The 59,505-nt window shown below is 40.5% G+C and overlaps 1 protein-coding gene across 2 annotated transcripts; it reads right to left on the bottom strand.

The window, feature by feature from the left end:
• Window positions 1–20,010: 20,010 nt before the first annotated feature.
• TXLNB (taxilin beta) lies at window positions 20,011–55,196 on the bottom strand. 2 transcript variants are annotated; one of them, XM_042445836.1, is made up of 11 exons: window positions 55,066–55,169; window positions 47,749–47,814; window positions 43,936–44,409; window positions 43,098–43,189; window positions 39,495–39,665; window positions 34,576–34,770; window positions 33,506–33,625; window positions 28,066–28,140; window positions 27,446–27,538; window positions 26,331–26,426; window positions 20,011–23,243 (listed from the first exon to the last, which is right to left on the bottom strand). In XM_042445836.1, the coding sequence occupies exons 3-11, from the start codon at window positions 44,393–44,395 to the stop codon at window positions 22,644–22,646; spliced, it is 1,902 nt and encodes a 633-aa protein (XP_042301770.1). In that variant the 5' UTR covers window positions 44,396–44,409; window positions 47,749–47,814; window positions 55,066–55,169; the 3' UTR covers window positions 20,011–22,643. The 2 variants fall into 2 exon arrangements, with proteins under 2 accessions (XP_042301770.1, XP_042301769.1); XM_042445835.1 differs by lacking the exon at window positions 47,749–47,814 and having other exon boundaries at window positions 55,066–55,196.
• Window positions 55,197–59,505: the final 4,309 nt, after the last annotated feature.

The following is a 59,505-nucleotide window of genomic DNA, read 5'->3' as shown; positions in this document are numbered from 1 at the left end:
AGCATAAATAGTGCTAGCTAATATACTTAGAGGTTCTGTCTGATGAGGTAAACCTAAACATTGACAAATGAATGTAATGCTATGTCAGAAAATGCACTGTTTTAAAAATTATCTAATCTTTGCATAATGTCTTCCTGGAGTATATATTTGATAATCACAACTACTCTCACTGACAGATCATACTGTTTCCACTAACATTGTAATTCTAGAAGTCAGGGAAGTTGCTTCTACCAAAACGAGTTTCATATCTAAGCTGGTTACATCAGCTTCTTCACAGGCATTTTAATTCTTTCCTGTCATGCTGAAAAGGTCTATAAGTTCTAAGCATACCTGTTATTAAGAGAGTACATTGCGCTCTTGCCTTATGCGGGTGATCCGTTTCGGCGCCCCCTGCATAAGGCAAATAGCATGTATGCTTGAGCCCCATTGGATATAATGGGGCTCATGCATGACGCGTGGCGCGCACACCATTCATTCTCCCATTGTGTGGCTTTCAACATAAGCTGAAAGCCTTGTAAAATGCGTCCGTGTATGACATGGGTGCACTGTTCATGCAGCATAGACCTTTCAGTTCTTTTCATTTTGCTTATTGCCCTTGTCATTCATTGCACTGTTGCAGTAAATCAGGTGTAGACTAAATGGATTATGTTGTTTCAAGTGGTCCACTTGGCAGTACATGTGTGAATAAATTCATATGCAGGTGAAAAGTTTGAGATTTTTCCTTTATAGTGATTTGAAAGTAATAATAATAATAATAAAAACTTTATTTTTATACCGCCCTTCCGAAGATCAGGGCGGTTTACAGCATATTAAAACAATAAAACACATCATATACATCATAAACAACAAGGTTAAAATAATACACAAACAGAATAAAGCCCCGTTAGCCTGTCCTCTTTGCCACAAAAGAGGAAGGGAGGCCCACTGGACTTTAATCGGGGAATGCATCCTGAAATAGAAATAGAAAGTACTAAATTAAATGAAGTACTTGTTTTTTAAAAAGAAGAAAATACCCCTTCACTGGAGTCATCATTAGAGAAACAATCCAGTTGGTTCATATATCCCATGAATAAAACTACTAGTGAAGGCATACCCTAAGGTTGTGTGTATTTGTGTGGATCACATATAAAACAGTTGAGTCCTACTGTTTAATACATGCTTTGAAATGGTACTTAATAATTTGTTAAAACTCCATAACGTCAGTTTGAGAGTTTAAAAGATACAGGATTCATATAATATTTTTGTATTCCCAAAAGATACAAAAACAAATCAATGGGATTAAATAACAAAATAATATTAATTTTTTGGTATTTTGAACATTTCCAGAATTTCATTATGAACATTTTTGTGTAATATTTTTTAAGAATGGAGACTTGTTAATTTGTTTTGAATCTTAGCAGACTAGATGCTTTGTTTTCGGCACAGATCTCTCCATTTACTTAGCAGAAGTGAATATGCTGAAAAACAGAATTGAGTTTCATGGACTACAGAGTGGCACAGTCATAAATTATTCCTAAAAAGCAATAGGTAGAATTGTTTTCTATAAATTAACAGTAAGGAAAAATAGAAAATGTGATTTTCTTCTAGAAGCACCTATCTTGGGGTATAATTGGCTTGAGCTGCAGTGTGGAGGGAAGGATTTCCAGATCCCCCTCTCTGGTGTTAGCTGTATGAGGAAAACAAAAAAGTAGCAACAGGATGTCTTTTTGGGTCTGCTGCATTAGTAACATCTCTGAGGGAGGGATAATTTGTAGAAGGGGCTAGCCCCATTCAGACTGCTCCACTGGGTCTAGCTTGTTCCTGAGTCTTTCACTTCAACCCACTGTATGGTCATACACACTTCTCTCATCAGCCCAAACTTCACTAGATAATAAAAGACTTGGCAAAATAAAGTTCATTAAAAGGAGATTTCTCTGTTGTATTTATGGCGTGTGTGAGTCAAGCATCGTCCAAGGAATGCAAAAGAGAAAAATAATATATAGTGTACTTTCAATTAAACTGGAATTTCTGCTTGATTTTAAAGTATCCCATCCCTGCAAGTACATTAACGGTCACATGGCTGGTATGGTACTATGTGTCTAAATTCAAATAATGCCGGTTACAACCCTAATTTTCAAAAATACAGTCGCGCTTCGCCATACGCTGCCTTTTTATAGGCGGCTTTGAGCATAGGCGCTCAAAGCTGCCGGCGCGCGTGGGGCGGAAGGGGCGGTGTGTCCCATTCAATTGAATGGGCGCGCACGCCTGTTGCGCCCCGCACGCGCCTGCGCCGCCACGCACGAGCCCCATTGTTTCCAATGGGGCTCAAGCATAGGCGGAATTCGCCTTACGCGGAGGGATCTGGAACGGATCCCCCGCGTAAGACGAGGACCCACTGTACTTTTAAACACTCCAAATTATTCAAGACAGGTCAACTGCAATGAAATGCTTAACTTGTTTTCAGCTGATCTGGCTATTTATGTGAAAACACTTCCACGTGTTATTTATCTTCCACTTTGCATCCAGCATACAGTTTTACATTTTGCATGAATTTCTAATCATGTTGCATTGATGTTTTTGTATATGCAGAAAAAAATGCTGGTGGTTCTATAATCATATATTTAACTTGTTAAGGCCTGAAGATCCTTCTGAGTTTGCATCTTTGCTTGAAAACAAATGAATTAATCACAGAAATTCTTACAGTATCTCATTGCCATGGATGCTTGGTAGGCATGCTTAACTCCCCAAATTGCAAATAGTCCTATCATTTTGTATGCATTACATTGCTTCTAGCTAGTTTAGAAAGGAGGATCACTATGCAGAAGGCATGGTGGATAAGCTGGACCATCCCTCCCTTTCTCCTCCTCATTCAGTACAGACACCATTGGCAGTCTCCAGGTTCTTCATAAGACCTAATATGCTTTGGTGTTGGCTGTATTACTGTATTGGATTCTCAAGTTATTGATCCCTAGTTTAGTATAATTCAAACTTAAATCAGAATTGCAGGATTACATTGATATTTTAAACTTCAAATGATGATGATGAAAGTTAATATTTACAAACTTGGAAGTAGTAAATACTTATTTAATGCAAATACTTAAAATTAAATTTGTCTTTGCATAATCTATAATCTATAGATCTAGCTTGAAAGCCAACCATTGAAAAGGTAGCTCTTTAATTCTTCATAGGATTTTATATAAAAGATGGTTTCTAATGCACTTTCCTATTGCACTTGCCTAGCATTCTTTAAGGTGGAACATCAGCTCTGCTTGTGTTGAAGCTCCACATGTTTTTTAGACCTGGGATGTTTTCACACAAATCAATTATAGCACCATGATTCCACTTCAGTTGCCCTGGTTCCATCCTGTGGAAGCCTGGGGTTTGCAGTTTAGGGAAGTGTATTCAGTATTCCCAGCCAGAAAACTCTAGTACCTCACCAAATATAAACCCCACGATTCCATAGGATGCAGTTGTGGCAGTTAAAGTGGAATCAATGTCCTGTTAGTGTGAAAGGGTTGCTGATCATGTGCATATTACCACCTGTTGGAACTTTTGCTTAGATTTTTGAGGGGTGTGTGCACTGACAGAATTCAAACTTTTTTTAAAAGGATAAAATGTTAAATAAATTGAGATTAAATAAAGATAGGTGTGCAAAAAAAAAGGAATATTGTGAGCAGAAAGTAATCTTGAGCTTCATGTGCAGTAAATATAAATAAAATTTTGCACAGAAGAGCATTTCATTCTTCATTAAAGAAAATGCACAAAGAATTACTGATACACATTTCACATTATACTGCTTTTTAACATTGTTTTGAAACCTTGGTGATTATTTTGTTAGAATAAACACCATGCAATGACAACAATTCCATTTGTATAAGAATTTTCACAACTGTCTTTCTTGACACATTGCTTATAGGCAGGGATGGCCCACTGATACTCTTGTCATCTGCAGCCCCTCCCCATACCACAAAATAGAAAGAGCAAAAGTATGGTATTGTTCCTTACTTATCTCTTAATGCAACTCCTGGTCTCATTTCCTTTTGGAAAGAATGTGTGCCAAGCATACAGTGGCATTACCTGTTACAGATTCTGCTCACTTACTTTGCAAGTGCATGTTTGAAGCAAGCATCAGCCAGGTGAAAAGCACTACACAAGGGAGCTGTCACAACCCTGTGTCCAGAAAGTTTTCCTTCCATCAGGAACATGAGAGTTACTCTGAAGCCTGTGTCAGATTGTGGCCTTTGTCATTAATTGACATATAAAGCGAGTTAATTGTGGAGAACAAGAACAAAGTTTGAGGCAACATGTGATTCTGTCAGTGTGTTCTTTGGATAGGAAGACATGTAGTGAGTTTATTTTCCTTTCTTATTTTATTGTACGAGGTATTCAGGGGCAACGTGTTGTGAGGCTACAAGCCGGCCCTACAATGTTTGTCAGAAAAAAGCCTTTTTTTTTTTCAAATGAAAAAAAAAACCCAATTTTTGGATTGCACTTTTGCAGAGAAAGATGTACATAGTAAATGAATGTTGATGAAACTGAAAATAATTGGTTATGATGCCATTTTTGTGTGGTGTTAAGTTTTTGGTTGTGATTTATCTGTATTAAAAGTAATAAATTGCATCCAATTGTGATTGTGTTTCTTTTAATCTGGTGTAAACAAGAGGTCACAATATTGTGTAATATTGTGTTGCCAAATTTCAGTCTCTGCTCACTCATGGTATTTCATTATGATATTCATGGTTGTTTCCACTCTTCTTCCAAGGGGATCAGAGGTTTCCCATCTTATTGATACAAGCCCCCTGTGAGTTACATTAAGGCAAGACATGGTTGCTGACTCAAGATCACTCATTAAGCAGCACCGCAGAGATTATTTGATTACACCAGCAATCACATTGGAATCAAGGAAGCAGTATTGCAGCTGTGGCCTGAAACATTACACACACACACACCGCTCTTTTCCCAGGACTGGGACTCAGAGTGGCTTCACAGCATTAAAAAACAAACAGTACAATTAAAAACATTTTAAAAATAAATGATGTACATTAAAAAGAATGAATAAACTAGTCCAACATTCCAGCCTGTCCTTATAGTAATTCCTTAAATGCCTGTTTGAACAGGTAGGTCTTCACTTGCCGGCGGAAAGCCATCAAGGAGGGAGCCATTCTTATCTCCCTGGGGAGGGAGTTCCAGAGTCTAGGGGCAGCCACTGAGAAGGCTCTCTCTTGTGTCCCCACCAACCTTGTTTGTGAAGGTGTTGGGATGGAGAGAAGGACTTCTCCAGAGGATCTTAGAGTCCGGGCAGGTTCATACCAGGAGAAACGGTCTGCCAAAAAGTGTGGACCTGAGCCATGTAGGGCTTTGTAGGTTATAACCAGGACCTTGAATTGTGCCCGGAAACAAACTGGCAGCCAATGAAGCTGTTTCAACAGGGGAGTTGTATGGTCTGTGTAATCTGCCCCTGTTAACAGCCTGACAGCGGCTCTTTGAACCAGTTGAATTTTCCGAACACTTTTCAAAGGTAGTCCTATGTAGAGCCCTTTACAGTAGTCCAAACAGGATGTAACCAAGGCATATACCACCGTGGCCAGATCTGGCTTCTCAAGGAATGGGCGCAGTTGGCGCACAAGTTTTAAATGTGCAAAAAGCACTCCTGGTCACAGCAGAGACCTGGGCCTCCAATTCAAAGCTGAGTCAAAGATTACCTCCAAACTGCGAACCTGCGTCTTTAGGGGGGAGTGAGACCCCATCTAACACAGGCTGGATCCCTATTCCCTGATCTGCCTTCCGACTGACCAGGAGCACCTCCGTCTTTTCTGGATTAAGTTTCAGCTTGTTTGCCCTCATCCAGTCCATTACTGAAGACAGGCACTGGCTTAGCACCAGGACAGCCTCCTTGGATTGAGGTGGGAAGGAGTAGTAGAGTTGAGTGTCATCTGCATATTGATGACACCGCACCCCAAAACTCCGGACAACCTCTCCCAGCGGTTTCATGTATATGTTAAACAGCATAGGGGACAACACAGAACCTTGAGGGACCCCACAGGTTTAGATCTCTTTGTATCACAAGTGGTTGATGCTTAAAGGTTTTAACATAGTTGAAGAACTGAATGTAATGTCTAGGAATGAACCAGTTGCCTTTAGGAAAGAGCAAAACAAAACACAAGATGTGTAGGTTTTCAGAGGTAGAGTAAGGGCTGTGTGAAATTGCTTACAGATCCATGCAGGAATGAAAAAGCATGTAAATGGTTATTGTGCCTTTTCTGCCATGTCAATACTAAAGAGGCCCTACAATGTTGCATACTGTGAGTGCTTAAATTCCCATAAAGCTATCCCACGTCTTTGGTTGATTTTTCATGCCAAATTTTACACTGATACTACAGAGCTTGATTTAATACATAATTTTCAGAGTTGCTGAGGCTGGCAGAATATTATAAAAACAATGGCTTGAGCGCCTGCATTGCCAAGCATAGCTAACATAAAGGAGCCTCATCACTGTAATTAGGTCTGATGTTGCCACCTGCCCAAATACTATCTTTTCAGCTTGGCAGTGCCCCAACAGAAGGGTTTACAAGGTGATGAAGATACAGGCGCTGGCAAATGCCATCTGCAGAACTCTTCTGATTGCAGGGTGTGTGGAAATTAGGCAGTGGGAGAGGTGTTATTTCCCATTGTCAAAGCCTGAAGGAAGAAACTAACAAAGTACTGAGATATGGTATGTTACCTAAATACTATATATCCCAAATAAATGAAATCACCACTTAAGCATGATACTGAATTATATTTACAGTGACACAATGTAGCTAACAATGAAAACCAAATAACCATACAAAATATTAAATAGAAAAGAGTTTCTCAAAATCCAAATGTCATTCTGGTCTTTGTTGCAGAAAAAAGTGGAGGCTGGTGGACTAAACTTCACAGATGGTAAGTAATGTCCTTCTTTGTGGTCTCTGTGAATCACAGAAATGGGTTATTCTGTGCCTGCGCAGGAACCTTCTGGAATCACTAGGGAAGACTTTTTGGTGATAGCTCCGCCTATCCCTACATATAAGTCCCTAGTGTTCCCACTCTTTCTCAGTTCCATAAGGATGCCGCATAAGGAATAATGTGAGCAGGACACAACTGAGGGGAGGATGGGCAGGATTTGTACGAATTCACAGATGACCACTTGAAGAACTACAGCTACAGGTAAGCTGTCCTCCTTCATGGTCTCTGAATCACACAGATGGGATAGACTGACAAGCTTAGGTCAATGGAGGAGAGTGTAATGAAAGCGAATGTAAATTGTATGTTTCTTTTCCTATAATAAAGATGACGATGAACCTTAATTAGGAGTACTGTTTCTCCTTTTTTTAAAACATAAAACATGCATGCAACAAACCTTAGCGTAGGCCAGAAAGCAACACTGCCCTCCCAAAGGCTGCATCCCGTTTGGTTCCAGTATCCAGCTGATAGTAAGTAGATGGCTGGGACCAGACAGCAGTCTTACAGACCCCTCCAAAGGCACACCACTGAGAAAAGCAGAGGATGCCACTAACAGGTTCCATCCTGTTAAGAGTGTGCTCGAACCCATACTAGAGGAGGCTTCCCTGACAGTTCATAGCACAGATGAATAATAGAAATCACCCATTTTGAAAACCACTGCGCAGTTACAGGGAGTCCCATCTTCAATTCTGAGTAACAAACAAAAAGTCTGGAAATGTCTCGAACCTGAAGTCCTGTTTACACAGAAAGCTTTGGACATCTAGGGTATAAAGCCGATGCTTGGTAACAGTGGTAGGGCTCAGAGCCAGGGTAGGCAGTATTTTTTTTAACCAAAAATGTCTCCCATATCATCCAGATATAGGCAGTTTCACCAGTTTTTTGCTTCAGCAAAAAGCTCTCTTTAATTCTTCATAGTCTTATATAAAAGATGGTTTGTAATGTACTTTCCTATTGCAGTTGCCTAACATTCTTTAAGGTTGAACATCAGCTCTGCTTGTGTTGAAGCTCCACATGTTTTTTAGACCTTTGATGTTTTCACTCAAATCAATGATAGCACCATGATTCTACTTAAATTGCCATGGTTCCATCCTGTGGAAGCCTGGGATTTGCAGTTTAGGGAAGTGTATTCAGTATTCTCAGCCAGAAGGCTCTCGTAACTCACCAAATATAAACCCCAAGATTCCATAGGATGCAGTTGTGGCAATTAAAGTGGGATCATTGTCCTGTTAGTGTGAAAGGGTTGCTAATCATGTGCACATTACCACCTGTTGGATCTTTTGCTTAGATTTTTGAGGGGTGTGTGCACTGACAGAATTTCATCTTTTCTTAAAAGGATAAAATGTTAAGCTTAAAATGTTAAATAAGTTGAGAGGTAGGGATTAAACCAAGAGAGCTGTGCAATCATCATCATCATCATCATCATCATCATCATCACCACCACCACCACCACCTTCGTAACCTTGGGCTTCATTTGCAGCAGAAAGTAACACTGGGCTTCAATTGCAGCAAATATGAATAAAGTCTTGCAGAGAAGAGCATTTCATTCTTCATTAAAGAAAATGCACAAAGAATTACTGATACACATTTCACATTATACTGCTTTTTAGCAGTGCTTATTTTGACACCCAGGTGGTTATTTTGTTAAAAAACACATCATACAATGACAACAATTCCTGTTGTATGAGAATTTTAATATGGACACATTGCTTACAGGCAGGGATGGTCCACTGATACTCTGTAATCTGCAGCCCCTCCCCATACCATGAAGTGGAAAGAGCAAAAGCATAGTATTGTTCCTTACTTATCTCTTAATGCAACTCCTGGAGCTCATTCCGACTGTGATTTACTTCGAATTGCAGATTGGGTTAAATGTCTGTCGTTCCCATTTGAAGTTGGTTTCGATCCGATTCTGATCTTGATAGAGTTCCTTAAAAGCGGGGTAAACTCAGAAAAACCACTCTTATTTGACACTACTTTTCAAGAGTTTCTTTTGAGAAGAACTGAATCACAAGCGTGCTCAACAAGTGGAAACGACCTTCGGATCAGAATAGCATCTCACTGGAGGGAGGGACTATGGTAGAGGGGTTGCAGGGGGTGTCACCCATCCAGCATTCGGCTGCTTGAAATCTGCCATTTTTTAGCACTGACTTTTGTCTACCCGTGTGTGTGGTGGCCTTTTAATTTTCCATTTTTACACTGATTGATTCTTTCCACTCTGCCCCACGCTTCATAAATAAACCTCTTATCATGGCTTTATGTGTGTCCCATACAACTTTTGGCTTTATATATTTCGATATGTTCTCAAAATATGCTTTAATATTAGTCTTCAGTTTTTTTTTCTAAAAACTAGTTTTTTTATTTGTTTGTTTTTAGAGTTGTGATTTCTGAGTGCCCTGATCTGCAGCACTTTGGAAACCTTTTGCCTAGCATGCTGAAAAGGTAGGGCTTAGGTGCCATGTCTGATTTGTAAACATGAATCCTCAGCAGTTAATGAGACTAGAATCTCACAACTGCTCAATAGGATGGCAGCCAATTTGTCAAGTTATTGAGACTAGTGTGTGCTTTATAGTACTGTATATTTAAAGACAGTGCATACACAGTGAGCTGTTGATAGAGTGAGTAAATGGTTTAGAACTTGTCCCACAATTTTAAAAAAAAACCTTTAAGTTTTAGAATAACTTCCATTTGTAGACGATATGTCAAATATTTTGTGTTCCTGCTTTGCATTACTATATCTGTGTCCTAGTGTGCCAAAATGTATTAGGCCTTTACACTGACAGTTTTTTGTGTGTGGAACATTCCTCTGTCTATACTGGTGTAAGTGCCCTGATATTCTCATCCAACTACATTTTGATATCAAATTGCTGGTGGCCAGCATGGGCTGCAGAGGCTGTGATGATTTATGAAGCAGAGGAAAAGATAGTATTGTGAATATAGCACGTAAACCTTGGACATGTGGTGGGCTGAAAACAATAGGTCAAAGGGCTTGATAGGGGATGCACATACACACCCATGCTCTGTATTTCTTATGGACACCAAAAATCAGAAGATGAGTTCTGGCAATTAGGTTAAATGAGACTGGATTCTCTTTCATCCCCTGTTCTGCTCCTAAGTACTCATTCTGTCTGCTCATTTTGGGGTACTCCAGATCTCCTGAGAGAGTAGTGAAATCAATGAAGCTACTAACCGTCAAATTAACCTTTTTCATCTTAATATTTGAGACTGTCTTGATCTCTGACTTTGCGAACGAAGATTCAGGAAGGACGCATCCCGCGCTTTGCACAAGCACGTTGGTGACTAAAAAGGCCAATTCGGGATAAACAGGTCTGGTTGCAGAAACCACAACAGAAAGTCTCCTTGGGTGATGTTTCCAGGTTGCGGTACTTTCTGCGTTGTCGTTTCTCTTCAAGGCTCGTTTGGCGTGAGCTTTCAAAGAAGGCTGCAGCGTCATGGATAGTGCGTCTCCATGCCTCCCAATGCAAGGCCAGGGAGGTCCATTGTTGGTGATCTATCTGGCCAAGCCTGAGATGTTGTTTCAAGGAGTCCTTGTATCTCTTCTTTGGGGCGCCCCTCTTACGCTGACCCGTGGCGAGTTCACTGTAGAATACTATTTTGGGGAGGCGATGGTCCTTCATCCTAGAAACGTGTCCTGCCCAGCGCAGCTGCATCCTCAATAGCATGGCCTCAATGCTGGTGATCCCTACTTGCTCAAGGACAGCAACATTCGTCACATAGTCAGTCCAGTGTATATTTAGAATTGTGCGTAAAAAGGAGTCGTAGGTGTTGGCAATAGGTGACCCATGTTTCAGACCCATAGAGGAGAATAGACAGTACAATGGCTCTATACACACTGATTTTTGTGCTTCACCTCAAGTGTTTGTTACGCCAGACTGTACTTTGTATGTAGATTAAATCAAGGGGCAGTTGGTTTGTTGCATTATGTTGATCTGGGGTGCAAAAGAAGAAAGAGATTTCTGCTACTGTCAGGCCAGTGAGCCTAACAGGTTTACAAAGTGCATTATGGAGAGGAGAAGGAGGAGCAGGCTAATAAAATGTGCAGAGAGACAAATATTCATCTAAACAACATTATTGGCTAAAAATACAAAGGCTTGCATGACTGCATTCAGTTCCCACTTCCGTGACTTTTGGTTCAGTTAGAGTTCAGCTAGCAATGACATGAAGAAAGAGTTGCTCTCATTTAAACCATGGTGTGTGGCTTTTGGTTTAGGCGGAGTGCAATAGGAGGTCAGTCTTTGAAAACAGGAAATAATCTGGGGCATAAACAATGATAGGGTATTTTTTAATTTTTGGAAACTTTAGTTGTACAAGAAAGAACTTGCTGTTTTTGAAATTCTGTAGTCAGCACACACTACTTTACATTTTTGTAGATGGCTTGGCTATTGTACTCCATTTTGTATGGCAGAAAGGGTTGAACATACTGAGGACATTCATAATACTTTCCTGCCCAGCTCCCAACAATAGCATCTGCTAACACCAGTAATGTTACACCCTTCCATTGGAACCAAGAAAACAGCAGCTTTCAGAGATCAAGAGCATTAATCACTTGACTGCTGAGCTCAACATATAAGAGTCATTTCTACTGATGTTTCCTCCTTTAAACAAGGTAAGCTATTTAAGTGTAAAGGGCAGGAGATGTGCATTTGGATCATTGGCACTTGGCCACAAGTGTTTCAATACAGGGAAGTCAGCTGGGTTTGTTACCAGGTCAAGGATTCAAAATGGTATTCAGATTGGTCTTGAACAAAGATAACTTTCCAGCCCCATCTTCATTAATACAGGCATAGGTTATTGCTTTCTTCTTTAGATACAAAATTTCACACCACCTTGCCTGCTCAGAACATGGTAGTAACTGGGTGACTTTGGGCAAATCATACTCTCTCAGCTTCAGAGGATGGCAATGACAAAACCCTCTGAATAAACTGGCCAAGAAAACCTTATGATAGAGTCACCTTAGGATCACCATAAATAAAAAATGACTTGGAGACACACAACAACAGTAACAAAAATGCTGACAGGGAACTAGACTGGTGATGGAGCTATGGTAAAGGAAAAGGTAGTCCCTTGACATAAATGTCAAGTAACCAACTGTAGGGGGCTGTTCCTATCTCTGAAGAACCAGCATTGTCCAAAGACTACTCTGGTGGTCATGTGGCCAGCATGACTGCACCTTCCCACTGAAGTGGTACCTACTGTATTTACTTGCATTTGCATGCTGTTGAACTGCTACGTTGGTAGAAGCTGGGATTAGTGACAGATGCTCACCCTATCATGCAGCACTTGGGCCTCAAACTGCCAACCTTCCTAACTTCTGATAATCAAAATTGGCATCTTAACCACTAAGCCACTGCAAGCCAATAGGAGGTATAGTACCATAGACTTAAAACTGGTATAACAGCCATTCCCTTTTTCTAGTCAAGATGGGGTTTGGAGCTCTGTGAGAGACTTTCCATAAGGTGCAGCAGCACTTTGGCCACACTACAGTTCCCAATTATACTTCCATGTGAAATACTATTTCAAGAGTTTGCTTATATTTCTGTAATGCTGTACTGAGGATGTCTCTACAAGACAAGGAGTTAGCTTCAGTCTATGGAACCCAGATTAGAAACTAGGGAAGGTGTATTTTCAGGTAGAGAGCCAGTGTGCCATAGTGGTTTGAGTGTTGGACTATGAGTCTGGAGATCAGGGTTTGATTCCCACTAGGCCACAAAACCCATTGGGTGACCTTAGGCAAGTCACATGCTCTCAGCCTTAGGGGAAGACAATGGCAAACCTCTGAACAAATCTTACTAAGAAAACACCATGACAGGTTCACTTTAGAGTTGTCATAAGTCAAAACTAACTTGAAGGCACACAACACACATCTGCAGCAGTGTAATGGTTAAAGTACTGGACCAGGACACTGAAAGAGCAGAGTTTGAATTCTTGCTCAGCCATGGAAACCCACAGGGTGACTTTGTGCAAGTCATACTGTCTTACCCTCAGAAAAAGGCAATGGTAAACTTCCTCTGTAGAAATTTTGCTGACAAAACTCCATGACAGGGTCAGAAGACAACATCCCTTTTGGAGCATATTGTGGCCTGCAGGTGTGGCATAAAAAAAGCATTTGTGTCAGTATACTTCCTCAATGCATAGTACAGCAGTTGGAAATCTCTGGCCCTCTGGTTGCCTTGAGCTTCAGCTCCCACCAGCCTCGCTTGACATCAGTTGTAATTGATTAAGAGAGCTAATACGCTAAACAGTTAGACCGCCAATTTTTCCTCACTTGTTTGTCAGTTGGAGAGCAGGTCTACATGAACCTGTGTTCTACAAGCAGCCTCATGAATCTAGGCCACATTTCATAGTGTGCTATCAGTTCTGACTAAAGGCTTGTCTACACTAGCGGCAAATGCCCAAATGAACGGCTGCCCCCTCTCCAGAGCCACCTGCATGCCTTTTTCTCTGCAGGGATCTTGGTAATAATCTCCACACTATCCGACCATCCCTGTGGAATTTCCTAGGTCCTCTGCCATAGCTCCTGCCACCACTGCTCCCACTGCTGATCTCTTTCCAAGCCAGGACCAATCCTGGTAGGTACCAGGATCCGACCACCCTATTGCTTAACAGACTCCCTAGCCGAGCTGACCCAACTGGTCTTGGAGCAGGTGTTGGAAACTCCCAGGCTTCTTGTTCTGGGAGATTTCAACATCCCCCTCGAGTCCAGTTCTTTAGATCTTACAGGGGCAGCTCGGGAGTTCATGTGGGCCATGACCAACATGGGCCTATCCCAGATTGGCTCTGGATCCACGCATTGTGCCGGTCATACCCTCAATGCATTTTTTTTGTTCAGAACTGGAACATCCATGGGCAGAAGTAACTCAAACTTCCCCTTTGTCATGGATGGACCATTTCCTGGTTAAGGTCAGACTGAAAGCCACCTCCCCTGGGGGTGGTGGACCTATTAGAATGGTCCGCCCTCAAAAGCTAATGGAACCCAAAAGGTTCCAGGAAGCCTCAAAGGGTGCAATGGCTGGTAACACTGGTGATTCTGTCAATGCTTTAGTGACTACTTGGAACAACTATCACACAAAGGCCATTGACACAATCGCTCCCAAGTGTCCTTTTCAGCCCACTTCAACTAGAAATCCATGGTATACTGAAGATCTTAGAAAGATGAAGCAGACTGCACAATGACTAGAGCGCTGCTGGCGAAAGACTTGACACCCATCCGACAAGACACAAAATAGGACTTTTCTTAAAGCCTATCGAGTGGCAATATATGCAGCAAATAAATCTTTCTTTTCTGCGTCTGTTGTGTCTGTGAAGTCTTGTCCAGCAGAGCTGTTCAAGGTGGTTAAGAAGCTAACTCAGACTCCTTCCACCTTGAACCCGATATTACAACCTACTGAGACCTGCTGTGACACCTTCAATGATTACTTTGCAGATAAAATATATCGGATAAGGGATGACTTAGACGCCAGCTTTAATACAGAAATGCCAAGAGAGGTGTCCAGCGACTCTGTTAATGAGGTTAATTTGGATCAATTTCAGTCTTTGAGTACTGATGACATAGACAAGCTGCTTGGAAAGATTAAAAAGATCACTTGCCCTCTCAACCCCTGCCCTTCATGACTGGCCATCCAGGGAGGGGAGGCAACTATGAGTTTACTAAGATCAATAATTAATGCCTCCCTCAGGGAAGGCTGTTTTCCAGTGGTCAAACTCATTCTTAAAAAGCCTCCCCTTGATCCCCTGGAGATATCTAACTACCGGCCCGGTCTCTCTTCTACTATTTTTGGGCAAGGTGATCAAGAAGGCAGTTGTTAACCAACTCCAAGCAGTCTTGGATGACACCGATTATCTTGATCCATTTCAAACTGGCTTCAGGTCAGGATATGGAGTGGAGACTGCCATGGTCACCTTGGTCAATGATCTCCATCTGTGCATCGACAGGGGAAGTGTGGCCCTGTTGGTGCTCTTGGACCTCTCAGCGGCCTTCGATACCATAGACCATGGTATCCTTCTGGAGTGCCTGAGGGAATTGGGAACCGGAGGCACTGCTCTGCAGTGGTTCCAGTCCTATCCCTCGGGCAGGTTCCAGATGGTGTCACTTGGCGGCAGTTGTTCGGCCAAGAGGGAGTTCAAATCAGGCATCCCTCAAGGCGCAATTCTGTCGCCAATGCTATTCAACATTTACATGAAGCCGCTGGGTGAGATCATCCGGAGACATGGGGAGGGGTGTTATCAGTACTCTGATGACACCCAAATTTGTTCCTCTATGTCTTGAACTGCTTCAGTGATCAAGGAAGGCATCTCCCCTCTGAATGACTGCCTGAAGTCAGTAATGGATTGGATGAGGGAAAATAGACTTAAAATGAATCCAAATAAAATGGAGGTACTTGCTATAGGCAATCCCAATCCGGGTATGGTGTTAAGCTGTCCAGTTCTGGATGGGGTCACACTTCCCCTAAAGGACTGTGTCCATAGCTTGGAGGTGCTCCTGGACTCGTAGCTTCAGCAGTCATCCCAGGTGGATGCGACAGCCAGGAGCGTCCATTATCAGCTTTGGCTGATTTGCCAGCTACGTTCCTTCCTGGAACGGGAAAACCTAGAAACGGATTTACATTTACTGGTAACCTCTCGTCTCGATTTCTGCAATGCACTCTACAGGGGGCAACACTCATGCCACATTTGGAAGCTGCAATTGGTCCAAAATATGGCAGCCAGATTGGTGACAGGGAGTTCCAAATTTGATTCTATTACACCTATCTTAAAATCCCTACACTGGCTGCCCATTAGCTTCTGGGCACAGTATAAGGTGTTGTTTATTACTTATAAAGCATTACATCACTTGGGCCCACCTTACCTGAGGGAACGCCTCCTCCCATACAATCCTTCCTGCACTCTCAGGTCCTCTGGGAAGAACCTACCGCAGTTAGAGAACTAGACTGAAGACGACTTCCCAGAGGACGTTCTCTGTTGCCACTCCAAAAATCTGGAATGACCTGCCGGATGAGATCCGCCATATAGCATCTTTGGAGGCCTTAAAGAAGGCAATAAAAATGGATCTCTTCCGCCAGGCCTTCCCAAACTGACCTCCTCAGAATTTTTCACTCTCCATTTGTTTAGCTGTACCCACTTTGATCTTTGATCTCAATTTATTTTATTAACCATTTTATTGGGAATTGTTTTTAATGGTATTTTAGGGTGGGAGGGAGATTGGGGAACTAGGATCTAATATGACCTGTTATGCTTTTATCTATTGATAGTCATGTTTGATTTTATTGTTTTTGTTTGTTTCTACCTGCCTTGATCCAATACAGGGAGAGGCGGGATACAAATAATAATAATAATAATAATAATAATTATTATTATTATTATTATTACCACCTTAATGTCAAGGCCATTTTCCAGTTTGAACGGTGAGGTTCCCCCCTGCCCCTTCCTTCCTTGGCAGAACTGCCATGGCTAGTACACCCACTACTCTGAGGCAAATGATGTGCCCAGCTTGAGATCTGGGCATCTTGTCTCACCTTAAAAACAAGTGGCTGCAAGCTGGTGGTGCCAAGTAAGGAGGAAAAATCCTCACTGTTTGAGTCCAGGATCTGTCCTGGACATTTAAATGGTGGCGCCTATTAGGGCAAACACTGAAGAAAACATCAGAGTGTAAACACATTATAATAAGGTAAGATACCTTGAATCTGGGAGAATAGGGCCATGTGTCATGTGGCCTTATCACCCGAGATTCTGGGGTGGGGGGAGGCAAAGCAACTATTTCCCTGCACAGCTTGATCATAGGAACAGTACATACATAGGAACTAGGGTTGTCAGGTGTCCTTAGGGTGGTCATCTAAAGAATGTTCTTTAGGTGAGAGTTGGAAATCTTGTCCCTTACACTCCTTGCAAGTGGCCATTATTATGAGAAATGCCTCTTAAGTGAGGGTTGGAAAGCTTTTTTTATATAGACTGAACAAGATGCTAATAATAATAATAATAATAATAACAACAACAACAACAACAACCACAAGCACAAGCACAACCACCAACACAACCACCACCACCACATTTTGGGGTGTGTGGGCCCATCATAAAGTCATAAATCTGTGCATCATATAATTAATGTACACAATATGCTATTTTTACAGAGAAACACATGGCTAAGTGAACTGAAACCAGTACTGTCACTTGGTATTTAGGGTGAACACAACCTTGTTAATAGCTGCTTCCTGATTGTCAAGGCTGCATGTCATGAGTGTTGACTGTCCCTTATAGCTATTTTGAAAATCTGGCAACACTAATAGGAACACTTGTGTCATCATACTTTATTCCATGCTTTCAGTACAACACACTAGCAGAACAACTCTTGTTTGGGAGCCAGTGTGATATACTGGTTAGTGTGTGTTGAACTCTTGATCCTGATCCAAATGCTTTTTGCTTTGAAATAATATTCACAATTATTCATTTCCAGGTTTAAATAGGTTTACTGATGGAAAATGCCAACAAGAATACTAGAGTAGCAAGATTTTTGTGCAGTTTTTCCCCAGTATTCAAATATGCTGGTAAGTGTTGTGGAAGAATTATGGTGAGGAGAAAAACATATGGCATTTTTGTGTGAAAGAAACGTATTTTCTGCACTAAATGCCATGTATTTTTCTCCCCACGATAAATGCCTCCACAGCACTTTGGAATGTTCAAATCCAGGAAAAATATTATAGAGTAATATTTATTTTCTCACTCAGTGGGAAGAAAATTACAGCAGTTATTTGTTCTTCCACATGTAGCCAAAATAGTTAAGGATATACATGCCTAGTGGTCTGTAGCGCAGTCTTTGCAAGAAAAAAATATATCTGGAAATAGTGTGCAGAATAACAAAAATTATTTGCCTTTAGCACACATGTGCTTCGTAATTTCCTTCCTTCTTTATTTGCATCTCTTTCAACATCACCACCTCCTTCCCTCTCTTTTTCGGTCTTGTAGATACTAGTGGAAATGTTTTATACATTCTGTTTTATAGTCTTTCTCCTTTTTTTTCTTCAGCCGTGGGTAGTGCATTTGGGGGACAATTGAACCTGATGTTCCTCCAATATCTAGTGGTGTAATCACACCTATAGATTTATCGTTGTTAATTCCTGATACTTCGTGTACAATACTGCAGTATAGACACAGAAGGAAAGGAATTTTCATTGGCTAAATACAAGGGAGGAACATTAATTCAAACAGTGAGAGAGGGTGTGAATAGAATTGCATTGTGTATGTACCATCCCACTTCTGTCAGTCATTTCTTTATTCATAAGGCAACCAAAGGTATAGCATAATATGGCATACCTGAAGTAGGAATCCAGTCTGCACATGTACTGGATTGTGAAGGGTGTTACCTTCACAGGTTAGGGTTTACTTTATATAGTAAGGAGTTACCTTTCCAATAATAGTGCTCACATGTGTGCACATGCATCCTACATGATGCTTGGAGAAAGGAAGGAAGGTCAAACTGGTTAAAAAGAGGGAGGGGGTCATGATAGGAACTAGCCAACTAGCCAAGGAAGACAGTCAGTCCTCCGAATCCATGGATTCTACATCCATGGATTCAACCATACACAGCCTGAAAACAATCAAAATATATAAATCCAAAAGGCAAAGCTTGATTTTGCCATTTTACTACGTCATTGTATATAATGAGACTTGAGCACCCACACATTTTGGAATCACCAGGGGGTTCTGGAACCAAACCCCAGTGGATACCAAAGCCCACTGTACTACTGTTTGATAGCTGTGTCCATCCTACTCTCTCCATACAAGATTTTTCAAAAGAAATGCATTATTTCGAATGGACATACAGTGGCCCCTTGTTATCCACTGGGGTTTGGTTCCAAGACCCCCCATGGATAACAAAATCAGTAGGTGCTCAAGTCCCATTAAATACAATGGCATAGCAAAATGGTTTGCTATTTGGTAGTTATCCTTTCTTAGAATATTTTCAAGCCATGGATGCTTGAATCCGTTGATAAAAAAAATCAGTGTATAAGGAGGGCCAACTGTATATATAAATATCTCTGTAGGGTTCAAGGGTAGTGCATCCTTCTTGGATAGTTGCAAAGACAAATAAGTTTGACATCAAAAGAATCCCTCCCCTTTGGAATATTGACATTCTGGTACCTAGCAGAATCCACCATGGATTTTGCTGGTGACTCTGAACAAGAGCATCTATTTTTCTGGAACCGTACTCAGTTGTCAAAACCTCTGTATGTAGATTATTCCCACCATGACTGTATGTTTGCTACTGCTGTTTCCCTTTCATTTCTGCACTGCAGATGTGTTCACTGAATCACAGACCTCTGGTACAGACTTGCGGTCCATCAATCATACACTTGGCTTGTCAGATGGATTCTACCTGGATATTGTGGTGGATGGGAATATGAACAAAACAAGAGAGAAAAGAGTTCATTTACGTCACCGTGTAGCACATTTCCTTACACCATTGCACTCTTGCTTTGTAAATGACTTTGGATAACCACCAGCTCTTTCACACCCAGTAATGTTCTCTGACATAAATCAAGATATATTTGTTTAGAGTTTCAGCTTAATTGCCTGTTGCTTAATATTAAGAGCAAGTCTATTCCTGTTTGCTCCTATCTAGTAGATGTGTCCTCAAACTGGTTCAACTGTCCTTCTTGAAAAAAAACTGGAAGAACTGGAACAAGTCCAGCTGTACAGAGAATTAATCAAGGACAATTGATATTATTTAAGGGGTGAGAGATCATGAGAACTGTGACCTGAGGGGGTTGATGGTTCAGATCTCTTCATTTAAGACCTAAGCAGATGACCTTTGGCAAGCCATTAATCTGAATCTAACATAGAAAAATAATCTCAGCCCATTTTATTGGTTGATTGTCCTCATTACTGAAATCACATATGGTTTGCAATTTCGACTATTCTACAAGGCTTCATTAAAGCTGATTATTTTTAACCCTAAAGGAAATTTCTATCCAGAACTCCCATTAAAACTCAGACCTATTATCTAATAAAAGAAAGAGACCAAGAAATCAACAAAAGTAGCAGCTATAGAATCTGTATTAACTCAATATTCAAAATATTAATAAGGCAATAAACAAAAATGTAATGATCCAATTCAGGTTGTAATTCTGCAGCTGCAATACATTCACTTCTAAAAGTAAGTTCAATAGATACGAGTATACTTAAGCAGCCCATTCAGTGTCCCATTCCAACTTTGATTCAGTAGATCTTAATGACAAAATAATGTGTTGGACTGAAACTAAAAATGTTTAAATAATTATAGTACAAACAAGGTAAAATATTGAAAACAAGGCACATCAGTAAGTATGCTAGAAGAATGTCTTTATAGTATAATACAAGACCTGGAACACAAAGATAGGAAATACAAGCACAGGTGTTCTATTTTTGCATAAAGGATTTTAACAATTAGTGTCCTTCTTGGAAAAAAAAATACCCATTATACTACAAAGCAAAAGATTAAATAGTGCAGCTATTTTGAGAATTGCCTGTTCTCATATTTTGTTTTAAGCCCAAGATCTTGGGAAGTCCAATGATTTTCACTTTCAACAATTTTACGTATTGTGTTCTTTGACATGTGGTTTGATCTTAAGAGCAGAATACAAACTCTTAGAAAAGAACTGCCAGGGCCCATCCTCTTGGGTCAGTACCACCTCTAAAAGCCTGTGAAGGATAATTTATTTGAAAGCCGTTCTCACCTCAAAAACACTTCTCATGTGTAAAGCTGATATAGGCATGAGGATTTGTTTTAGATAAGCAGGAACATTTTCAAACACAACCTGAGGAACCACTGGAAAAAATCACTAGCTGCAGCTCCTGTCAGGTCAATGTGTTCTCTGTTTGAAATGCTAAAGAAGTTGTGAATAGTCTCCTGTTTGAAGTAATTAACTCCACAGTCCTCAAAAGTTAGGTGAGAAGGAGTTCCCTTGATTTCAATTCATCCATATTTCAAATGTGTGTACTTAGCTATTCCATCCTTAGTAACTTGCATAGTAAAATCAGTATATTTCTTTTTTCTCAAAAATGTAGCAAACTTTTCAGTTTGGTGCTAACTCACTGGTTAACATGCACTTTTGCATCAGGAACAGGGCAATAAATAGCATTTGGCTGGACTCCTATAGGGCAGTTACAAATGTGTAACCTGCATTTACACTTTTGTGACAGCTACGTGTTCCTGATCTGTACAGAGTCCCTAGGTTTAGGGGCTATGTAGGGACCATGAAAATCTCCTAAATTTCCAGTTAGTAGGAAGCAGCCGCCACAATCAATGGAGGTCTGTTCCCCTGTCAACCAGGAAGCAGCTGGCTGTTGTTCCCAATCCCATCCCTATGCGAGCAATCCCTGGCATGAGAGGAAATTTTGACAAGTATCTTGCCTGTCACAATGGGGATCTCATGAGAGCGGGTGAAAATGGCAGCTAGTGACAACCTGAGTGCCTGGAATACAGACCTCCATCAACCATGGCAGCTGCTTCCCAGTTAGTGGAAATTTGGGAAGACGGTGGAGGTGAAATTCACTGTTAATTACGCGGCTTACATATATAAGGTTATCGCACGGCACTCGGAGGAACGGGAACAGAATGGAATGGAAGGGAATGGAAAGGAAGGGGAGGAAACGTGTGCTACTGCACGGGAGAATGCCACCGATGCCACCAGGAGTCTCCAAACCATTCCCCAGCTGTTCCACAGCAGCCGATTTTGAAGAACGGTTCAAAATTGTCCTTCAAAATCACCTGCCATGGAATGATTGGGGAACCATTTGGGGACTCCCAGCGGCATCGGCAGTGTTCTCCCGTGCAGTAACACACATTTCCCCCCTCTTCTGTTCCCTTCTGTTCCCGTTCCTCTGAGTGCTATGTGATAAGCCAAATACATAAAGAACATATAGGATTCCAGCCATCATCTTTACTTATTTTGTTTGTTTTGGTATCTCACTCTTTGGGACTAACACACTTTATTAACTTAGGTTAAACATAGATTCTTCTTTGTAAGAAAAAGGGTACTGGATTGGTGTTGGGTGGAATTCAAAAGGATCAGTGCCTCAGAGATATACATGTTACTGATTGAAGTCAGGTGAGCAAGTCTGAAAGATCAGAGACAAAAATGATAACCCTAGCAGAATTATTCTTTATGCACATACAGAGCAATTTCGACTGCCTGTTTTTGTCACACTGTGCCTTATTTCCCTTGCCCCTACTTTTATTAGACTTAAACTGTTCTGTCATGGCTTTTCAGCTTCTGTTGCCACAAAGACATAGGGGTCCCTCTTCTCCCACAGTATTTTGTCCTGTATTTAAAATGATTTTTTGCTGTTAAACATGTACGAGCAGCTTGTGCTTTCGAGTGCAGACTGAATTAAAATCGCTCTTAAAGTAGGAATATTAATTTTTTGAATGTGCTTTTGAGGTCATTGTGGAGGCCTTGCCTCTTTCTTACACAGAAGGAAAATGTTTGGATTTGATGAGATGAGGAACAAAAATATACACTGAAATTCTATCTTAAATGTTATGAGACAATACACAGAGGCAAGATGGACTTCATGAGCCTGCAGAGCAAATCTGTGAAGATTGTTCAAGCCACATAATTGCTTTAAAAAGAAAGAACAAGATAATGCCATATTGAAAGAAACATGCCCTTACTTGACTACATCCTTCACTAATCAACTCCTTCCATGTCAGCATCTAGTAACTTTAACACTGTATGATCTTGAGCTTGTTGTTCTGTTGTGTCCACTTCGTGTTCCTTTGCTTTAGGCATGGATGTTTCTGGCTGTATGGAACAATTCCCAGTATCTTGAGCCACATGAGAAGGGAGAATGGGCTCTGAGGGACAAACTGGACTGCATGTTTGCAGATCTTGTGGTTCTTCAGCTATATCTTTGTCAGAGGTTACTATGGGTATTTCCCCATGATGGGTCACCATGAAGGCTGCAGCCAGATCTTTCAGGATATTCCCATTAGTGGCAGATAGCTCAGCAGCCACTGTGTCTGTTGCACAGCAGCTTGCGGCAGCCTCCTTTTTGAAGCTGGGTTCTGTTCCACTCTGTATTTTTTCTCCTTCTCCTTCTCCTTCTCCTTCTCCTTCCCCTTCCCCTTCTTCTTCCTCCTCCTCTTCCTCCTTTTTTTCTTCAGGGAACTGTGCATCTTTTATTTTTTTGTACAATATATTCCTTTCATCCTGCAGAGCTCTGCAGAGATTCTCTAACCTCTGAATTTTTACTACGAAGCATTCGTATTCCTTGGCCCTCATGGCTTTCTGTGTGGGAAAAAAAAAAGGAAATTGTGTGAAGGCTGAAAAGATGATATGTGACATAGAAAATCTCAGGGGCCACATTATTCCTCTATTTTTGCTTTTTTTTTTAAAGAGCACTTTTTGAAAAGTGGCCTGAGGAGAATGCCATTGGCTTGGCTATTTGTACAAAGCATTGTAGATATCACAGGTATTTGGAGCCTGTTTACACCATGTAGTTATAGCAGTCTGATTCCATTTTTATTGCCACAGTTGCATCCTATGGAATACTGGAATTTGTAATTTGGTCAGAGGCATTAGAAGAGCCTTGTGGCTGAGAATGTTAAAAGGACCCTTCTTTACACTACAAGAGTCTAGGATTTGATAGGCTAGAACCATGGCATTTAAAGTGGAATAACAGTGCTATAATTCTATAGTGTGACTGGACCCCTGAGTGTCCAATGACCTGAAGTCTTTATTTGCAACCATACATCTAGGGAGCTAGTCACATTTTGCTGCAGTCGTGTTCTAAATCTCATTGCTAGCCCCAATTGGAACAGGCCTTTTAGTCTATGAGATTTATGTAAGTGTTGGTTTACCATTCTGTTGTTGAGTCAATGGATCTCCTCTAGCAGGAACTAGCAATTTGATAAAGACTAGTATTTACTGACGTGGTGCAAGATGTGCTCATGGGGAAGGGAATGAAAAAATCATAGCACATAATATATACTGCCAGATATGTGTGAAGCTATCAATGTTCTTTAACCAGGATTACATTTACAATAATTGATTATCCCCTTCAGCCTGGTGCTACCTTTCTCAACGAAAGTATTATGGATTGGGTCAAAGATCTAACCTCTGTGTTGGATTTTCAGAGTTTGGAGGGGCTGCCAGGGAGGAGAGGGTGGAGAATCTACTCCCACCAGCAAAGTCATCTGTTGACCTGTGGATGACCCCATGGATTTCATTGGATTTTCTTTGGCAAGCAATACTCAGAAATGGCTTTGTCACTTCCTTCCTTTGAAATATAGCCTACAGCATATGATATGCATTGGCAGTCTCTCATCTGTATGACCAGACCTACCCTGCTTAGCTTCCAGCAAAACTGCAAGTGTCTATATCTGATTCCAGTTCTAATAAAATAAAATAAAATAAAATAAAATACTTAAACACAAAATCATCTATGCAAATGATCATCTTTTTGTTTTGTATTCCACTACCATGTCTCTGTGGCTTCAAAATACTCTAAACATATGCCATTTTAAACTGGTGACTATGCTGTTTTATCTTAGACTCACTAGAGGCTTGGAAAAGTTACTGTTCTGGACAAGTCTCAGAACTGGTCAACTAACATGGTCCTGGTTTTCCTGGTTGGGAGATTCTGCATGTTGTAGTCCAAAAAAATACTTTCTAAACTCTGGCTTTATCTGTTTCCTTGGGCTCGTTCCCTCTATAATTTACAGCAAATTATGGCTGTCGTTCCCACTTGAAACCAGTCCTGATCCTTATTCGATTGAATTCTGTTGCGATAAAGCAGAGCAAACTCAAAAGACCCGGATTTTCCTGACAGTAGTTTGAAAGAGGTTATTTTGAAAAGAATCGATTCCGAAGAGTGTTCAATAAATGGGAATGACAGATCAGAACCACATCATTCTGGAGGGGTAGGGACTAATGGCAGAGGGGTGATTACCATCCCTCCCCAGCTTTTTGGAGATGTCACACTGCCAAAGTGCTGCCTTTCTGGTGTGACATACGGGTCTTTTTTCAAAAGAAATAAATAAAATTAATCGATGAATGGATAGAATGGTTTAGCAAGACCATTAAATAGTTTTGCTAGACCATTAAATCGACTCATTGATTAATTTTATTTTTTCAAAAAGCAAAACATTCTGTGTCCCCCTATCCTCCTCCTCCTCCTGGGTTCCTTCCTTCCTTCCTTCCTTCCTTCCTTCCTTCCTTCCTTCCTTCTTCCTCCTCCTCCTGAGTCCCAGGGTTGGTTGGTTGGTTCCTTCCTTCCTTGTCCCAGAGTCCATTCCTTCCTCCTCCTCTTCCTCCTCCAGGGTTCCTTCCTTCCTTCCTTCCTTCCTTCCTTCCTTCTTTCATCCCTCCCTTCCTCCTCCCAGGACCCATGATCCCTCCCTCCCTCCTAAAGAGAAGAATCGATTCATTACTTGCTAGACCAACAAATTGATTCTTTGATCGATTAATTTTTTTTTTAAAAAAAGCATCGCACAGCCCTGTCCTCATCCTCCTTTTGCCCTCCCATGCCTTGCCTTCACAGCCCCATCCTCGTCATCCTCCTCTTCCCCCTCCTCCCCTCCCCCCCCCCCCCCCCCCGCACAGACTTATCAAAAGGTGCCTGCCAGTGTCCTCCCCCCTTGAGCCTGGGCTGTTGCTTACATCACAGATGATTGACAGGGGATTTTGAAGTGGTGCTACTAGTGGAGATGACAATCATACCAAAAAAGAAGCAATTACACTGGGGCAAGGAAAAGATCCGGCTTCATAGTGAGAACGAGGGACCTTTTGTAACTGACTTCCAACACGGAACAAGGGTGAATCGGAAATCGGGTTATACTGCAAGTGGGAATGAGCCCCTTCAGTACTTGTTCTTCAGTTTGTGTTCTTGTCAGTTAATTCCTCACATGCCATAAAATATTATTCTTCCTTGCTCTGCTCCTCCATTTAGTAGATGCTGTTAATCAATCAATCAAGGTAGCTTTACAATTTATTCTCCCCAAGACATGTTGTAAAAATAGGCACTTATCATCATCTTGCCATTCTTAAAATCACTCTGAATGGATGGATAAGAAGTTGGAGAAAATATGTAAACACATTCTTATTCTGTGAAAACTCTACAATCAGAGTTTAGTATTGGTCCTTTATAGGACTACAGATCCCAGAATCTCTGAGCCAATATAACTACTGACCATGCAAAATGACAGTATATGGAACTTGTAGTCCCAAAAGTAACATTTCCATCCTCTATAATTCTAATTGTAGTGGTTTCACCAGAGTTTTTAGTAAACACATTTAAAGCTACCTTTATAGGAGTATATCTTTCAGATTTAATAACTGAAAAATTGTTCAGCGACAGTTGTACAGACTTCTCACCTCTTCAATCATATCCAATAAAGCTTTATTGCAGTTCTCAAATCTTGCTTTCCAGGTAGCGGTGTCCTTTTCCAGCTTTTTCATTTTCTTTGTCATCTATAGAAGCAAGAGAAATGTCTTAAAGAGGCACATTAAACTGGAAAAGATTTAAAAGTATTCTCAGCACTCTTCTCCAGCACATCTCAAATGAGCTGATTTTCTTCTTTTTCACTGTCCAGCTTGCGCATCCATCCATACATGGTGATGGGGAATACAATGGTATGGATGATTCTAACTTTAATGCTCAGTTGTATATCTCTACGCTTTACAATCTTGTCTAGTTCTTTCTTAGCTGCCCTTCCCATTCTTAGCCTTCTGATTTTTTTTGGCTGTAGTCTCCATTCTAATCAATGTTTGATCCAAGATACGGGAACTCTTTACTAGGTATTTAACAAAAGCATGGTAATAACTGGCATCGTGTTAGTGACATATGCATATGTAAGTATGGCTTAGGCATGTGCATGCCTCTTTTTGAATAAGGCACAGGAAACTATTTTGTAGCCCTTTGCATCCAGTCCAAAACCTCTCCAGGGAGCTGTTTTGCTCAGTCAGAGGGCACTGGGTCTGCTACTTACTGGTGGGGAATGGAGAGAGAAATGAGACAACTAAAAGGATGAAGTTGCAACTGGTCTCAGCTCCAGGGAAAGGAAAATGAGAATGAGGAAAAAATGGGAGGATAAACATTTTAATCTACAGTCTTCATTTTTTTTTTAAAAAAAAAAGTGAATTGGCATAATTTAGAAAGGCTCTGCAAACTTGAAAGAATTCACCAGCTTATAATCAAGTAGATCATCTGATCCTTGAATGGTTAGAAGGAAGAAGAGGTCTTGAGCAAAAACTATTCAGTTTTTTTTCTAAATGAACAGGGATTGGAAAGACATGAGATCTCAATAGGATATATTTTCTGAGTTTGGCTCTAAGATAGCCAGTCAAATCTCACAAGAAAATGATGGCTAGTTTTGATAGCTAGTTCCATAGTATAAAAGTCTTGAAATCAAAGCTAAAAGAATCTGAAGGAAATCCAACAGTCTCCTCTGTCCACATGGAGCGCCTCAAAAATAGACCTTAAAACTCACCTTATCCATCTCTTGCTTAAAACTGGCAAACACTTCATTGCTTTTTGTCAGAGTTTTCTGAAATTCCTCAAATCTCTCAGAATAAAGAGTAAGCTGCATTAAGAAGAAGAAATTTGGATTAGTCCCATGTTAATAGTTTTATTATAATGTTATTAACAGTGTACCTCCAAACCTTCAAATGATTTCAGGAAGCCAGTAAGATGGAAGAAACTATACAAGCAGCCTTGCTTACAGATGTGTTAAGGATACAACTCCTGCCATCCAATGGCGACTGGATGATGTGAGCTGAAGGACACTACACTGGAGAAGGCTGTGGTAAATGAATCTGGTAAATTCTTACTAGTGGAAGGGAAATAAGAAAAATAACAGCAGAGTAATGCAATTATAATTGATCACCAGTTTTTCAAATGTGTTAACTCAAGTGTTTGTTAAGATTCTACATACGTTGTGAATTGCTTCATGCAAGTATTTCTTGAATACTTAACACTTTTCTTATGTATGGCTGCAGACAGTATGCTGTGATGAATTGTGAAACACAATCACATAGGATTACCTAAATGTCTTCTATGTTTATGTGTCTATTACAGGAAATATTAGCAAATGAAAAATATATACTTTACCTGGGCCTGAAGAACTGTCTCTTGTTCCTTCAACATTTTTGCCTGAAGTTTCCACTCTGCAGCTTGGTTGAGTAGCTGGGTTTGGAATTGAACAGCAACAATCCACAATATTAAAATTGCACTTTATTTCAAAATAATCATTTTCTACTACTTATAGAAATTTTTATATGGCATGGTATCATCTGAAATACCCAGTGGAAATTCCACAGCAGGTAAGCACAAGGGCTTTCCCCATGGTTTTAGAAATGCAATGTGCTTTTAATGAATACTCTTCCTTTACTGAAGGCAAAAAACCAAGGATTAAAATAAAATCCTTTGGGGGAAATTACAGATTGGTTGTGTTCACCACTGTGAAACAAAAGGGTTGAATAGCCTGAGGGCCAAGTCAGGCTTCAGGCTAGTCATTAATCCTGCAAACTGTCTTTTCTTTGACACTGTTTAATATTTCATCAGGGCTATATTGTCACATATTTCAGCTAGGATGCTATGTTAGTCCTATGACAGGAAAAAAGCCAGTAACAAAACAAATGGATAAGGCCATTTGCAGGTAGCTGTGGCTTACAAATGTTTTCCTTCTCCAGTCTTACTGATGTCCTGTAATGGATGTGTCTAATACAGTTTTAAAGTTGTTATGCATTTGCAGGAGATACCCTATAATAGAGGCAATGACTCAAAGTAGTGTTTTTAATTAGTAAATCTAAAATAAACTCAAAACATGAATATACATTCTAGGATAAATTTCAGACTGAAAAATGGGTTATCCACATGCCAATGCTGGGATTTTATTAATAAAATATGAAGTACTAAATTCATAAAGATTACACAACTATTGGAGGTGGTTTTAAAATAAACAGGTCACTCTTATTTTCTCTTAGAATTACTGAAATGTCCAAAGAATCTTGTTAGATTGAGCTGCTTGAGCAAGGCTTCAAATAGCCTCGGGGGGGATTGTCCCCTTTTCGGTGAGCTTCCCTATCCAAACTTTGTACTCTAATTAAAGACAAGATGTAGGAAGTAACTGCTTTTGGGGGGAAAATTAGTCAATTTAGAACCAACATTTTATATCTACAAGCAACATTTTTCATTGCTGGAGAACGGCCCTCTGAAGTCAGCTTCAAGATATGTAAATTCTCCAAACTCAGATCAAGGCAAGATGCCAGTTACAGCGGCCCAAAGACTACCTGCATTTTTGGTGCCATTGGTGTTGAGAGCACACCTCCAAATGTGCTGATTTGGCAGGGACAGTTCCAATTAATCTGCTGTCATCCCAGTTTTTTAGTTGCTTTTAAAATTTCTCAATTTCTCTCTTCTCCTCCCTCTTACCCCCTTTGTGCTCAGCTTGCTATTATTGCTTCAAACTGGGTTAAAAGTGGCAAAGTAGTTTCTACTCAATTAATTAAAAAGGAGGGAGAGGAGGAGAGGGGTAGAATTTTGTCTTTCTCTGTAGATTAAAGCAAAAGCAAATTGCTACAGCCTCTTCTATTTTGTCTATTTTCCTCATTAACAACTTTTGCTATCATGACCACACTCTGATATTGCTTGCCCACACTCTGTGAAATGTTGGAGGGTATGTGACAGTAGATGCTGCTGCAGGAAGACAACCCAAAAGGTTCTAAACATGTAACTGAGGAAATTACTAAGCCCATTAGAGGCCTCAGGTCAGAATTACACATTATGATGAACATAGAGCTACTACTGAAAATAGAAATGCAGTGTCACAATCCCTTCCTTTATCTCATGTGGTAAATATAACAATTTCTGCATCTTGACATTGTTTTACAGGGCACTTCTCCTGTGGTGATGTCACCAGATAAAGATGTCTGGATATGGGGTGAATTGTACCACTTTGACAAGATGGAAGGCTAACTTCACTAGCGGCTCTAGTTTTTGAAAGCAATCTGATGTGTGATATTCAGAAGGCAAGTACACATGAAATAAATCTCACATCTCATTGTTTAGGAAGTCAGCTGTACTGTGACTCATGAAAACAACCAAGCTATCATGAGGTCATTGCAGCCACGTGAATAATAGAACTGCCTGCTTCTACATTAACTCTATGGCACATACGTCTTTCATGTTGGGCCCTGTGCTGCTGTCTTATCCACCCTCCTTGCTTAGTTTCCTCAAAGCCCAGGGTTGTGAAGACAAAGTGTGCTGGCATAAAGGTTCGGCGTTAGTGAAAATTGAACTTCTTCCTAATACTTTTTTTTTAAAGTGATAAACAGCAGAAAAATGATACTAGAATCTGCTTCCTGAAGAACAAAGCTAGTCTGGCAGCTGGACTAGTGGCAACAGTACCTTTGTGGACATGTGTATGTACTAGTTTGTAAAACCTGAATCTGAGCCTAGAACATAAGAATACCCTCCAACTTTCCCGATTTGGCAAGGACAATTCCAATTAATCCTCTATTGTCCCGTTTTTTCAGCTGCTTTTTAAATGTCCAAGTTTCTCTCTATTCTGCCCACTTCCCCCTTTGTTCTCACTTTATTTCAATTTCTGCAAACTGAGTTCCAAGTGCCAAAGCAGTTCGCATTTAATTACCTCAGCAGCAGGGAGAGGAGAGGAGCAGGATACCTGTAGGCTCTGGCAAAAGCAAAGTACTGCAACCTCTCCTAGTAGTTCTTCCTCATTAATATCTTTTACCATCTTGACTACATTCTGACGCTGCTTGGCCACATATGACCTGGTTTTCATCTGTGAAATGTGGAGTGGTGGTGGTTCCTCTACATCTCTTTCTCTAAATGGCAGGATAGCCCCCCAAGTCCACTGTTCTCTCTTCCAAATTGCTTCCTCTCACTCCTGATGTTTTGATCCAAAGACATTGCATATGTGGAAAACATCCAGTTTGCAGCAATTTATGTAAGCAGAAGACAAAAGAGGAAAGTGTGGCGCACACACACACACACACACACAGAGAGAGAGAGAGAGAGAGAGAGAGAGAGAGAGACTGGGACATTTTAAAAGCAGCTGAAAAATGGAATGGTAGAGGATTAATTGGGACTATCCTTGCCAGATTGGAGCTGTTGGAGGGTATGATGTAAAAAGTGTTGTGACTAATGAGGTTTTTTGTTGTTGTGGAAGGCTTGTGAGTTGCAGTCTGGGAAAAAAGGCTTTCTATTGACTGGCAATGAGCTTTCCACAAACTGCTGAAGAGCAGAGGGCCTGGAAGAACTCACAGTGTAAGTTGTAGATAAGAGCACATGGGATGCAAACCTTGCAGGAATAGCATCAAAATGCTATAGCCAGTGAGCCTATTTTGTAATCTGTCTGGATGGTAAAAAAAATGCCAGGGGCTTCTTTCTATCTGGATTGTCTTATTATTTGTTAAGCCAGGTTTTATCCCATTTCCAGACTCTTTTGCTCATTTCTACAACTAGCTTGCCCCAAGTTAGTCCACCTTTTAAATTTTGTCTACTCAACCCTCTGTGATGTCAGGAGAACCCACATCTCATGATGCCACAAAAGGATCTGCCACCTCATTTTGGCCTTGAAATATCAGGGAAAGGGATGCTGATGACCTGGCAAGCCTAAAAGGCTGACAGACGAGACAAGAGGATAGCAGGTCAGAACTAGGTATGTTAGGGAGCTATGGCTAAAGATCTGTTTTGATCATGATAATGTGATAATGATGGATAAAAATTAATAATAAAACAAAAAGCATTAAATGAAAGACTTTGGAATCTTTGATTAATAAAACAGGGAAAGGTAAATATTGGTAGATCTTGATGTGGGTATATCTCTGCCTCGATAACTGAGATATTAAGTTATATTTGATAACAGAAGGTATTGGGCTCTTGAAATGTGTGTGTGTGTGTATGTGTGTTACTCCTATCAATCAGATAGTGTCACAAGACTATTATTTTTGCTAGAAATCCTGGGGGGGGGGGCATTGGCAAAAGGTATGATTGTTACTGGAAAAGCACATTATAACATGCTGTAAAGATAATATGGAATACACTGAATGTTATCTTTTTGTAATACAACCACCACCACTATTTTCTCAGTTATACTGTTTAGTGCCAACAAGAACCAGTAAACAAACTGGTTTTGTCATGTCTCAAAAGGAAGCAAAAGAAAAGCTTCTCCAAGGCCACTGGGAGGCAGCAGAGCTATTCTGTTACAGATGCAAAAAGCTGAATAGAGACAGAGACCTTGCGTTAGTTGTTCAAGAGCTAAAAAAATGCCTTTTGAAATAAAGCAAAACACTTCTCATTAGAGTTATGTAAAAACCAAAGTGCTGCAGGAATTATAAACAATTATTTAAGCATTTCTTGGCTCCCCAAAATCCCTGGTCCAGTATTTGCACCTGTACCACTATTAATGGATCCTCTCCTTCATCCTGACCAACCCAGGCATCCAGAAAACCCTTGAAGGGGAGTGTACTAGAACCACAGAGTAAGAACTGGCAAGTGCTTTATGGAATTAGAAGCATTCAAACAGTCCAGTGTTTGCTGGCTTTTGGAAGATTCATGATGTGATGGCTGTAATTTCTGAGTGTCCCAGCATGCAGAGATATAACATAAGCCAGTTCAGTAGAGTCAGTGCTTTGACAAAAATTACTTCTCTTTGAAACACGACTCACAGAACACTTCAGCTAGCATGCTGGCTAGGGTATTCTGGGAATTGGAGTCCAGAACTTTTCCAAATTGTGCTTATAGTGAGTAAGAATGATTAGGCCAAACTAGAGAGATCCTGTTAGAGACAGCACCCAGTAATCACTAGATTGCATGTCTTTCTAAGAATTGAGACCTAGCAAGTATTCATGATATTTCTTGTTTGTTGGTCTCTTCTACTGTTGTGTTGTGGTGTATTTTGTTGTCTGACGTTTCCTCTCCCTTTTCCATGTCTGAAGAACACATAAAGAACCTGCCTCCATTAGATGTTATGAAGCCTTTTGTTTTGGTAAGTAAGCATATATCACTTTTGGCTCCCCCCCCCCCCTTTTTTTTTTTTTTTTTTACAAAGAAGACTAAGCCTGATTTATTTCTCTGCCTATGTGTGAGTGCTGGGGTGGGACTGGCTGATGCTCACCTTCTTGCAAATGCTAATTTACCTGGCTGTGAGATAGACTTCTATTTCTCACATTCTCCAACAGATCTGGGTTCACGTTATGTCTCATAATTTGAGAACTCACTGGGCGATTACACACCAGTTGCTCTCTCTCAAAGCTTTTGTCAGAAAAAAGCCACATGTATCCCTTGATTTTCCTGGAGTCAAAAATGGGGTATCATTGAGAAAAAGAAACATAGTTTTGTGTGGGAATGTCATATGCTTCCATATTATTATAGTGAAAATAGGATGGCCATCACGTAACCACTGTTGGGATGGGAAACCACTAAGAATTCATGAGTCTCAGTTTAGGCAGCCTAATTAAAATATGGAGGTAATATTTTAGAGGTGATCTTGGCTTACATATAAAAAAAGTAAAATGATAAGTACATATTCCTTCTCTCGCTGATGCCGCTCCTCTGCTTCTTTCATCACCTCTTGTGATTGTTCCAGCTTGGCATCCACCAGTTTTTGCTGAAGTTCCCTGTGCTTGAATATCTTATCAAGGTGCTGAAAGGGGGTGTAAAAGAAGGGTTATGTTATTTTTAGACACAGTGATTCTCAGTTCAGATACAGTGAAGTAAATGGGAAAAAATGGCTGCAATATTTGATTAAGGCTGCAATGCTTATGCAACACTGCATGGGAGTAAGCCTGAAACACCATGGGACTTATTTTTAAGAAAATATGTATAGGACTCTGATGTTAATATGCTAAGTTGTTTGAAATTGGTATTTAATTGGATACATATACTGATTATATCCCCAATAAACAATACTTAGATTAATGCCCTACACATTTGTGGTCTAAAAACAAGCACATAAGGTTAAGAGGATTTTTGGTTTACACCTGTTTGTTCCTTTATCCCTGCTTTTGACATTTATTTGTAATGAATGGAAAAGGGTTGTTCAGAAAGTACAACATGTATCTTTGCTGCTTTCTACTTTAAAGGGTTGCCTATAAATGCAATGAAAAAACTAAAGATCGCAGTGACTGATCTGAGCAACATTTTGTTGTTATGTGCCTTCAGATCGACTCAAACATATGGTGACTACAGTATATCAAGGGGTTTTCTTGGCAAGATTTGTTCAGAGGAGAATCACCAGAGCAAGTGACGTGCCCAAGATCACCCAGTACGTTTCATGGTCATGCTGGGATTTGAACCCTGGTCTCCAGAGCCATAGTCCAACACTCAAACCCTTATGTCACATTGGCTCCAGATGACGTTTACCATTGTTTTGCTCTAAGGCTGAGGGGGGTGATTTGCCTAAGGTTACACAGTGGGCTTCTATGGCTGAACAGGGATTCAAACTTGGATCTCCTAGAGTTTTAATCTAAGCACTGAAACCACTACACCATGCTGGTTCTCTTGAGACAATTTCGTTAGTCTTGGGCATTCTCCTCACTTCCCTTTCTCTTTGGGATGAAGTTGAGTTGCAGGGCAATCACATGGTTCTCTCACCTCCTCTCTGATTTCATACTGATCGATGATGCTTTTCAATTTTTCTGCCAGGTCAGTGTTTTCCTGGCACAACTTCATGTTCCTCTCACTTTGTTGCTCAATCTGGGCTTGGATATCATTCAGTGTGCCCTGGAAATGAATCGTGATCTCCTTCCTTTTTTCCTCTTCTTCTCTTGCCCGCTGGAGGGTCTCCTCCTGTAATGAAACATTTAATCAATTATAATGGTTTCCTTTCCCTAGATACAATGCAATTAGCATTCACTGGACCAGGGTTAGATGCAGCCTTATCAGAGAACGCTGGTGTCACACTTGGTGAATTTTAGATTCCATACTGTCTGAAATAGAAGCATGGAGAAGGAGGTTGCTGCTGATTTTTTTTAATGGTCATGGCTCCTGGGCTTGGCAGGCTAGCTCTCAGGACATAGATAGGAAGAGCTGTTTATGTATTCATCTGTGGGCCTTATCACACATGAAACAAGAGCTCCAATTCGAAGCGAGGGGGTAGCAGAGTCATTTCAGATCCAAGGGAATTCACATGATGCATTATCATACCTGAGAACTGAAATTGTGGTCTCTACTTGGGCAAAGCGGAGTGAGTGAACATTGTATTACCACACCAGAGAGATTCAATGATTCGAATTGGCACCCTTGCGCATGCTCAGTGGGGCTCTGGACGCTGTCATCCTTCCCTGCCCCCTCCTTAGCTGTCATCCTTCATCGGGGTGAAGGAGGAAGCAGGGGATGATGGGACAGGTCGCAGGGGGTTACTGGGGGTGAGATCAGGGTGATCTTCCACACCAGACCAATTCGAAGTGAAATCGAAGTGAGCTTGGAAACCATTTTTGTGAATTCGCTTGTTACCGAATTCACAGAAATGAGGAGTCACTGCAAATTGGCTGTGGATCCACCTCGGAATGACCCTCCATAGAAAGCAATCATGTCTGATAATACATCACATTATAACATGAATACGCATGGCTGGACCCGCAGTGACTCCGGATCTGAGCTGCAAAACCCCTTGTGTCTCTTGCTCTCACTCAAGCGCTTGGGATGTGTAACAGCAATTAAATCAAACCAAACAGAGACACACCAAGTGTAGCTGGGAAAAACTCAGCTTATAAAGGCAGGCAAGGTTTTCTTATATTTTAATTTCCTAGTGCTGCTCATCATCTGTTTCAGTTGTTAGACGTAAAAATCCTGCACACCCTTACTAGGGAGAAAATCTGACTGAACACAGTAGGGCTTACTGTTCAGTAAAAGCATACACACTGTTGTTATGGTATTGTTTGGGTGGCTGTTTTTTAGCACTTGAATTATTGTATGGTGACTGTGTCAAAGGTTACAAACCCCCTTGAGGAGGATTAAGGTTAAAAGGTATGCTAAATATATTTAAACACATATAAACATGAAAGAACTAATGAAACATCTAGAGAAAATAAGGCTATCAATTTCGGCTACTTGTTCTGAAGGCTATGCAGTACCTCCAGGATCAGGCTGCCAGTGGCTTCAATGTCAGTAGGAGGTCACTGAAGTCTACTCTGGATTTTTGCTCTGGATTTCAGTCCAAACTGCAAAGGAGCTATCCAAGATGTCTTTATCAGATTAAAATCCATTCATTGCCTGACTGCCCCTGGAGGCACTAACCACCACTGGTACTGGCAGCATGCCTCTGAATAAGAAAGGCAGGAAAGCAACTATATTCCTCATGCCCTGCTTGTGCAGTTACCCCTCATTTCTGTTAGTTTGCAATGATATCTTATGACTTTAAACAGACAAAGTCCAGAGGCCAGGAAAAAACCAATGTTTTCTATAATTTGGTAACTCCTAGCATCCATGGCCCTGCTAGCTGGGGGTTGGGGTGGGGGGATTCTTGTATTTGTAGTAAAAACAAGTAGCAGCAGCAGCGGCAACTTTTCTGAACCCTGGTAAAGACAAGTTAAGTACATACTATGCTGAATGTCTATGTGACATTTTACTAGCATTCCCGTGGTCTATAGCCTAATCCAAGCTCTCTCTCACCCCACCCCCACCTTCTCTCAGTAACACTTGCACAACTACAGTACTTGCTCTCAGAGCTCCAGGCACTGAAAAGTTCTGTTGATTGTTCTCTATGGTTTAAGCCTAATGGAAAGAAAAAAATACAAGATAATTTTTTAAAAAAATCTCATGAATCTTTTCACACCTTTATAAGCTCTCTCTCTCGGGTATCATATCATAACTTGACTGGGAGAGTAAAGGCTAAATTTGTCCCAGACAGAGAGAAGGGGAGCAGCTCATCCTTCTCAACTTCAAGTTGAGCCCATCCTTCTAAGATAGCCATGAGATCCTTTGTCTGTCAGTCTGAGTTTAATTATTGCAAAACCCTCTTTTCCTCATTTCACAATACCTCTCAAGGCCCCAGGCTATGGCTTTCTAGCAGCATCAGGGGAACAGCTCTTCTATTTGTTCATTCCACAGTCCTGCTATAACATTCAGCTGCTACCAACGCCATAGCTGGGATAGCTCCCACGGGATTCAGCCAGGTGTGGGGAAAAACAATCAAACCAGAGACTCATATTGTCCATGTGCCATCAGGCCTTGAAACTCCAAAGCACAATACATGGATTGAAATTTGAAACCATAGATTAGAAGTTCCCATTAGCACCCCTCAAAGACCTAAACTGTGAGCAAGAAAATGTGGCTGCAACCACCTTTTCTGCCACCTTGATTCACCCTGTACAACTCCTGCAAGTCCCATACCTCCTGAAAATTGCTTTTTTTTTTTTTTTTGCAGGGGCATTTTTCGGTCTAAAATTGAAAAAGAAGCTCAAACTACTTCAAAAGGTAAAGGTTTTGGTCGTCCTACCTCCCAACCCTCCAAGTACAGGTGAAAATGAAACTGGGAGTGAAGTCACATGACTTCCAGTTTCAGAGCCAATCAGTGGGTGCTTAAAAATACTCTGCAAAACACTGGTGCAACTGCCCACTCTAACTAAACCTGCTCAAATAACTTGCTGTATCAGATATGGCTGGCTGCGCTGGCTATGGGATTTTGGGAGCTGTCATCCAAAGAAGTAACTTTTCCACATTCTGCTCAGGTGCAAATGAAAGCACTCCAAGATGGCACCCATTTCCACACACGATCACTTGATATACCACAGACCATAATCCCTGTGTTTTGGGTTCAAGTAGTTTTAGAATACCACTGGAAATGTGGAGGGGAAATATTGAGGAAAAGAGGGCATACTGTGACCTGTGTCTAAACACTGGCATTTTTCTTTCCCCCTTATCTGATGTGTCTAAATTGTTGACCCACAGTGGCTCACAGATTCTTTTGCTGTCACATTTATTCAATCTGTTTAAGGCCCAGCAACTGGGTTCTGGAGAACTGAGCCTGGGTATGCAGCCCAGGAAGATTGTATGGATTTGAACACTTGTTTGCAGGCAGGGTTTGCATGGATTTCACTTCTGGGTAGGTACACTTTGAACTGAACTGTCCATGTATGGCTGATTAGTGAGGTAATATTCAAATTGAGAACATTTTTGTCTGAGCCTGCTCAATTTGCTTTGTCCTTGCTCTGAGCCCCTTAGCTTTGCTAGAAAATGCCTCATAAGACCCTTCATAAATTGGAATGTGAACCATATTTTCCCTGCCTCAATTAGAAAAGCCATAAGATATATAGCAAGAACATTTTCTATTCCCTTCTCTAATTATTTGTTGTTAACTGCCTTTGAATAGACCCCAATTCATGGTAACCCTATGTTTCAGACATCTCTGAGCCCCCATTTCTTCCACTGCTCTGCTCAGGTTCTGCAAATTCATATTTGTGACCTCAATTATAAAGTCTATCCATCTAGTGTGTGGTTTTCCTCTGCTTCCTTCACCAATCCTAGAATTATTGTCTTTTCTAATGTGTCATGCCTTCTCATGATGTAGCCAAAATACAACAGCCTCAATTTGATCATTTTGGCTTTCGGGGGGAATTCAGGCTTGACCCCCTTCAAGGACCCATTTGTTTGTTTTTTGGGCTGTCCGTGGTATCCTCAGCATATCTTCTCCAGCACTATATCTCAAATGAGTTGACACTTGGCCCACCATGGTTTTGACACTTGTGGTTTTGGTTATTTACGAGGTCAAGGCTGGGTGTGTGTGCACTCCTCCTTTCCAGGAGGGAGCAGCTGAGAAGGGTGCACGTGCCAACCCCACCCCTTCCCCAGGCACCAATCTGCCCAGGAAAAGGGAGAGGAAAGATCCATCCTGTTCCCTTTCCTGGGTGGAACAGTGCCTGGGGAAGGCAGGTACCTATCCACCCAGGAAAGAGGCTTGGAGAGGATGAACCCATTTCCTCCCCTTCTCCAGGTAGATGGATCCACCCCCTCCAAGCCTCCAAGGAGGGTGGGAGCCTGGAGGAGGCAGGCACCCATCTGCCCAGAAAGGCACAGGGAGCCAGTTAAGGGACTGGAAGACGGAGGAAAAGATTAGTGTGCACGCCTGCTTCTCTTCCTCCACCCATCCCTCCCTTTAACTGGTTTCCGTGGGGGGAGAGTTATTCATGGTTTTTCCACATTCATGGGGGTCTTGCACCCTTACCACCACGAAAGTGGAGGGTCAAGTGCATTTTATTCTTGTCTGCTTTTTTCACTGTGCAGCTTTCACATTATACCCAACATGAAAATTTCTATGTTAATGTACTTAAGAAAGGAGTACTTGGCCATCAGCAAAACGCAACAGAGTTAAACTGGCTTGAAATAGTGTAATGGCTTATTCCAAAGACCACTGAACTGTCATCTGTAGAGAATGCTTAGAAGACTTTGTTAAAGATGCTTAGCTGCTTCCTTTGCAGGACCATGGTTGCCAGACTTCCTGGATAAAGAACCAGGGCAATTTATTCAAGAGGTTAGGACTGTGAACATACTTTTTTTTAAAATATCAGTCTCACCTTCAGGGTTTTGTTGTGTCTTTGTAGCTCCCTGCAGAGACTTTCCAATTTGCTTCGGGCAAGGATGGCTCGGCTATGTTCGCTCTGCAACTGGTCCTTCTCTTTTATCAACTGTGCCTGCCTTTTCTGCAGACATTTTAACTTTTTCTGCTCAGTACGGTGTTCCTCCAACTGAAAGACATAGAGAAAAATATAAAGAGGCAAAGCAGCAAGAATATTTTCTCTACAATATATTTTTGTCACTTACAAAACTTCTATCACTCTTTCAGGACTGGCTTGAAATAGCTAAAATGGTTTCACTTTGATTTTAAACTTGTACAGTTGCTGACATAGTTGGTAAAAATGTTTCATGTAGAAATTTCTGACCTTTTTTTCATATGGGTCATATACGTTTAATGCGGACTACTACTTAAAGGGGTTTTAACTGATTAAGTATTATTTCTCTATATTTCACTTGTTTTTATTCTGTTTTTATGTTTTAATTTACTGTTTTTATATGAATTTTGACCACAGTTAGCCAACTTGATTGCTATATTTGGCAGAGAAACAGGATGTATAACGAATAAATGATATATTGCATTTCCAATCTTTTTGAAAAGATTCACATGGTTTCAGATGTTTGGCCAATCAGGGTTAACTAGGGCCTTTCAAAAGCAACCCTGCAAATTGACCATGAGCTTTCCATCCATCCAATTAGATGGTGTTGCCCTAGCATATAGCCTCTAACTGTCCAATCCTGATTAATCCTGTATCCTCCTACTTTTCAACTGGTTTGAAAATGTCAGTTTTTTATCCTCTTCCCACTTTCCCTCTTTGCTCTCAGCTTACTTCAATTGCTGCAGACTGAGTTGAAAGTGCTAAAATAGTCTGTATTCAACTCAGCACAAGGAAAGGACAGGGAGGGCGTGGGGGCAGAATCTTTACCTTCCAGGGGATTTAGACAAAAGCAAACTGCTGCAGCCTCTCCTAGTCTGTGTTTCTTTGCCATTCATAAATTCGCTATCTTGACCACACATCTGATGTTGCACGGCCACACACATCCTAGTTTCCATTTGTGAAATGTCGGAAGGTATGCTAGCAAGCAGTCTTGAAAAGTCATTTGTAAAATGGCCACTGAGGCCAAAAATCCTATTGGCAGGATTGGACAGATTCAGCCAGTTTAACTGCTTCAGGTCCTTCACTAGGGCCCCTGTCATGCCCAGCCTGTTGCTTCCAGAATTTCCCAATATTTCCACTTTCAACAATATTTTTTGTGCTTGAGAAACTGAATAAACTAGCTGTGATCAGGCTTTTAGTCACACTTAGAATTCGAAGGGCTGAAAACAAGTTCAAACATGAAGATCTATCTGCTGCTGTCTGTGGTGATTTCCATATTATTTATTCATTGAGTTTCTATGCTCTCATTTCCAGAACAGCTCAGATATGCATGCAAGGGACAGACCACTTTTAGAACTGCTCCAGGACTCCCAAATACCTTAATGCAGCCTTTCCTTTTGATAGTTCCAACTAAAGTAGAGCCATTAAATCAATTCTTGAATGGTGAACCAATACATATGTCAGTCCCATTGATTCATTGAGTCTGATCTAGTCAGGACTAGCAATACGATTCAGGATTGAGAATGGAATCTTATATCCACTTAACTCATAAACCTCATTGATCCTAGTGGCTTTTAAGCAGACATGGACAAGACTGGACAATAACTGTCATTGTTAGATAATAGTGATATTTACTTATCAAAAAGATGTCCCTTAGATAGTGCCTGTGACAGGGGTTGATAAATGCCCAGAATGGAGTAGGGGGATGTAACTGGCCTGGTTGCTTGTTCTTGTATTTATAACAACACCTTCTGAGGTAGAAACTAGCAGTAGCAATAAACATTTTCACCTACTAATGGCTGCACAAGACATAGCATGGCTTTTAATATTGGCAATTCTGCTCATGTAATGTCCTTGCCAGGAACTTTACTAGTTTCCTGGATATTCACTTTCTAAGTTCAGGCACTGTGCCATTAAGGAGATATCATTCTCATTTCTATCCTGACCACAGCATACTACAGTCACTCTGAGTAAAGAAAACCCCTTGTAAAGGTAGGTTTTTACTGGAGTATCTCTTAAAGCTGATAGCACCAAAGGAAATTTCTCCGAATTAAATATATGTTGGCCAAAGGAAATAGGAAGTCTCATCCAAGTGTGCTTGCTGCAACTTGATGCCCTAACCAGTCTCTTCAGAATAGGTCATCCATTTGTCCCCACCTCATATCCTGACTTAGAACTAGTACTGGGATGTGGCACAGAGATGCAAATATTGGACTGCATCCATATCACACAGTTATAGTAGTTTGATACTACTTAACATCTGTGCCTCCATCCTATGGAATCCTGAGATTTGTAGTTTGGTGAGATGCTTAAAACTTTGCTGCCAGGAAATTGTACTGCTGTTGTAGAGATGTAGCACAGATTCACTCATAGTTATGAGGCAGCAACTAGGAGATTACTGTTCAATCTTTTAATCCACATTGAGCAAAGAATGAAGGCATCGGAGAGTCACCTACCCATTATGTACCCTCCAATTCCTTTGTCCAAACCTCTCACCTTCAACTGCCTTCTTAACTAGGATTCCTGAACAGTATTTATGTCAGTGTTACTCAGCACTGTGGTCTAAACACCAGTACGATTCCTCAAGCTATCACATGCTGATCTGAAGGTGAGTTTTCATGGAAATAAAATCACACATATATGATTACAACAGTTTGATACTGCTGATTTCATTCTTTGGAATCCTGGGATTTGAAGTCTGACAAGGTAGCAATAGCAAATACTTTACTATACCACTTATCAGTGAACTAGCACTCTCTAAGTGGTTTACAATGTGTAAGCCAATTGCCCCCAACAAGCTGGGTACTCATTTTACCTGACCTATGAAAAGATGGAAGGAGTGGACCTTAGAGCCCTGCCTGGGATTGAATTTACAAACTTGTGGCTGCAGTACAGTCAGTTAACCACTGCACCACCATGGCTCCAAGGCATACAGAATTCTTTGTGGGAGCACTTTAGTCAACTGTCCTGAACTATAGCAAAGGAGCTTGCTAGCAGAAAGCTCTAAGAAACTCAACAAACTGCAAATCCCAGGATTCCATAAGATTGAGCTATGGTAGTTGTGTAGTGTGTATACTATTCTGATGTCTGCATGCTTAATAGTGCAGAAGAGCTAGTGAGAAAGCTAGGAAAAACAGGCAGGAAAAAAGAGAAAAGGGTTGGGGGAGGTGGAGGTAGAGGGGAAAAAGTATCTAGCAGCATGTTTGAGACTTTTGTGGATATCAATCCACTTCTTCAGATGTACTAATGGAGTGATGTTAAAGCTATAGGTATTTAATACTGCAGCACGTTCTTCTGAAGAAGAGCTTTCTTTTTATGTTGGAACAAACATAGCTATCTCTTTCAAAAAGGCAGGAGAAGTCTATACTATACTTTAGCATTTTAAAGCCAAAGTATAATACTCTACGATGCACTATGGATCATATAAATACCTAAATAAATAAATAAATATACAGAGCATATTTGTAAGCAGTTTTTTATCCCACACCTTACAACTGCAATACTAACCAGCTCTGCATACTTCTTAAATAAAATGTCCAGCTTCTCTTCAGGAGTATTCAGCTTGTTCAAATGTTGCATCAGCAGGGTAGCTTCTTTCCCTAAAGGGAGCAATACAAAATTCATATAAAGCTGATTTTCACAGCGTATATTTCAAACCAGATTAAGATCTGTATGGGAGTGTACAAATATTGGTGATGTAAAAGTTTCATTTTAATTGTTTTTGCTTCTACATTTTGCAAGCATGCTGTATGGCATATTTCTGTTCAAATCTATTCCAGGTACTAATGAATTAAGATTTAGGATGATCTCCTATTGTATATTGCTGCAGTGGTTCTATTCTCACTTCTTTTATGAAAATGCAAAAGTGGTTATTAATATTATCTGCACTACTGCAGGAAGACACACTCTATATGGATCTGAGGAAGTAGGCTGAAGTCTACGAAAGCTTGTGCTAATAACTTCTTTCCTTCAGTTAGTCTCAAAGGTGCTACAAGACCCCTTTGCATCCAGATTCACTGTTTGTAGCCTCAAATACTGCACTGTGTGTTTTACGCCCAATAATACAATTGGGGTGTGATATATAGAATTGCCCTTCTTTTATCAGCTACCATTAGTACCACCTGATACTTATTATTATTCTCACTTGTTTTAAATAATAACTAATTAGAAGGAGGACTGAAGGAAACTCAACCTTTTTTCCCTTACGAGGAGATGAAAACGTGTGCTATCAGTTTCCAGTACAGTATTAAGTAGTAAAACTATAGAGGCTGCTGTGGCGCCTTTCCTGATATAGCCAATGAGTCACATTACGTCCTGCATTCCATTTACACACGTAGCTACTTGCCTAGTCCCCTCAGGATTTTCTTTTCCAGTTTTTGTTCTTTATGAATAGTGCTGGACTCCTTTGATCCAGAGGCATCCCCAGAAGCGATGTGTTCTCTCTCAGCCTCCTCATGGGCATCTTCATATTCACCATCTTCATTATTAAATGATTCTCCCTTCTCAGGTTTGTCTGTTACTTTAGGGCTTCTGTCCTCCACCAGACTGGCAGCTGACCCGTAGGTTTTAATAATGTCCTCCAGCTGTCGGCTCAGCTCTTCAGATATATCACAGAGCTTTATTTCAGGCTGGGAATGAGCTGCATTCTCAGGGGACAGAGGCCTGGGAGGTGATTTTTCACTTTGTTTCTCTAATCCATTCTGAGAAGGAAGCATTTCAGGACTATTTATGGGAGGTGGTGGCTGGTCTTCAGGTTGATGATCGGCATTCTCACTGATGGCCTTGATAATTTGGTTATCCTCCATCCTTGGGATATTACCTGGCAGGAAACAAAGTTACATTTTGAACAGAAACATATATGATCAAGAACAGAGTTAATGAAAACAGGCAGCAAAAGCTGCTGTTGCTAATATTAGCACATACATTTTATTAATTTAGCATAGTTTTTTAATACTGGTTTTCACTTAAATGAAATCTCTTCACCTTCATTTTACATCAGAGCTGGTCAACTTCAAGTTGAATTTTCTAGGGTGTAATTGGAACAAATGCTCCTGGGTCCTCACTGCTGAGAGGCCCCATGCTGATACAGCACACATGCCTTCTTGTACTGTGATGCTGTCAAGGAAGGATTACTTTGGGATGGTGGAAGATGTAGATCTCCTTCCCAAATGGCTGTAAGTGGTTACTGTCCTACTTCTCAGGTGGGGAGGCAGTTAAGAGATGAGCAGCATGTTGTCTCTGAGATCTGAGTCTTGGTAATGCCAGCCGGGACACAGGTGTTTATGGAATGATGGAAGGTAGCTTTGCATCAGCACAAAGCTGACTCTCCAATGAATAATGGGTTAACTTCAAGGATTGATATTCTGAAATTTGAGACTCTGTTGTGATCAACAGAACTATTTTCTAGGCATAAAGTTACCAACTCTGCAGCCCCACCCTGATATAAACATTCAACAGATTAAAAATAGCTTTTAAAGATTTGATAATTGTAATCCCAACTGCTTGAATAATGATCTTCCATTTAGCCACTTCCAGAAGGTCAAATGTCATTGTTCTTGCCATCAGGATGAGACTGAAGACTATAGTACACAAGTCTGGCAGCAACACACATTACCCATGCAGATTGCAGATTTAAGTCATGCATAAGGCTAATACCCTTGAATGCTCTGCTTTACTATTTCCTCAAAAGAGGAGCCTCTTCTACTTATTATTAGATAGGAAAGCCTGACACTCCACTGTCACTGCCCTGGATGCAAATGGAAAGAAGAAGAGGCAGTAACTTCTAATCTTAATCCCCTCCCATACTCCCATCCCCTTTTTCTTTTGTGTCATTTCTTAATTGTAAGCTTGAGCAAGCATGGCTTAGTGATTTTGAGAGTTGGACTATGACTCTAGAGGCCAGGGTTCAAATCCCTGCTCGGCCATGGAAACCCACTGGGTGATCTTAGGCAAGTCACACTCTCTCAGCCTTAGAGGAAGGCAATGGCAAACTTCTTCTGAACAAATCATGCCAAGAAAACCTTGTCTTCATAAGTCAGAAATGATTTGTGTAGACACACAACACCCCATCCCACCATGCCTGAGGGCAGGGAACTATTTTATTTTTCTTTACAGGTGAAGCACCATCTCTAGTGATGGTATTATATATAAATAAATGATAACAGTAACAATGATATCAGATAATTTAAGAAGCACTAGTCTGGATTTCTTGAGTGAGAAAGGAAGAGCATGTAAGCAAGCTATATGATCAGCACGAGTGCTCCCTTAGTTAAACATTTTGTTGCAAAACAATACAAACATAATGAGATCCCTCTCTCAACACTAATAAACACATAGAGTGGAAGATCATTACACAAGGGGAAGATGGTTTTTTTCTTTCTTTCAAGAACCTAGCCTGTAGGGTGTTTGAATGAGGAAGCAACCTTTGTAAAATTGTTGAAATACAATGATTCTTTCTCCTGTACTTGTGACCTTGAGGCTTGGCCCACTTTCTTATTTCAAGAGATTTAACCTTTAGTTAAAACTGAAATCTGGAGTGTGATTATTAGCTTATGAGCCCTGTGTCTTCTGACAATCCACAAGACAGCAGAAAAACCCAAACCCTTGATTGACTGTGAATAGATTCAGCCTAAATATCTGTCAACATTTTCATAACTGTTAATGTCTTTCCTTTATCTATGCACTGAAGCACTGCAAGATATACTTTTAAAATGAAACTGCTCTATGCTTTTCTCTGACACACTTTTGCAATATGCTTCAAAATGCTGTATAAGTCTGTTTGCACATTTGTAAAGTTTAGTTTATGTTGGTGGTTGCATTGGGCATTTTTCTCAGTAGTATTTGTTATCATGTGTTTCTCTCTTGCAAACCTATTTGTGGCATGTGACAAAGGAGAGCTCATCTCCTAAATGGGTCAGCCATCTTCTATATCAGAGGTTTTCCTAATAGCACTGGACTTTAGTCTTCCTTTTTAAAAGCAAGAAACTACTTAAACCAAATCCTCCCTTTTAGCACTGATAAATTTATTTGAACAAGATTCTCATTTATTTATGCTGAACCAAGTGATCCATTTATCAAGTGATCATTTATGCTGAACCAAGTGATCAATCTAAGGAGGTTTGTGATTTTTTTAAAAAAAAATTGAACAAGGAGTGGAAAATTGAAAGGGGTGTCAGCATTCCTGTTATGTATACTAATATTACTGAGGCATTGTGCTGTGCCATTAGTGACAACCTAGTTTTGTGTTACTGGGAAAATCAGATTCTTTCTCAGCTAGCATACTGAAAATCTACTTTGAAAGTGGGGAATTTGTGGCCCTCCAGATGTTGTTGGATTGCAACTCACATCATCCTTCAACATTGGGCAAGCTGGCTTTGGCTGACTGGAGTTGTAGTCTAAAAGCAGATTCTAGAGCAAGTATCCTTGATCTAAATGCTATGTTTGATAGGAAAAAGGCAAGGCAGACAACCTAAGACCCGGCATGATGTCATAGCAAAACATGGAGTGTGATCTTGATTTTCAGACAAATTAGGGCAGTGTAGTTTGTCATAAAACTGATACACAGTGGTAAACTGTGGTGTGCTAAGAACCTGGAAGATGCTTGTGATGGGAGGACAAAACATGGAATTTTCCTTGTTCATATGGATGCCACTGCAGTTGATAATGAAGGAACACCAAAGATTAGTTTTGACATGACCAAGAATTATAACAGATGTCTCAGCTGTATGTAAAGAAAAAGCTGTACTTGATATATTAGAGATACCAGAATGGCATTAAGTCAACTATTAGCTAACATGGGGCCCTTTTACACTACATGCTATGATTCCACTTTAACCACTATGGTTGCCTCCTATGAATCCTGAGGTTTGTAGTTTGATGAGATACTAGAGGAGCTCTCTGGCTGAGAATGCTAAATGCCCCTCCCTCAAGTGCCAGCCCCAGGATTCCATAGAATGTTGCCATGACAGTTAAAATGGAACCATAATGCTATAAGTGTGTAGTGTGAAAAGGCCAATAATAATAATAACAACAATAATAATTTTATATTCTGCCTTTTCCCTGGGGAATCAAAGCAGATTACAACAGAAGTATAACAATAAAATATCATAAGGATAAAATTCACAATTAAAAACAATGCCACATCCCATCCCTTACTTACCAATGTGCCCCAACCTGCTTATCTATATCAGTCTTCTTGTTCATCTCCAATCTCTATCTGTGGCCTCTTTACGGATGAAATGAGAGCTCGATAAGATATACTGGGCAGACATCAAAGAATATTTTTGACTGTGTTTGAGTCATCATTGGCAACTTATATAGCCTTCCCTCATTGTTAAGTGTTTCCTTATTCATTGGGGCAAAGTACTTCAAAATAATCAAGCATAGAAGAACTTGAGCAACTAGAAAAAACAACAAAGCGACTTTTCCTCCACATTTAATTTAAATTTAAAAAAAATTGTTATTTGAAGCATCTTTACATTTCTTTTCCAACTTCAGGGTTCAATTATATATGAGCAAAAGTTATGGCCTTATACTAAATCTAACTATTGATCCATCTTTCTTAGCATTCCCAAACCTGCTGCTCTCTAGGTGCTCTCACTAATTCTCTTCATAGCTGATCATTTCCTATGCTGGTCAGTGCTGATGGAAGATGAAGGCCAGAACATCCAGAAGGTGTCAGTCTTTAGAAGACTGTGTAACCTATGCTGTCACCTGTGGCTGACTTTCTCATATGCAGTCTTGGGAATCAGGAATGGAAAGTTAATCACTTTTCTAGGAGCCCTCTTCTCCAGCATGTCCTTCAGGATTCAACAAGTTACAAGAATATAGCTGTTAATGAAGCAGATGTGTTCCTGGACATTACTGTTTTAACAGAATATTTAGGCAGAAATAACATGGAAATGACACGGATAGGTTCCGACACCACAAAAAAGGAACAGGAATTCAACATGTACTAGAAGTCTTTTAGATATCCACATGTGAAATGAAACAACCCAGTCAGGTAAGTGCTGCACAAGTAAAGAAAAACATTTTGAACTTTTTATAGATTATTTGAATGCAAGGATGGCTATTGTTGGTGTGTGCCTTCAAATTTACAGCATATGGAGACCCTAAAGTGAACTTATCATGGAGTTTTATTGGCAATGCCCAATTTAGATGGGCCTTTGTGCCGGCCCCATCATGTGCTAGGAGTTGGCCGAGGACGCACCATCCATACTGGCCTCACCCCTAGCACCCCTAGCGCTTGCGACGTCATGAGTGCGCCATTTGTGCACTTGGGCATTGCAACCTCAACACAAAAAGAACCCGCTTTTTGTGGGTTCTTTTTCCGCTGCCGGGAAGCCTCGCTGTTTGGCAGCTGAGGCTTCCCACCGGCGGAAATGGAGGCGGCGACAGACTGCCCTTTTGGGGTGGTCTGTATCCCACCTACATTTGTTTAGAAGGGGCTTGCCTTTGCTTTCCTCTCAGGCAGAGAAAGTGTGAATTGGCCAAAGTCACCCATAGACTTTCCACGGCGAAGCAGGGATTCAACCTCTGGTCTTCCAGAGTCCTAGGCCAACACTCAGACTACGACATCATGCCAGATCTTAGGATGTCTGCCTTGCCTTTTTCTTTTCGCACATAGCATCTTACTGTAGCAATAAGAGAGCACAGTTCTCCAAGACTTTTGTTGAATGACTCAGGGCAGGTCACTGAAAACCAGAACACAAAGAGTTAACCTAGGGCAGGGTTTCTCATCTAGAGGTTCTTGGAAGCCTAGGGTTTCTTGGCAGATAAACTCAGGAAAAAAAACCTTGGGGTGGTGGGCTGTAGATATAATAATTTATAAGCAGGGATTCCCTGAAACATGAACATTATTTAAAAGTTTCCTCCAGGGTAAAATAGTTGAGGAAGGCTGCCCCAGTGAGTTAGGATGAAGTTTTGGGACTCTAAAACAGAACAACCTCCTGGCTGCAAAACAGCTTCAGTCCACTTATGCAAATGACATCTGTTGATAGACTAGTCTACAAATGCAAGCTCCAGGAAAAGAGAGTCCACCTCAACATTAGGAGGAACTTCCTGACAGTAAGGGCTGTTTGACAGTGGAACAAATTCCTTCGGAGTGTAGTGGAGTCTCCTTCCTTAGAGATCTTCAGACAGAGGGCGGATGGCCATCTGTTGGGGATGCTTTGATTTAGATTTCCTGCATAGCAGGGAGTTGGACTGGATGGCCCTTCCAACTCTATGATTCTATGATTCTATGCTTGTGCCATAATGAACCTGTTAGCCTTAGGACCACAACCTGATTTTATTGCTATAGATGAACTTGGGTATCCCTCTGGAAATCTGTCAGACAGTGAACACAAACAAGAGAAACTATAATTGTATGTTCTTTAGACATGCAACATCAGAAATATTGTTAACACTCCTTGGCAAAACCATCTCTGTGTATTCCTTGCCTAAGTAAACCCTATGAAATGCATTGAAGGACTGTGCAGACAGCCCTGAAGGGTGGCATGTAGCCGCCCCTGTTTTAGCCAGATCAGGGCCATGGCAAGCATATACTGCGGCCCTGATCTGGCCTTTCCAGGGTGCAAAAAGGAGCTGCAAAAAGCGGCTTCTTTTTGCACTCTGGAAAGGGTGCCATAGCCACATTGCTGTGGCTTGGTGGTGCTCCTTTGGCTTCATCATATGTATGCAGCCCAGTGTAGTGCGTGGTGTCACGCCACACTGGGGGTGGAGCCAGGGCATGTGTTGAAGATACGTTATGCCCTGACTCCGCCCAAAAGCCAGCCCAAACTGCTGGTGTGAACAGCCCCTGAGTTACCCTAAGTCAATAGATGACTTGACGGCACATGCATACACCAACTATGTATAGCGAAAAGAAAGTTCAGAATACAATAGTGTAATATAATCCTAAATCTTCTCCAGGTGGTAAATTCAAATCTCTGTGTTACAATCAGGCTGTAAATTAGGGACAGATATGACACTGAGAAGAAGATTCAAGGGAGAAGGGGAATCTACCTTGTTCCTACGCACAGCATTTTTAAAAATAAGCTTTTTAATGTAATTGAAAACTAGCAAGTAAGTAAGGGAAACTTAAGTTATCTAAGAACCTGTCCCAATATAAACTAGCAGTATATGGCACTTACATGGGTGATTCACCCTAGCAAATTGCTTTCATATGTCACAGATGCAACTTAATTACTAAATTACTTTAAAAATGTAGCTAGCAGTTAGGTTATTCTTTCTTGCTTCCTCTAGAGTAGATGCAAGAATCAAGATCCTAGCATGGGGAAGGCTTTCACTCCTTGCCATCAATGGTGTTCCTAATCCAGGCTGGGTCCCTTGACCCTGAAATTTTAATTGCCAAAAAGTAATCTATTGGTTTCAGTTTTTTGATAATAAAGCAATGTTAGGGAATGGATACTAGTCTGGACAGGGAGTAAGGTGGAGGTTAAAGGTTAAAGCCCTTTGATTTCCCCTCCCAATATATGGCCCTGAATGTCTAGCTTATTCCTCATATTCCTGAACATATGAAGCAGCTGTCCCAACACCAAAAGCATTTCAGACAATGCAGAAAACAACATTAGAAAAGAGGATTCAGAAAGAAAGAATTTTGCTTGCTTACATCTTTCCTCTTGACTCTAAATTACTACTGGCAAGCTCAGCTGGATTTAGCAGGGGGCCTTAGTTGCCAATTCATATTGTGCAGTTCTGTACAATCAACAAATTGCAGATTGATGAAGCTGTCTTTGTCATCTTATGACTGCAGCCTCTTCAGTGAAGGATGAAAACAGTTTAGAACAGAAATTCTTAGAATGCTGGCTGACAGAAACACCCACCACCCCTGTTCACCTCTAAAGAGTCTCTGTCTATAGCAGAAGGCTTTTTTGGGAGATGGAGGGTTCTTACATCTGCCAAATAAAGACACTGTGAAGCTGTTCATCTTTTCCTCAACAATTTATTCCCCAATAAGAATAAAAGAAGGAATGGATAAATCTGGGAAGGTTACAAATAGAGATATTACTGCCTGTATCATCTTAACCAAATAAAATCATATCCTTCAACGTTTTCACAAATGTCAACTGGGACATGTGTGGGTAAGCAACATCAGAATGTGGCAAGATGGCAGAAGTTATTAATGAGAATGAACATACAAGCTAAGAGAGGCTGTAGAAGTTTGCTTTTCCCTGAGCCTACTGGGAAGGACAAGATCCCCTCCTCTCTTTCTCCCCATTGCTAAGTTAATTGAATTAACTACTCTTGCAGTTTGGACTCAGTTTACAGCAACTGAAGCAAGCCAGGACAAAAAGGAATAGTGAGAGGAGGTGAGAGAAATTGGCACACTTTAATATGCTACTGAAAAAGTGGGAAAGAGCATTAATCAGAACTGTCCCTGTCAAATTGGGAGAATTGGAGAGTATATAAAATGTCATGAATGAGTCAGACAATTGCACCATTAAAGCTGTGCCTTGAAGCCTTGAAGCATCCAAAGAGGGTACCCAAATACAGATATCCTACCCATTCCCAAGCAATAATATTTCCCAGTCACCTTCACCTTAAATGTGTAACATAGAAGATTTTCAGACCAGCACTACCGCTAAAACGTTTAGGAAGTGCATGTGTCTGAAAGCCTGACATGCTTCCTAAATGTCAGGGAATTGTTGGCTCCCCTCCAGTGTCCCTGAATTGTTTGGGGAGCAGCAATTTCCTATGAAATTTTAGTGGCATTTAACCAGCGCTTACCCCATGGTAAGCGCTGGTTAAACGCCATTAAAATTTCATAGGAAATTGCTGCTCCCTGAACGATTCAGGGTCTGAAAATCTTCATAGCTGCACCAGAGTGCAGAATGTGATGCCTTTTAGCCAGGAAATGCTTCAACTGGAACCTTGTGTGACAGCCACAATGTTAGAAAAGGTGTTACCCTCCTTCCTGAAGATAAAGTAAGACTGTCATCCTCTGTACGGATAGAGAAACTTGCTTTAGATGTAGGTTTTTGTTTTTGTTTGTTTTTTTGTTTTTTGGTAAGATGTATCTGCATGATATGACATCTGTATTCATTATAGTCCACTCCAGACCAAATGGTTTTCAGGAAAGTTCAAACATATAAATATCCAGAAATAAGTTGAAGAAATACTGGGGAGAAAGCTTGCATCCTTCTTCTCATGTTAAATGGAGGCATCTTAATGCATACTTTGAATGGTCAAGCAGTTGGGTCTCTCAGTGGTGTAGATTGGCTGAGATAGGAGCAGGAGCAGATATGTAGCATGATGACTGGCATACATGAATGTGATCAAACTTCCAATTCCTTCCCAGATGACTATGGGCACACCCCTTTGGCAGTTTTGCCTGCTTTGGCTTCTGGTATATGCAACTGATTTTGAGTTCTAATGCAAAAGGAAAAACATACAAAGGGCTGTGGAGATGGTTTGCATTTGTAGTTCCAGCAAAGACTGACAATAATGTTTGATTTTAAAGGAAGCTATATAATATGTTTTCCAACTCCCCACCACTACTTTATTTTTGAGGAGTGGGGAACACCCACAAGGAAATGCTCTTTCTAAACAAAAGAAATTGGCATTAGGACATAAAGAGGGAATGACATGTCAGCCTCACATCACTAGAGAGCAAAAGGCAGGCCACCATGTGCTACAACAGATGCAGATTCCAAGAAGCTTTTGAGGGCTGCCCATTATAGAGTGCATGTCATCACTTACTAATATATACATATAGCTTCATTCAGCTTCATTTTATGCAACCGTATCAATGTGATCACAGCTTGTACCATATATGGAACAGTGCAGATCACTTCTTTAGAACAACTGTGCTATGGGCCTGTATATGACATTCTTTCCAGGAAGTTAAAGATATAAACAAAACCAGGGTCCACTAACAATTTAGTAGGCATTTAAAATACTCATTTTAAATACTGTTCTATGACAGTAACCTTCTCCCTCTCTAGCCATAATGTAAAGCGCTTGTACTATAAACTAGAGCTTGAGCAGTTACTTTTGAAAAGTAATGAATTATGCAGTTCATTAAATATCCCTCAAAGTAAGTCATTCCAGTTTTAAAGGGTCACACATTGCATTGTTTGTTGCAATGCAATCACTTTTCAAAAAACCTTTAAGATCAGTAAAACCCCACAGCCATAAATCCTAGAAAATTTCACTCAAGACTTAAAAGACCTCAAAATACATATAAAAATAACTAAAAGTAAAATAAAATAAAATATAAAAAATGCTTCTGTCCATTATGTTACTTCTTTATGTTCTGGTTATAAATGTAACTTCCTTATGTTCTGGTTATAAAAACAAACTAACAAACTAGAAAACACACAAACCAAACTTCCTCTCACAGGCAACTGTGCCATCTGCAGCTCATTACCTCCAAAGTCTGATTTAAATTTCTTTTACTAATTTGTGGCCTGATTCCTTATAGGTTTTAAACAACCTGTCAGCTCCGAAAGGAGGTTGCTGTTTTAAAAAAATATATATGTTTTGGTTCTTCCTCTCTGTTGGTGGGATAAATTGTGAAAAATGTCACTCTCCTTGTCACAAGGACTTCTTTTTCAGCAGGAGAGTTCAAGAGTTTGCAGGACATGGCTATTTTTAGTTCTGAGTTCCTCCTCCCCTTTCCACCCCAGGAATCTAGCACCTGCTCTGAAGTCACAGTTATTTTAAACCCCTCAGAAAAAACAAAACAGAAAAGGGGAAAAGAACAAGTGAAGGAAGCAAAAGAAAGATGATAACAATTACTTTAGATACAGACTTGATTCTTGATATGTATCTGCAAAACAAACAAGCAGTGACTCTCACAATAGGACTATTTCTCAGTACAATTGTATACGTATTTACTTAGAAGCAAGTGAAATTGTGCTCTGTTGGACTTATTGCCCAAGTAAGACACCATCAGTCATCGAGTACTAATTAAAATGTAAGAATTGCAGTGAAAAACATACAGTAGGCCTCTATTACACTTCATGCTCGGAAAAGAAAAACAGCTTTGCCAATATGCTATCCTGATTATTTTGTATACATATGTATGATATTTGCATCTCTTTAGATAGTGTAGTTTATTTTTAACACTGTCAAAAACGAAGTGTAGGCTAATCATTAATTCAAAATATTTGAGTCTCATATGGAAAGAAACTATCATGAATAGGCTTCCTGCCTTGTATTTTTATCTTCATCATGGTTAGCCATTTGGCTTGGCAAAAACCAAAAAATAAACAATCATTACAGTCTTTTCATCTCACACGAGAGCAGTCTTTGTTCCATCTCTCCTTTTCTTTAAATATCAACTTTACATTTGCCTCTTTTAATGGGAGCTCCAGCATGATTGGCAAACCAAAATCTTTCACCCACAGTCACACAATCATATCAGCATTCTAGGAAGAAACAAGTGGCACCAATATTTAAAACAACAGCAATACTTTGATATCGCCGAGCCATGCTACCAAGTATGAGTGGCAAGAAAAGTCTTGCTTACCTGGGGGTAACAAAGAAGTAGAAGGGAAGAAAAAGATAAGGGGTGGAAAGAACAGGCAAGCCAACAGCAGTGGGTCACTTTCTCACTGTTCCTGCCACAGGGGGTGGGAGGGATGGGGTGGGAGGAGGAAAAGGAGGGGATGACACAGCAAGCAAGAACACATGGTTGAATAGGAGCTTCCAGGACCAAACACACAAGAGACCAGGGATCCTCAGCCTTCCACAGCTGTGCAAAAGAAAGACAGGCAGTTTGACAGGTGCAGCTTATCAGCAAGCTAAAGAACTGAAATGTCACCTTTATGCAACTGTTAAAGAACCTTCTCTTGTTTGTATATGGTTAATGGTCCAGATAGTGTTCCCAAATGCAAAGCTGTTTGCACATTAAGAGGCTTGCTGGCTGGCAAGCTATTTTCTCATCAGATTTACCATCTTGGAAAAGTCTACACTGCCTAGTTCTATGGTGGTGACCCTCTCTTACAAGCCAGGCTTTCAAGGGATAGGCAGCTTGAGGGCCAACAGACTCTTTCTCCTGTTTTCCACTTTGGCCACCCTTCCCCCTTCCTGAGTAAGGGCAGAGCCACATGCATTGTGATCCATTATGTGAAGGCTGAGCCCCTAGAGCAGTGATTCTCAAGCTTCCTAATGCCACAACCCTTTAATACAGTTCCTCATGTTGTGGTGACCCCCAACCGTAAAGGAGTGGTGTCTTGGTTTCTAAGACCATCAGAAATATGAGTTTTCTGATGGTCTTAGGTAACCCCTGTGAAAGGGTCATTCGACCCCCAAAGGGGTTGCGACCCACAAGTTGAGAACTGCTGCTCTAGAGGAATTTGTTTTGAAAGCCAGGAGGGAATGGAGTGCATAATGCTAATTCTGCAGTTACAGTCTTTAGAAATTAAAAAGGTTTTCATTTAAAGCATGTGGGCTCACCCATGTATTTGATTCATCTACAGTTCTTTTACCACCTTTCTTAAGTTATCAAGGGCTCCCAGACATTTTTAGCCAGCATGGATACTTCAACTATGGTCAAAAGGATGCCTACTTTGACAGCCTCGGTTGCCAAATACTTTCGTCACATCAATGCTCTGCGCAGAACCATCTTGTTTGGTCCTTTAGCTATGTTTAAAGCACAATCCCTTGGTTCTTCGGTTCTTCAGCTCTGGGTTTAAGTCAGAACTCACTCATTCATCTTACATACACCCCCTCTTGATAATCAATTAATTCAAAATTGATTGTCACAAAGTTATTGCTATAAAAGGTTACATAAGCTGGTTACATAAATTGGTTAAATGTAATAATGAGGTATGTGTGATAATACTATGAGGTATATTGTGTGAAAAGGAAAGAAAGAGAGAAAAGAAAACAATAACACACATAATCATGGTTCATAATTCAAATTCATCTTCTTTCTTCTTAGGTATCACTGAAATGATACTAAGTTGACACATACAAATTAGAATTGGAAAACAACAGGTTATCACACAAATCATAACCACCACCATAGCTATTACCATAAGGATTTCCTTTTACCCATACAGCAGATGGCCACAAATCACTCAGCCATCCAAAAAGAGACCAATTCTCTTCTGTGTCTTTAACTCTTTCAATATCATTTTACAAAAAAACCTTTTGCAGCTAACAAATAATCTAAGGCTAATCTCTGCTGCATTATCATTTGATTTAATTCTTCAATTTCAAATTGTAACATTCATACTATTTCTCCAGTAGCATTTATTGAATTTTCCAGTCCGTAGGCAAGTCACAGTATGCTCTTCCAATTTTCTTGTGCTATCATTCGCAGATATGCTCCCAAAGTGAGGATTCCTGTGAAAGCTCCTTTGACAGCCCTCCCAATTGATATACCATCTGACAATCGATATCGATGATCACAGTGTCAGAGCAATCTGATCCTAAAACCCCACCACTTGGAGATTCTGGGACTTGTATACAAGAACTGGAAAAATCAAGTATCCCACCCCTACACATTGATATTTTCTTGGATGAAAATCCGTAGTCCATTTGTCAAAGAAGAACCATATGTTCGGATCTCAAGGTTGCCAACCAGAACATATGCTTCCCTGTCCCAACCCAAACATAACACTCCCATTTACATGAAACATTGGGTATTTTGGATACTTCTCGTTCAATTCAGTTTGATTTAGGTCTTCTGGCATATAACTTTGATTATAAGTTCTATACAAATACAATTTATTCATAGGTTCTGGATCCTGAAGGGCTAAGTCCGATTTGCCCCTTGGAGGTCTTTCCAGCTCTTGCTTCCTGTGATTTAATCCTAGAAAAGAAAATATACAACCAAACACACTTGTTATTTTTCAACTCAATATACTTTTATCTGGTTTCGGTGGACCCATTTCGGTTTTCCATCTTTTTCAATTAAATAATTGGTAGGCCATATATGATCCATTATGATATATGGCCCCTTCCACTTTGGTCTCAGAGCATACTCTTTTGGTCCCAAATGGAGGTACAACACTTGAGTTCCAAATGGTATCATTTCTTTTAACTCATTTTTTTTTCATGTCATAGCTGCACCAGAGTGCAGAATGTGATGCCTTTTAGCCAGGAAATTTCAACTGGAACCTTGTGTGACAGCCACAATGTTAGAAAAGGTGTTACCCTCCTTCCTGAAGATAAGTAAGACTGTCATCCTCTGTACGGATAGAGAAACTTGCTTTAGATGTAGGTTTTTCTTTTGTTTGTTTTTTTGTTTTTTGGTAAGATGTATCTGCATGATATGACATCTGTATTCATTATAGTCCACTCCAGACCAATGGTTTTCAGGAAGTTCAAACATAAATATCCCGAAATAAGTTGAAAAATACTGGGGAGAAAGCTCGCATCCTTCTTCTCATGTTAAATGGAGGCATCTTAATGCATACTTTGAATGGTCAAGCAGTTGGGTCTCTCAGTGGTGTGATTGGCTGAGATAGGAGCAGGAGCAGATATGTAGCATGATGACTGGCATACATGAATGTGATACAACTTCCAATTCCTTCCCAGATGACTATGGGCACACCCTTTGGCAGTTTTGCCTGCTTTGGCTTCTGGTACTGTATATGCAACTGATTTTGAGTTCTAATGCAAAAGGAAAAACATACAAAGGGCTGTGGAGATGGTTTTGCATTTGTAGTTCCAGCAAAGACTGACAATATGTTTGATTTTAAAGGAAGCTATATAATATGTTTTCCAACTCCCCACCACTACTTTATTTTGAGGAGTGGGGAACACCCACAAGGAAATGCTCTTTCTAAACAAAAAAATTGGCATTAGGACATAAGAGGAATGACATGTCAGCCTCACATCACTAGAGAGCAAAAGGCAGGCCACCATGTGCTACAACAGATGCGATTCCAAGAAGCTTTTGGGGCTGCCCATTTAGAGTGCATGTCATCACTTACTAATATAACATATAGCTTATTCAGCTTCATTTTAGATGCAACCGTATCAATGTGATCACAGCTTGTACCATATATGGAACATGCAGATCACTTCTTTAGAACAACTGTGCTATGGGCCTGTATATGACATTCTTTCCAGGAAGTTAAAGATATAAACAAAACCAGGGTCCACTAACAATTTAGTAGGCATTTAAATACTCATTTTAAATACTGTTCTATGACAGTAACCTTCTCCCTCTCTAGCCATAATGTAAGCGCTTGTACTATAAACTAGAGCTTGAGCAGTTACTTTTGAAAAGTAATGTTATGCAGTTCATTAAATATCCCTCAAGTAAGTCATTCCAGTTTTAAAGAGTCACACATTGCATTGTTTGTTGCAATGCAATCACTTTTCAAAACCTTTAGATCAGTAAAACCCCACCCACTAAAATCCTAGAAAATTTCACTCGACTTAGACCTCAATACATATAAATACTAGTAAATTAAAATATAAAAAATGCTTCTGTCCATTATGTTACTTCTTTTGTTCTGGTTATAAATGTAACTTCCTTATGTTCTGGTTATAAAAACACTAACAAACTGAAACACACAAACCAAACTTCCTCTCACAGGCAACTGTGCCATCTGCAGCTCATTACCTCCACAGTCTGATTTAAATTTCTTTACTAATTTGTGGCCTGATTCCTTATGGTTTTAAACAACCTGTCAGCTCCGAAAGGAGGTTGCTGTTTAAAAAAAAATATATGTTGGTTCTTCCTCTCTGTTGGTGGGATAATTGTGAAAAATGTCACTCTCCTTGTCACAAGGACTTCTTTTCAGCAGGAGAGTTCAAGAGTTTGCAGGACATGGCTATTTTTAGTTCTGAGTTCTCCTCCCCCTTTCCACCCCATGAATCTAGCACCTGCTCTGAAGTCACAGTTATTTTAAACCCCTCAGAAAAAAACAAACAGAAAAAGGGGAAAAGAACAGTGAAGGAAGCAAAAGAAAGATGATAAACAATTACTTTAGATACAGACTTGATT

The sequence above is a fragment of the Sceloporus undulatus genome, chromosome 1, assembly GCF_019175285.1.
Source record: "Sceloporus undulatus isolate JIND9_A2432 ecotype Alabama chromosome 1, SceUnd_v1.1, whole genome shotgun sequence".
Taxonomy (NCBI): Eukaryota; Metazoa; Chordata; class Lepidosauria; order Squamata; family Phrynosomatidae; genus Sceloporus; species Sceloporus undulatus.
Note: the sequence above shows the minus strand (reverse complement) of the source record. Positions and strands in the feature narration are given on the sequence as shown.

Excerpts from the sequence above, each read along its gene's own strand:
- TXLNB (XM_042445835.1), bottom strand. The coding sequence starts at position 44,395 with ATGGAGGATAACCAAATTATCAAGGCCATCAGTGAGAATGCCGATCAT. Across the intron at positions 33,626-34,575 it reads AGTATGAAATCAGAGAGGAG|CACCTTGATAAGATATTCAA; the intron begins GTGAGAGAACCA and ends ACCCCCTTTCAG. Across the intron at positions 27,539-28,065 it reads AGACAGTTCTTCAGGCCCAG|CTTACTCTTTATTCTGAGAG; the intron begins GTAAAGTATATA and ends TTCTTAATGCAG.